The 72,089-nt window shown below is 34.8% G+C and overlaps 2 protein-coding genes across 2 annotated transcripts; both read right to left on the reverse strand.

Moving 5' to 3' along the window:
- Positions 1-14,179: 14,179 nt before the first annotated feature.
- On the reverse strand, positions 14,180-20,867 carry LOC139890084 (uncharacterized). The gene is made up of 7 exons (XM_071872986.1): positions 20,851-20,867; positions 20,360-20,427; positions 20,117-20,257; positions 19,902-19,943; positions 19,657-19,781; positions 14,554-14,655; positions 14,180-14,455 (listed from the first exon to the last, which is right to left on the reverse strand). The coding sequence occupies exons 1-7, from the start codon at positions 20,865-20,867 to the stop codon at positions 14,327-14,329; spliced, it is 624 nt and encodes a 207-aa protein (XP_071729087.1). The 3' UTR covers positions 14,180-14,326.
- A 7,949-nt stretch (positions 20,868-28,816) lies between these two features.
- Positions 28,817-32,785, reverse strand: LOC139893640 (CASP-like protein 5A2). Its single transcript, XM_071876818.1, has 4 exons — positions 32,470-32,785; positions 31,901-32,247; positions 30,019-30,151; positions 28,817-29,142 (listed from the first exon to the last, which is right to left on the reverse strand). Exons 2-4 carry the CDS (start codon positions 32,137-32,139, stop codon positions 28,951-28,953), a joined length of 564 nt encoding a protein of 187 aa, XP_071732919.1. The 5' UTR covers positions 32,140-32,247; positions 32,470-32,785; the 3' UTR covers positions 28,817-28,950.
- Positions 32,786-72,089: the final 39,304 nt, after the last annotated feature.

The raw sequence follows: 72,089 nt of genomic DNA on the forward strand, positions 1-72,089 counted from the left end.
TTTAGTCCAACATCATGATTACTTTCGCTCAAATAAGCATAATAATAACTTAAGTACGAGACATTAATTTAAAAAGGAGAACATAGTTACATTGATTATTTATCGCGTAGTGTTACACGGACAGAGCTCCGACTTTAAAACCCGTAAAATAACCTTTACATAACCCGAACTAATCTAATATAAAACTACCCTATACTATATATATTATATATATATTTATTTATTACAGAGTATTATTATTATTATTTTTTATATTATTAAACTCAGCAGAATGCATGGCCTTTTATAGGCATTTCTGATTTTTGCAGCTCCGCGAGTCGTGGAGTTTTAAGCCTGCAAACTCCGCGAGTCGTGGAGTTTGAAAATCCAGCTCATATAATTTTGGAATCTTGCTTGTCGACATATTTTATATAAAAATATAAAATATAAATAATTAATATAATTATTTATATATTATATTATATTCTTGTGCATAGTAGACTTGTAATTTTTGGTCCATTGCGTCGGGCGTTGATAGTTGGCTCGGGTACCGGTTCCGGATTTTTGAACGTCCTTGCGTACAATTTAATATCTTGTACTTTGCATTTTGTAACTTGTACTCTTGTCATTTTTAGACGTTTTTCATCAATAAATTGAACCTTTTGAATTGTATCTTGTACATTTGAGCTTTTTGGACGTTTGTGTCTTCAAATCTACGTTTTCGCCTTTTGTCTTCGCACTTATTTATTTAAACAATTACAATGAAAATATAATACAATTACATATGAAAACCTATTATTTAGGAGGGATATTGCTATGAAATATATGTTCCTTTTTAGCCTTATCAATATATATCAAAGAATGTTACGTATAGTTATCGTTTTGAAAACTTAAGTTAGTAGTTTCAAAATATACTTATAACTCATTGTCATTAGTACACAATGAGATGTTAAACCATCCTTAGATCATGTTAAATATATATAAATACATATATATACACAAACGTATAATTATCGTATGTTATATAGTTCGTGATATCATCGGTCATATTGGACGGTCAAACGTTGTGTAAAACTCTTTTCAAAAACACAAGTCTCAACAATTTGGATTGCTTATCATGTTGGTATGGTTTAATTTATGTAAATATTAATATCATAAGTATAAAATGATCGAAAAAATCCGGGTCGTTACAGTACCTACCCGTTAAATAAATTTCGTCCCGAAATTTTAAAATTGTACCTACTTTGCGTCATCGGTAAACAAATGTGGGTACTTTTGTTTCATCTGATCCTCTCATTCCCAAGTAAACTCGGGACCCCTTCGAGCATTCCAACGAACCTTAACAATTGGTATGTTGCTCTGCTTGAGTCGTTTAACTTCACGGTCCATGATTTTGACTAGTTCTTCTATGAATTGGAGTTTCTCGTCGACTTGGATTTCTTCAAGAGGAATGGTGAGATCTTCCTTTGCAAGACATTTCTTAAGGTTTGAGACGTGAAATGTATTATGTACTTCGGTGAGTTGTTGTGGTAACTCGAGTCGATAAGCTACCGGTCCAATGCGTTCGATGATCTTGAATGGGCCTACATACCTTGGGTTCAGTTTACCTCTTTTTCCAAAACGTATTACACCTTTCCAAGGTGACACCTTTAACATAACCATGTCATCGATCTGAAACTCTAATGGTTTCCTTCGGACATCGGCGTAGCTCTTTTGGCGACTACGGGCCGTCCTCAATCTCTCCTTGATTTGTACTATCTTCTCAGTCGTTTCGTGTATGATCTCGGGACCAGTTAATTGTCGATCTCCTACTTCATTCCAACAGATAGGGGATCTACACTTCCTTCCATACAGTGCTTCGAATGGTGCAGCTTTAATGCTCGCATGATAACTATTATTATACGAGAATTCTGCTAATGGTAGATATTTATCCCATCCGTTTCCAAAATCGATCACACATGCCCTGAGCATGTCTTCAAGAGTCTGAATTGTTCTTTCACTTTGCCCGTCAGTTTGCGGATGATATGCGGTGCTCATATCCAAACGAGTTCCCAGGGCCTCCTGTAGTGATTGCCAAAACTTTGATGTAAATCTACTATCACGATCGGATATAATGGAAATCGGTATTCCATGCCTTGAAACAATTTCCTTTATGTATACTCGTAATAGTTTCTCCATTCTATCCGTTTCCTTTATAGGCAAGAAATGTGCAGATTTGGTGAGACGATCAACTATTACCCAAATGGTGTCATAACCCCAGGAAGTCTTAGGTAACTTTGTGATGAAATCCATGGTAATACCATCCCATTTCCATTCTGGGATTTCTGGTTGTTGAAGTAACCCTGACGGCTTCTGGTGTTCTACTTTAACTTTGGAACAAGTTAAACATTCCCCAACATATGTTGCAACGTCTGTCTTTAAATTAGGCCACCAATAATGCATCTTAAGATCTTGATACATCTTTCCAACTCCAGGATGTATTGAGTATCTTGTCTTATGTGCCTCGTTCAATATCAACTTCCTTAATCCACCCAACTTTGGTACCCAAATACGGTTTGCAAAATATCGAATTCCGTCTTCCTGTATAACAAGTTGCTTCTCATACTTCTTCATTATTTCATTTCCTATGTTTTCTTTAGTAAGAGCTTCTCGTTAAGCCTCTTTGATTTGTGAGTTGAGATTCATGCGAATTTTTATGTTCATCGCTCGTACTCGAATTGGTTCTCGTTCCTTTCTGCTTAGAGCGTCGGCCACTACATTCGCTTTCCCGGGATGATAGCCAATCTTACAATCGTAGTCGTTTATCAGCTCGACCCACCTACGTTGCCTCATGTTTAGCTGTTTCTGATTGAAAATATGTTGAAGGCTTTTATGATCAGTAAACACGGTGCATTTAACTCCATATAAATAGTGTCTCCATATCTTCAAGGCAAACACTACTGCCCCCAATTCTAGATCATGCGTCGTATAATTTTGCTCGTGAATCTTTAATTGTCGGGATGCGTATGCAATAACTTTCTTTCATTGCATAAGGACGCAACCAAAACCTTGTCGCGAAGCGTCACAATATATCTCAAAATCATCGTTCCCTTTAGGTAACGATAAAATAGGCGCTGTAGTCAACTTCTTCTTCAGTAATTCAAATGCACTCTCCTGCTCAAAAGTCCATTCGTACTTCTTCCCTTTTTGCGTTAACACTGTTAATGGTTTAGATATTCGGGAAAAATCTTGAATAAACCTTTTATAATAACCGGCTAAACTCAAAAATTGGCGTATCTGCATTGGTGTCTTAGGAGTCTCCCATTTTTCAATGGCCTCAATTTTAGCTGGATCAACCTGAATTCCTTTGCTACTAACAACGTGGCCAAGAAATTGCACTTCTTTCAACCAAAACGCACACTTAGAAAATTTGGCGTATAACTGTTCTTTTTTTAACAATTCTAATACCAACCTTAAATGCTGCTCATGCTCTTGCTCATTTTTGGAATAGATAAGAATATCGTCAATGAAAACGATAACAAACTTATCTAAATATGGACTACAAACTCGATTCATGAGATCCATGAATACAGCTGGCGCATTCGTCAATCCAAACGGCATGACCAAAAATTCGTAATGACCATAACATGTCCGAAAAGCAGTTTTCGGAATGTCTTCTTCTTTGACACGTAGTTGATGATAGCCCGATATTAGGTCAATTTTCGAGTAAACACATGATCCTTGCAGTTGATCAAATAAGTCATCAGTTCTCGGTAGTGGATACCGATTCTTGATAGTTAACTTATTTAATTCACGATAATCTATACACATCCTAAAAGATCCATCTTTCTTTTTAACAAATAAAATTAGAGCTCCCCACGGTGAAGTACTTGGTCGTATGAATCCTCGGTCCAGTAATTCTTTTAACTGACTCTGAAGTTCTTTTAACTCAGATGGTGCAAGTCTATATGGAGCACGAGCAACCGGTGCAGCTCCTGGTACAAGATCTATTTGAAATTCTACAGACCTGAAAGGAGGTAGTCCCGGTAATTCTTCCGGAAATACATCGGGAAAGTCTCTTACTACATTTACATCGTTAATATTCTTCTCCTTTTCTTCAACTTTCTTTACATGTGCTAGGATGGCATAACATCCCTTTTCTAAGCACTTTCGAGCTTTCAAATAGCTAATGAGATTTAGGTTTGGGTTACCTTTATCTCCGTAAATCATTATCATTGATTTATCCTTTCGAGGAATACAAATTGCCTTTTCAGCACACACCACTTCGACTCCTACTTTGGACATCCAGTCCATGCCGATAATTACGTCAAAACTTCCTAATTCTACGGGTATCAAATCAATCTTAAATGTTTCTCCGGCTAAACTTATTTTACAATCACGGCAAATTTTATCGGCTTTAATTAGTTTACCATTAGCTAACTCAATCATGTACTTAGCATCTAGAGGTAATGATGAACAATTCAATTTAGCGTAAAAGTCTCTACACACGTAACTTCTATCGGCACCAGTATCAAATATAATAGATGCTGATAAGTTATTAATGATAAACGTACCCGTAACCAGCTCCGGGTCTTCATACGCCTCTCTAGCATTAATAATAAATGCTCTTCCACGTGCAGATCCGTTATTCTTCTATGGATTCGGGCACTGGCTCTTATAATGACCCTGTTTCCCACACCCATAACAAGTAACAGTGGCCAAGGTAGTTCTATTTGCATTGTGGCAGGAGTCTTGGTGCCATTGGTATTTGTAACAGGAATCCTACAATCTTCAGCAAGATGACCCCTTCGATTACAATTATCGCACACCACATTACAATAACCAGAGTGATGTTTGTGGCATCTGTTACATAAAGGATTTCGTCCTTTGTAACATAAGCTTGAACCACTACCCACACCTTGCGTGGTTTCTTATTTCTTGTTGGATTGTTGATTACCTTCCCACTTTCTTTTGTTTTCTGATGTCTTGACATCGGTGTTCTTATCCAGAATAATCTGGTCCATCAACTCGTTTGCCATGGTGATGGCTTCATGAATAGTCTTGGGTTTCGATGCTGTAACATTTGCCTTGACATTTTTAGGTAAACCATCTTTGTACAGTTCTATCTTCCGTTCTTCTGTTGGTACCAATTCGGGACATAGCAAAGCTAATTCCATGAATCGCTTATTGTAGTTGGTGAGTTCAGTACCAACAACTTTCAGGCTTCGTAATTCAGCTTCCAACTTCCTAACCTCATTCCTTGGACAATACTCGTTGATTAGCATTGTTTTGAATTCTTCCCAGGGAGTATCATAAGCTACATCTCCTCCTACGGCCTTCACATAGTTTTTCCACCACGTGAGTGCACTATCTTGTAAGGTGCACGATGCATACTTAGTAATGTCCTTCTCAATACAACCACTGGTTTTAAACACAGACTCAATCTTTTCGATCCACCGGGTTAAACCGACCGGTCCTTCGGTTCCACTGAATGATGAGGGCTTGCAACCTTGAAAGGTTTTGTAAGTACATCCCACACGAGGATTTGGGTTAACTGCAGCACCTCTCGTAGCCTCGACCCATAACATTCTGTCATCCACTCGCTGATTGATGAGTTCCTCGATTTCTTGTTCCGTCATTCGGTTCAATCGCGCCATAATCTTCAATAAGAATGAAAAAAAATAATTATTCACATGGAATATTATAGATGTAGTATGTATTTACAGTACATCGTAGCTTATTAATAATATGAACCAGTTATTATTATAAAAGCCTTTTCTTCTTATTAGCGTTTTATAATTATATTTAGGGTAGTACCTACCCGTTAAAGTTCATACTTAATAGCTTAGTACAGAAATCAATTACTATCACCCAAATAATACTCAACCATGGAAAATTATTGCATTTCACACTTCACTATTTTACATATGCTTATCTTACATCAAACATTAAGCAAACCACACTAGTAATATTATACAAAACGTTATATGATCCCATGGTTTAAAACAACAGCGCATCATTTAACCCAAAACGTTTGTGTTCAAAGAAATCGCTTAAAGGTTATCTTGACTGTCTCCCTACGTTTTGGCTGAGGGGCTGAAGAACTGGATGCCGGGATAGAACTAATAGGAATAGCGGGAATAGGGGTGGAAGTGTCTGGTGGAGTTGGTGCCACAACATCCTCACTAAACTTGGGATTTGGATTTTCCAATTCAGTAACCTTTCGTTTCTTTCCTCTTTCAAACTTGTCTTTCGTAATTTCCTGTATTTCTTCCTCCTCAGGATCACTTTCAGGTTCCTCTTCAATTGATTCATCCGAAAATTGTGAGTCTTCCCCAAAGGTGTCATTTTCATCATCGGATAGGTTAATGACTGGAACACCATCTGAAGATTCTGGTTCGGAGTCGCTGAATGTGATAACAAGTTCTAAGCCAGTCATCTATCACATAACAACTAGCAAATTAGTACCACATAATATTTACATATTAATTTTTAACCAACAAGGATAAGCAATAGTTTTTGAAATCAAACACGGTCAAAGTCCAGACTCACTAATGCATCCTAACAAACTCGATAAGACAAACTAATGCAAATTTTCTGGTTCTCTAAGACCAACGCTCTGATACCACATGTCAAAACCCGACCTTAACCATAAGGACGAATACAATAACATATGATTTCATCGCGAGGTATTGACCTCTATATGCGACATTTTTCAAAAACTGCATTCGTTTTTACAATACAAACCATTGCTTTTATTACAAATACAAAGTTTAAACAACTTAATAATGTTTATCGTTTAGCGATAATCTTAGACTTACAAACTTTACATGTGATAATAACAATACGACTTCCAACATATTTTACATTACAAATCCTCCGATATGCAGTTTTATTTTTGACACAAATATGCATACTCAAGATCTTGCTTAAATTCAACATGTTGCAGCGGAAGCTTTTAGTTATCACCTGAGAATAAACATGCTTAAAACGTCAACATAAAGTTGGTGAGATATAGGTTTAATGCCGGCAGCGTTATAAATATAGACCACAAGATTTCATATATAAACGTTTTAATAAAAATATTCTAAGTTGTTGAGCACTTGATAACCATACTTAACATTTAATCAACGTCGCATATTCCCTTTATTATGAAATCTTACTACACCGTACCAAGTGTAGTCACCGAAACGAAGTACTGTGCAACCGTTGAATACTGGTCATCCAGTCCGGTTGGGGTTATCAGGCCCGATAGATCTATCAACAGGATTCGCGTTTACAATACAGTATGTAAATAGTAGTTACCAAGTTACAGGGAGATATGCCAGTGGTACAACTCAACGTAGAATATATATTTTTAATCACTTGTGTCCATAACGTAAATCATAAAATGCATGTATTCTCATCCCGAAATATTTAGAGTTTAAAAGTGGGACTATATACTCACTTTTGCCTTGAAGGTATTTAACTCGACTTGGTCTCCGATAGATATCACGAACCTAACCATATATATAATATATCAACATATTTTCTTTTCAAGTAATCGTTACATATATATATATACATATATATATATATATATATATATATATATATATATATATATATATATATATATATATATATATATATATACTTATAATACTTTTAATGTTTTCTTAGTCCGTAGTTAGCAGTTCGATGTTAGTGGTCCACAATTAGTTGCTCAATAAAATAAATAAAGACCCCATCGTATTCATATTGATCATAATTAATCTCAACCCATGGTACCATGTTGTCAAATGACGTGTTGCGTACATAAAGTACCGTGTTGTCAAATGACGTGTTGCGTACAATCATGAGGTCTTATGATTAATCTTCTCGTGTTGTTTACGGGTGGTCCTGAAATATATAAAATCAAATCATAAGTAATTATATATAAAATATCATATTAATTAGAAAAGATATGATTAATTTACTTTTTCTCCAAATTTTTCGTAGCTAAACTAGCTTCGGATACCCAATCTTGTTTTAGTCGTAGTTTCTTCATTACAACTCCGTTTTTGTTGGTTCAACTTGCTACCTCCTTAGATCGAGTCAAATTTTAAGAATATGAACTGAAAATACCTTATTTTGTATTCAAAATCACAGGTTATAGGTCAAACTTTGGTGAAACTTATGAAAGTGATCATTTTCCACCATAAAAACAACATTTAATGATCATTTTTCTAAAAATACTTACACTTTGAGTTAAACCATGAAATTTTTATGTGTTAACATATTCATAAGAAATATCATTTTTCCAGAACATGAACTTCCAATTCAAAGTTCAAGATGGTTTTTAATTATCCAACCCAAAACAGCCCCCGGTTGCACTCCGACGACGTAGATTCAGTTTTTAAGATGTTCTTTGTAAAACCAAGTTATATCTTGTTAAGTTAGCATATCATTATGATATATTACAGGTCTTGAAGTGTTTTAAAAGTCAAGTTAGAAGGATCTATTTAGTTTGCGAACAAGTTTGAAATCATTCAAACTATGTTCTTGTTGTTAAAATTTTATACCACAAAATAAGATAGCTATATGAATATGAATTGAATAAGATTATGAACAAGGTTACTACCTCAAGTTACTTGGACAAAGTTACTGCAAAAGATAAGAAATAATCTTGGAATCAAAGAGTGGTGGAGTTAGATCAAAAGGTTGGAAGTAAACTTCTTCAAATGGGTGGTTATTTTGATATGTTCTTGAAAGAGTTTTCTTATGGTGTTTAAGGCTTGTAATTGAAGCTAAATGATGGGGAAAATGCTTGGAGATGATCAAGTATGAAGTTAGGAGTATTTTGAGAGAGAAATGAGGGTGTAGGTATGAGAAAATGGAGTGAAGAAATGGTGTTCATTCATAAAAACGTTTTTAGTTTATAAAGAAAGAAAAGGATTCCTAATTTTGTTTTCTTACTAATAATTCATGCTACTTGACAAATCTTAGTTACCTCATATCTAGGGCAGTAATAATGTTGATTAGGATGTTGATTTGATGTGTATATACCAATAGTAAATACGTATAGAAGCTGGGTATGATACGGGTACATATACCCTAGATATACGTATAGAAATCTTGAGGAAACGGAACGAGAATTCAAATATAGCTATCTTTTGTGAATATACTTATATTGTTTTATGTATTTAAGTATTTAAAAAGTGATTAAATACATTATATATACGATACATGTATAAGCATTATAGATTATAAGTATATATATCAAAGAATGTTTCGTATAATTATCGTTTTGAAAACTTAAGTTAGTAGTTTCAAAATATACTTATAACTCATTGTCATTAGTACACAATGAGATGTTACACCATCCTTAGATCATGTTAAATATATATAAATACATATATATACACAAACGTATAATTATCGTATGTTATATAGTTCGTGATATCATCGGTCATATTGGACGGTCAAACGTTGTGTAAAACTCTTTTCAAAAACACAAGTATCAACAATTTGGATTGCTTATCATGTTGGTATGGTTTAATTTATGTAAATATTAATCTCATAAGTATAAAATGATCGGAAAAATCCGGGTCGTTACATGTGACAACCCGGAAATTTCCGACCAAATTTAAAACTTAATCTTTATATAATTTCGACAAGATAAGCAAAGTCTGTAATATTGATTCTCAAAATTTTTGAACTAATGTTATATATTCAGTTAACCTTTGACTATTGACCGACGATTCTCGAACCTCTATTTGTAAATATATATATATATATATATATATATATATATACAATAAGTTAGAATATTAATTATTAAAATTAATTATAAATAACTTGCAATGTGTATTTAAAAACTGATTTATGTATATTAAATAAATATATATACATATATATAATTTCAAGTTATTTAGTAAACGATAGTAACATTCGTTTATTAATTCGATTGATATTTAGATAAGTTAACTAAAATGTTTAAGATGAACAAGTAAAACACTAATTTGCTACAGTGTTTTCGAAAATCACTATTTGCTACAGTAAAAATCATTTTGCTACAGTGTTTTCGAAAATCACTATTTGCTACAATAAAAACGACTTTGCTACAGTAAACACTATTTGCTACATTAAACACTATCTGCTACAGTAAAAAACTATTTGCTACAGTGAATTATATGTCGACGAGCTAAAAGTTAAACGATTGTGAGCTGGACACTAGGGCCATGCGATCGCATGGCCAATGCCCTTCAAAACCATGCGATCGCATGGTGGGGTTTGGTGGCACAAATCTATAAAGTTCGACGAATTCGGTTCATTTGTTGCACATTTCAATCTCTTCCTCTGATCTTCATATTACTCCGTATTTATTTTATTATTAATTATTATTATTAATCCAAATATATTATTAGTAGTATTAGTATTAATATTATTATTATTATGACATAAAATACTATTTCATACGGGTTTTATGAGCGGGATAGAGCTAAGGAAATTATGGGTTATAGCATTGGAGGTTATGGGTATGTTCGTGAGGTCAATCTAGTGTTTATCATTCTCGTTGCGTCTACGTACTTTCCTACAATATTGAATCACAATATTGATACGTGAGCATTCATATCTTATCTTTTATATATTAATAGTGTATCCATGTCTAGTGCTCGAGTGTATATGTTTATGCATGCTTGTATGCTTTAATTTTGTCGTTAGATAGTTTATGATGAATCACGAATTTGATACATATGCTACTGATATAAAGTATATGATATGCATGTTTTTGGAAAGCTGGCGAAAAATTATTAACTTTTCATTTAGAAATCGCGTGATTTCGATGAAGGGATTAGAAGATATGGTCAACTGAATTATGATTAACATTAATTGAAATTGCTTTTGAATCTACATTTGATATTTAAACAATTTGTTTATAAGATTGATAATTTGGATTTATAAATATTACTAAGCGAGTAAATAAATTTCTATATAAGGCACGTCTCGTTTTAGTAAACAATTGTCAAAGTTGACTGTCTTATCATGTTTTAAAGCTTTATAAACACTATAATCTGATTTTACAAGTATAATAATAAAATATTTTTGATTGCCATGATAATTCAAATATAATATAGCTCCTGAAATAAATAATATTTTGAGTTTGATAAACTATAAATTCGTTCAATTATCAAGACTGATACTATGTTAATATAATAAATATGTATACATTTAAAGATCATATTGGGTCAGGTTGACTTTTGAGATGACTTTTGTTAACTTTTGCTTGTCGGTCTCGAGCATTATGATTGTGATACACTATGACCTGACCTAGCTTATTAGACATGTATTGACTAACATATGTTCTCTAGGTTGAGATCTACGGTTAATTTGCATTCCGAGTTTCGGTCACATTTCGGTGAATGACCTTATGTGCTGCTAAGGTGAGTTTATAGATCCCTTTTTAAATGCTTTAAATATTTTTGGGCTGAGAATACATGCAATTTATTTTAAACGCAATGGATACAAGTACATACTTAATTCTACACTGAGTTAAACTGAAAATCCCTTAACTTTGGTAACTAGTAGCTGCCAGTAAATAGGATGTGGACTGGTGGGCGTGAATAATTGTATATGGATCCATAGGGCTTGACATCCCCATCCGAGCTAGAGCGCTAGCCTTTTAAAGGACGTATGTTATTTGAGTTTATGACACGTTGGTTTGCGTGTATTAAAACGAATAGGGTAATTATCATTATAACGTTAAGTTTAGTTACCAGGGTGCTATGTTACGTAGAATCTTTTGATAAATGTTTCGGATGAAACAACTGAAATCTTGTGATCCACCTTTATATACAGATTATGCGCAATATTAAAACTATGAACTCACCAATCTTTGTGTTGACACTTTTAAGCATGTTTATTCTCAGGTTCCTAGAAGTCTTCCGCTGGTTGCTTATACGTTATACAAGCTATGTGCATGGAGTCATACATGCTTTATTCGAGAAAACTTTGCATTCACAAAATCATCACTATGTATCTTATTTTGACTGCATTGTCAACGGATGTAGTATTGTAAACTATTATTTACGGTGATTGTCTATATGTAGAAATCATCAGATGTCAAAGACCTTGGAATTAGATATTCACTTATGGTGTGCCTTTTCAAAAGAATGCAATGTTTACAAAACGTATCATATAGAGGTCAAAACCTCACTATGAAACCAATGAATGATGTATTCGTCCAAATGAATTTGGACGGGTCATCACAAGATTTTTTATGAAAATGTTGATTTGACACTTTACCCCCTATTTGGGGGGCGGTTTTAATGTTTGAACAAAGTGTGGAGGGTTTTTTTGGCAAAGTGGAAGTTAGGTAGTAAAAAAAAAAAGAGGCAAAATGACAAAAATACCCCTGGTACTATTCATCATTTTTGAACAAAGTGTGGGGTTTTTTTTGGCAAAGTGGAAGTTGGAAAAAAGGCAAAATGACGAAAATACCCCTGGTACTATTCATAATTTTTTTCTAATAGTTAATATGGTAATAATTATCGATATTGATAGTGTATAACAAAAAGTAAGCGGTATAAAGGATCTAACTCCTATTCACAAATAGATCACAGTTTCGTGATTTTAATGTATGTTGATCTTAAACACAAACGTTTGCCATTTCATACATTCATAAACTTTTATAAGATCTCTGTTCAAGCAATCAATGTCAGTTATTTAGGAACAAATCTGTCTTTAATATCTAAGTTTGTGATTTTGAGGATTTTGGTTAGACCACTCCCAACGGTAAGCGTGCTCGATTCGCCCTGAATTTCGTGCTCAAGGGCACCGATGGCATTCGCCCCGCTCTGGGCCGCCCTTGATTGCCCAACTCCATTTTGCCCCCGAATTTTTCTTCCTCACGCATAATCGAGCACGAGATCTTTACTTTTTTTTTCCCTTCTTTTCTATCATTTTCCTTTGTTGATGGTATGGTTTAAATTAAAAATGGAGTTTCAAAATGGAGGTATGGTGATAAAGATGAAAGACGAAGAAGTAAAGTAGTGGTGATGGTGGATTCATGTTTTATTTTAGCATTATAAATTATAATCTATCTATCTATAGTTTCTATTATATTGCTAAAATGATGATGTCATTATTAGACTAATTCCTTTGTTAAGAAAAAATCAAAAAGAAAAAGTAAAAAATCTAAGCATGGTGGGTGATGTCATTAATCTAAATAATTTTGAATTAAAATTAAATCTTACTAATTAATTATTATTATTAAATCTTATTAATAATTACTTTAATCATTAAAATTAAATTATTTTAATTAATTATTTTGAATTGAGTACGAGAACCGGTACAAAAGCTAGCCAGAAGGAAACTAATTCTACATTTATATTTTAATTTACACTTTTAAAATAAAATGACAACCAATATTATCTCTTATGATTGGATGTGAATTGTTTAATATGCATTTTAGGTGTTTAATGAAATGTTCAGCTGACGAGTTTCTTAGTCGGACTATTTGGTTCCACGGGTCATTAAACTAAATAAATTTAGCATTACATTAACTTAATATCTAAAACATATCATTAAACTGTTTCGTTTAAACAAACCCGTGGTTTCACGGGTCATTTCACTAGCATATAATATATGATTTTATCTCAGCAAAAATACACACTTTGCAAATTATATACGACTGTTAGATAGTTTCTTATGTTGTGGGCTTTGGTCATTTCCAACTTAAATTTCGTTCTGGGCTTAGCCCCTATTTATGTAACTGTAATTTTATAATGATCAATAATATTATTTTATATTATTATTATTATTATTACTAATAACGAAAATAATAATAATAATAATAATAATAATAATAATAATAATAATAATAATAATAATAATATTATTATTATTATTATTATTATTATTATTATTATTATTATTATTAATATATAATAAATAATAAATAATAATAATAATAATAACAATAATAATAATAATAATAATAATAATAATAACAATAATAAAATAACAATAATAATAAAGGTGAGGTCATGCGATGGGAAAGAAATATGTCATAGTTGGTAGCGGTATGTGATGGAGAAGAAGTGGGGAGAAAATGGAGAGAGAAACCTGATGTAGCGGTCTGTCATAGAAAAGGACGTCGTCATGGTTGGGATGATCTTATTACTTGTGATATATTAGATGAATGATTGAAGTTTGATACAACTCTCATTATATAAGTTTAGCACACTGCAATCTTAAATAATATAATTTCTCAAATTCACATAGTCAAAAGTATGCATTTACAATAGCAACATGTTTCAAACTAATATCTTGTAGACTTGTAATATTTTGTTACCTTCATGAATCACGAGAGATCTAGAAAGTCAATAAACATGTTGTAGTATTTTTATCGAATTAGTCTCCAAGCTTGATGCATGATTTCATTATTTATAAAGAGGCGCAACGACCACATCAAGCAGTAACTCTCTAGTTCTCCTGACGACGTCTTTAGATTAAGCGAAGAAATAATCCTTTCCTGCACACAAAAAACCACAACGCAAATTTCCTATTAAACCCTTGTAATGTAAGTCATAAACTCATAAACTCAAAAAATGGAGAACAAAGCTTAGTTACCTGCATCACATAATCTTGTTTCATCGTGCTATACACGGCAGCTACCATTAAGGCATAATCAACATCATTTGGTTCTTCAGGGTCAAATGAGACAATGTCATCCTACAATAGTATCGAGATTATAATTAGAGTACTCTTATAATTATTACTACGTATTAGTTAGGCACAAATAAAGGTTGCAAAAATTGCTACTCGTGAGTACTCACTTAGAAATTTTTAGATCTCCCCGAGATCTCCTTTTTGGAAGGCAGCCGAGACGAGATATTCATCTCGCGAGACTTCTCGGTCAACGGGGTCAAATTTGGTCAAAGACACGATTTCTCGAATTTTCTCGCTCATTTCTCGAATTTTCCCTTAGAATCTCGTAATTTCTCGGATTTTCTTGTAAAAATCTCGTAAAAATGTGTGTGTGTGTATATATATATATATATATATATAGGGGCAGGATCAATGGGGAAGTAACCAATCGGGGGGAAGCGGGAGGAAGCAAATTTTTTTTTTTTCGTTTTTTTTTTATTTTTTTTTTCAGGCATCAAGATCACACGAAAATATGAACATTTAAAAGACACTTCGTGATGAATGTTATTATTTAGGCGGGAAAACGATCGACAAAAATAACATTCAAGATAATATTGATCGTGAAGAATGTTAACGTTTTTTTTTCATGTTTTGTGAAGTAAAATTTAGCCCGATTTAGAGTTTAGGGTTTAGGGTTTGGTGTTTTGGGTTTAGTCCCTAAAACCAAAACCCTAAACCCTAAGCTCTAAACCCTTCGTGTTAAAAACTCAATCTAAATCCTAAATCTAAACCCTAAACCCTAAATTTCTAAACCCTAATATCTAAACCCTATAAACCCTAATATCTAAAACCTCAACGTACGCTCGAAAAACACGATAATTGTGATATATTAGTTCTTCGAACGTTTTCCCGCCAAAATAAAAACATTTATCAAAAAAGTGTCTTTATTAAATGTTCATATTTTCATCCAATCTATAATGTTCGTGAACAAAGTTTTTTTAAAAAACGAAAAGAAAAAAAAAAGATTTTGCATCCCCCGCTTCCCCCCGATTGGTTACTTCCCCCTTGATCCTACCACTATATATATATATATATATATATATATATATATATATATATATATATATATATATATATATATATATATATGAACATTTAATAAAGACACTTTTTTGATAAATGTTTTTATTTTGGCGGAAAAACGCTCGAAGAACTAATATATAACAATTATCGTGTTTTCGAGCGTACGTTGAGGTTTTAGATATTAGGGTTTATAGGGTTTAGATATTAGGATTTAGAAATTTAGGATTTAGGGTTTAGATTTAGGATTTAGATTGAGTTTTTCATAAACCCAAAACACCAAACCCTAAACCCTAAACCCTAAACTCTAAATCGGGCTAAATTTTACTTCACAAAACATGAAGAAAAAAAACGTTAACATTCTTCACGAACAATATTATCTTGAATGTTATTTTTGTCGATCGTTTCCCGCCTAAATAATAACATTCATCACAAAGTGTCTTTTCTAAATGTTCATATTTTCATGTGATCTTGATGCCTGAAAAAAAAAATTCCAAAAAAAAAAAAACGAATTTTTTTTTTTTTTTGCTTCCCCTCGATTGGTTACTTCCCCATTGATCATGCCCATATACATACATATATATATATATATATATATATATATATATATATATATATATATATATATATATATATATATATATATATATATATATATATATATATATATATATATGGGCATGATCAATGGGGAAGTAACCAATCGGAGGGAAGCGGGGGGAAGCAAATTTTTTTTTTTTTCATTTTTTTGAAAAAAAATTTCCGGCATCAAGATCACACGAAAATATGAACATTTAGAAGAGACACTTCGTGATGAATGTTATTATTTAGGCGGGAAAACGATCGACAAAAATAACATTCAAGATAATATTGTTCGTGAAGAATATGAACGTTTTTTTTTCATGTTTTGTGAAGTAAAATTTTGCCCGATTTAGAGTTTAGGGTTTGGTGTTTTGGGTTTATTCCATAAACTCAAAACACTAAACCCTAAACCGTTCGTGTTAAAAACTAAATCTAAACCCTAAATCTAAACCCTAAACCCTAAATTTCTAAACCCTAATATCTAAACCCAATAAACCCTAATATCTAAACCCCAATAGCTAAAACCTCAAAATGCGCTCGAAAAACACGATAATTGTTATATATTACTTCTTCGAGCGTTTTCCCGCCAAAATAAAAACATTTATCACAAAGTGTCTACTAAATGTTCATATTTTCATCTCATCTATAATGTTCGTGAACAAAGTTTTTTCAAAAAACGAAGAAAAAAAAAAGTTTTTGCTTCCCCCCGCTTCCCCCCGAATGGTTACTTCCCTCTTGATCCTAGTAGGATCAAGAGGGAAGTAACCATTCGGGGGGAAGCAAAAACTTTTTTTTTTCTTCGTTTTTTGAAAAAACTTTGTTCACGAACATTATAGATGAGATGAAAATATGAACATTTAGTAGACACTTTGTGATAAATGTTTTTATTTTGGCGGGAAAACGCTCGAAGAAGTAATATATAACAATTATCGTGTTTTTCGAGCGCATTTTGAGGTTTTAGCTATTAGGGTTTAGATATTAGGGTTTATTGGGTTTAGATATTAGGGTTTAGAAATTTAGGGTTTAGGGTTTAGATTTAGGGTTTAGATTTAGTTTTTAACACGAACGGTTTAGAGTTTAGGGTTTAGGGTTTAGGGTTTGGTGTTTTGGGTTTATGGAATAAACTCAAAACACCAAACCCTAAACCCTAAACTCTAAATCGGGCTAAATTTTACTTCACAAAACATGAAAAAAAACGTTCATATTCTTCACGAACAATATTATCTTGAATGTTATTTTTGTCGATCGTTTTCCCGCCTAAATAATAACATTCATCACGAAGTGTCTCTTCTAAATGTTCATATTTTCGTGTGATCTTGATGCCGGAAAAAAAAATTCCAAAAAAAAACGAAAAAAAAAAATTTGCTTCCCCCTGCTTCCCCCCCGATTGGTTACTTCCCCATTGATCCTGCCCCTATATATATATATATATATATATATATATATATATATATACTTTCTATTAAATTAAATTACTAAAATGATGATGTCTTCATAACTCTATTTTAACCCATCATTTGACACATGTCATCTTCACAGTAATCATGATGATGTCATTAATATTTTAATAATTTATATAAATAAATAAAACAATTTAGGAAATGATTATTATCATAATTGGAAAAACAAGCTTTTAAATCTATCATTTTTTTCTTAAAATAATAAAATTTAATTTTATATTGAGATTTACACTCCATAAGCTTAAAAAAATCTACTAATTTTGTTTTGAAAATATTAAAAGAAGCTTACTATTGTGTAGTATGGTTTTGTATTTTTAGTGCAAGTGTTATTAAAGTCATTAATTTTTAGCTATGTTTAACAATTGTCTTTTAAATTTTTATATGAGAATATATTTATCAAAAGTTTGATAGGTCATGTGTTGTACATTTAATTTATATTTCTAATATGATAATGTCATAAATAAATCTTATCTAAGCTTAAAAAAATTCTAAATTAAAAGAGAAAATTTTAAACCCCCATGATAATGTCATCAAAATAATTAATTGTATTTAATAAAAAAATTAACATATTAATTATATAATATATGAAGCATAATGTACAACTTTATGAAAAAACATCTCATTACCATATATACAATATTTGAGACATTATGTACAACCTTATTTTAAAATACATTTATAACCATATGTATAAACTTTAAAACAAATAGTACAATCTTTTACAAAACACCCCATAATAATATAATAATAATTATTATTATATTATTATTCGAATGTGAGTTCTCTTTACCGTATTAATTACGTTATATATGTATACAAAATACATGTTTCAATAAAAAATGTAGTGTATGCTTTTATGACAAAAAAATAGTAATTGTGATAAAAATTGAAAGATGATGGTGAGAGAATAAATGTAGTTCAGTTATTCTGATCAATTTAAGTACGTCAATATGTTTGTAAAAGCAACGACAACTTTCTTAGTCGGAATCCGTAATTTCACGGGTTATTAAACTAAATGACTTTAGCATTTACGTTCACTTAATACCTAAATCATATCATATTAAACTGTTTCGTTTAGATAAACCCGTGGTTCCACGGGTCATTTCACTAGTGTGTGTGTGTGTGTATATATATATATATATATATATATATATATATATATATATATATATATATATATATATATATATATATATATATATATATATATATATATATCCCCAAGATCTCTCCAAAAATGTCCAAACGAGATGTCCCGAGATCCGAGTTCTCTACCTTGATCCGGATTACACCCCGAGTACTCCAAAGTTGCTGAGTTTCAACCTAGTAATCCCTACCGTTGTAAAAACCCCAATTAATCCCTAATTACTCCTTTTTAAAAGTAGACTGTTCCGATATTGCAAAATTCGTTTAATTAATCGCATAACATCGGTTAATGGGTAAAAATTGGATTTGTTGATCAAAGTCAAAATTGATCAACATTTTAACATGATTTTAAACTAGAATTATAGAGTTTTTGAACAAAAGAACGGTTATATTTACGTTTTTAGACAATTATGTTAAAGTTTATGTTCATGGTTTTCAACTATATTTACATATATAATTTTAAATTTATTATTTAAATGTTTAAAAGGTCAAATCCCGATTACACTCCCAATTGCTGATTACTACAAATTCCCAACCAATAACTCCCTAGTAGCGAGTTTTGCAATCTAGGTAATCCTAGTTTTGACAGAGTTTGACCGAGTAATTGAAAGACTTCTATTTGCCGAGTACTCCCAAGTTCTGCAACACTGGGTACATTGTTGTCTGGGATCAATAAATTCTTTAAAATTTGGCAATGGAACAAACGTTTTTATCAAAATATTATCTAATGACAGCGAGAGCGGATACACAATATGTCACGAAACTAAAATGTGAAAATGCAGAGAGGATGGCGAATGAACAATAACAAGAAAGCTACCTCACTGGATGTAGGTACTATTGGGTCCAAATACGAGTTATTATTGTGTAAGGTTTCATTTGCATCTTCTAATGCCAGCTTAACATCCTCAACTAGGCATTCGAGTTCATCAATAACATTTTTTGGTGTAGAAAAAATTAAAGTTAGAAGGTCCTCAAGTAGTACACATAGGCAGGCAAATGTAAACGGATTATCGTTATTACGCTACAAATTACAACGATAGCAATATGCACAAGTGATGTTACCTTTCGTTGCATAATCCAACAGTTGAGTATGGCTTGTATTCACTTCTGTACACATATCACCAAAAGCAAAATATATGATAAAAGAAGTTAGCTACGATGTTATTGCCATAAATGTGAAATGCACGATGCAGATGGAATATGTAACTGCTGATATAAAAATGAACGATTTCTCTAAAAAGCAAAATCATCAAATTAAAAAATTAGCAATAACTTACACTTGTTGAGATTTTCAGCCATACTAGAAGTATGTACGTATCCAGCTTCAATGTAAGACTGCATCCTATGAGTGTTATTAGTTTTAATGACCTTCTTAAGGAGTTCGGATGCATTGTCAATAGAGGGTCTTCTGATGAACTCTACATAAATACAATTGAGATAAAAAAAAAAAAAAATAAATAAATAAATAAAAAATTTGTTTTTTACTATATGCAAAATTTAATTAAAATATAGATATTCACCAAGTCCCTGATGAAAGCTAACAAGATAACTATTCCCTGCATCAGCTATCTCATCCAATTTTGCAACCCTATAATTAAACAATCGTATTAGATCATGTTGATAAAAGCGACACCGAATTATAGCAAACCTGCTAGTAATACTTGAAATAATGACAATAAAGAAACACCAAGATTTAACGTGGAAAACCCCAATAGGGTAAAAACCACGGGCAAGGAAAGAAACGTTTCACTAATATGAATAATAGGAATTACACTTCGCTCTAATTACAAGGATAAGTACCAAGTTTTATATCTCTTGTAATTAGGAGATATATCTCACAAACTCTCTATTAGACTACTAGAACACATGAAGGAAGAATGTGTTGGGATGCATTTTGAAGCTTGCAAGATCATGTATTTATAGTAGAAGAGAATGGCATCATGGTAAATAATTTGTGCACAAAAGTCTTCAAAACACAACTTTGCATGTGTTTGTTGACTATAGAACTCACCTAATATTGCCTCCCATATTTGACCTTATTATTTCAACAATCTCCCACTTGAAGATTTGATTGAAGCTCAATCAATCTTCACACGATAATCCTTCCTTGCCAATAATGTTGCTTACGTTTCCGCTAGGCCGCATGAGGAACGACACCAAATAAACTTGTCACGGTTGATTGACTTTGTTAGAAAATCGGCCACATTGTCGTCAGTATGAATTTTCTGCATATCCACGGTTCCTTCTTCCACTTTCTCACGAACGAAGTGATACTGAACTCGTATATGCTTTGTCTTTGAATGAAATGCCGGATTCCTTGCAAGATGCAAGGCACTCTGGTTGTCACAAAATAGAGTGATATTCTTTTGTTTGTGTCCGAGTTCCTCCAACAACATCTTCAACCATACTGCCTCTTTAGTAGCTTGAGTAGGTGCTACATATTCTGCCTCTGTTGTTGACGTCGCCACAACTGACTGCAGTTTTGAAACCCAGCTTACTATTCCACCACAAAGTGTGAAAACATATGCAGTGGTAGATTTACTTTTATCGATATCACCTGCATAATCTGAATCAACATACCCTTTGACAATAAATTTTGGTTCCCCATAACATAATGCAACATCTAAGGTTCCCTTGATATATTTAAGGATCCTTTTTACCGCATTCCAATGCTCTTTACCAGGATTCGCCATGTACCGACTAACTACTCCCACTGCATGTGCAATGTCTGGTCTTGTACATATCATTGCGAACATTAAACTTCCCACTGCTGATGCATACGGTACGCGAGACATCTCTTTCCTCTCGTATTCACTGCTAGGACACATAACGGAGGATAACTTGAGATTAGTAGGAAGTGGGGTTGAGATTGGCTTACTATCTTGCATATTGAAGCGCTGCAAGACTTTCTTCAAATAATTCTTTTGAGAAAGCCAAATCTTCCTATTATCTCTGTCTCGGTGAATTTTCATCCCTAGAATCTTGTTTGCGGCACCCAAGTCTTTCATTTCAAACTCCCTAGCCAATTGAGCCTTCAGCTTATTAATACGATCTTTGTTGGGGCCTGCAACCAACATGTCGTCTACATATAACAGCAAAATGACAAAATCATTGTCCCCAAACCTCTTGAAATATGCACAAGGGTCTGCATAAAGTCTGTTATATTCAAGGCTTATTATGAAAGAATCAAATCTCTTGTACCAACATCTCGGCGCCTGTTTGAGACCATACAGAGATTTCTTTAACCTGCAAACCAAGTTCTTTTTTCCTTGTAGTTCAAAACCTTCTGGTTGAAGCATATAAATTTCTTCTTCAAGATTTCCATGAAGAAATGCAGTTTTCACATCTAGCTGCTCTAGATGCAAATCAAATGTAGCACACATCGCTAGAACTACTCGAATTGTTGTAAGTCGAACCACAGGAGAAAATATTTCATTAAAGTCCGTACCTTCTTTCTGAGCATATCCTTTAACCACCAGTCTTGCACGATACCGCTCCACTTGATCATCGCCATTTCGCTTGATCTTATACACCCATTTATTTCCAATAGGTTTTCTACCTTTTGGCAATGGCACAAGTTCCCATGTTTTATTTTTATGAAGAGCTTCAATTTCTTCCTGCATAGCCGTCATCCACTGAGATGCATCTGAATGATTCAGTGCCTCGCGAAGAGTTGTTGGCTCTCCTTCCTCTGTTAGAAGACAATATGCAACATTGCTTTCCATAATAAAATCCGAGTGCCACCCTGGACGTTTCCTTTCCCGATTAGAAATACGAGTCGCTGGAGCTTCATCAACGACTACTTGATTTTCATCGTGCTCTGGTACTGCTTCAGAAGAATCTTTATGAAATTCATTACTCACTTGTATCGGTATAGTTTCTTTTGAAGTGCTAACATCTTCAAGATCTTTGTCTTCTGTAAAGACAACATCTCTGCTGATGACTACTTTGTAGGCAGTGGGGTCCCACAAGCGATACCCCTTAACTCCATCAGCATACCCCAAGAACAAACACTTTCTGGACTTCGGATCCAACTTTGTCGTTTCTTGAGAATTGTACATTGCGTACACAGGACTTCCAAATATATGAAGGTCTGAATAATCAACTGGTTTTCCAGTCCACATCTCCATCGGTGACTTCAACTCAATTGCAGTTGACGGTGACCGATTTATCACGTAACAGGCAGTATTGACCGCTTCTGCCCAGAATGATTTCCCCAAGCTTGCAGTTGCCAACATCGCCCTTGTTCTATCTAACAAGGTTCTGTTCATCCGCTCTGCCACTCCGTTTTGTTGAGGAGTGTATGCCGTCGTGAACTGTCTTTTGATACCTTCTTGTTTGCAGAACTTATCAAATTCATCACCAGTGTATTCTCCTCCATTATCCGTCCTTAAACACTTGATCTTTTTACCATAATCAAGTTCAACCCGCGCTTTGTAAACTTTAAAAACTTCAAACACATCTGCTTTCCTCTTAATTGGGTACACCCAACATCTCCTAGTGTAATCATCAATAAATGATACAAAATACTTTGCTCCTCCTAGGGATTGAACTGGTGCTTGCCACACATCAGAATGAACCAATTCTAGAATCAATTTACTTCTAGAATTTGATGTGTTAAACTTCAGGCGATGTTGCTTGCTGATTACACAATGCTCACAGAAAGGTAGCGATACCTTTGTAAGACCAGGAATAAGATTTCTTTCAACAAGAATCTTCATACCTTGCTCAGACATGTGTCCAAGCTTTTGATGCCATGTCATAGCAACTTTATCACTTGAACTATTCGAAGCAACAGATGCTTCCGATTCCTGTACCGTCTCGCCTTTCAGAATGTATAAATTAGCACCCACCTTTTCTCCTTTCATAAGTACAACCGCGCCTTTCTTGATTATCATGATCTTCTCATGTATCACCATTTTACAACCAAGATCATCCAATTGTCCTAAAGACAATAAGTTCTTCTTCAAACCCTCCACGTGTCGTACACCTTGAATAGTACGAACTGTACCATCGTGCATCTTCAGAATGATATCTCCAATTCCAATGATCTTTAGTTCATGATCATTGCAACTGTATACAGATCCTCCTGAGATACGTTCATATTGTTTGAACCATTCTCTTCTAGGGGTCATGTGAAAAGTAGCTCCCGAGTCAAATAACCAGACATCAACAAATGTCTTTCTGCCTTCATTTGCTACCACTGCTTCACTAACCAAAGCAGTCCCATCATCTGAAGTGCTTACAATATTTTCTTGAGGATTTGAGTTATTTAAACTCCTGCAATCCTTCTTCAGGTGACCTTTCTTGCCACAATTGTAGCATGTATAGGTCTTCTTCTTTTTAGACTTCGGTTTACCATGATTGTGACTCCCACTTGGGCCACATTCCGTTGATCTCCCTCCTGACATCACCAAGGCCTCCACTTGTCGTGAACCGGCCTGTTTGTCCTCCTTGTTATTGCGCCAATTTTCTTCTTCTAGAATAGCAGCCGCAACTTCATCATAGACTAGATACTCCGAGAGAACATTATTGGTTAAGTTAATAATGAGTTGATCATACGAGTCAGGTAGACTCTGAAGTAAAAGTTCAGCACGTTCTTTTGGCTCTATATTGCAACTTAACGAAGCGAGTTGAGAAAATAGAGTATTCAAAGAATTAATGTGCTCATTAACTGAAGTAGATTCATTCATGCGTAGCGCATAAAGTTTCCTCTTAAGGAATATCTTGTTGTGGAGTGATTTGGTCTCGTACAATTTTATGAGGTGATCCCAAATCTCTTTCGCCGTCTTCTTTTCTTCTATGCTAGACAAAACGCCATCTGCTAGTGCCAGATGAAGATTTGCGATAGCCTGGCCGTCTATCTCTTCCCATTTTTCATCAGTGACTTCAGCGGAACGTCCACTGATGGCCGCCAAACACTTATCCTTTCTCAGGATAGCTTTCATCTTTAATTTCCATAACGAGAAATTACTCCCGTTAAATTTTTCAATTTCAAATTTCGTAGACATTGCTATAATTACAATCTTCTTTTCGACAATACTATTTTTCTTGAAATAACACCCAAGGACTTTTACCGAGTGAAAATAATCTTACTTATTTTCTGATGTGGACGATCCACTCCCGTGGCAACCACAGAGCATACGATAAGTAGATTAATACACACTAGATATTAGACCTTAGCTCTTGATACCACTTGTTGATAAAAGCGACACCGAATTATAGCAAACCTGCTAGTAATACTTGAAATAATGACAATAAAGAAACACCAAGATTTAACGTGAAAAACCCCAATAGGGTAAAAACCACGGGCAAGGAAAGAAACGTTTCACTAATATGAATAATAGGAATTACACTTCGCTCTAATTACAAGGATAAGTACCAAGTTTTATATCTCTTGTAATTAGGAGATATATCTCACAAACTCTCTATTAGACTACTAGAACACATGAAGGAAGAATGTGTTGGGATGCATTTTGAAGCTTGCAAGATCATGTATTTATAGTAGAAGAGAATGGCATCATGGTAAATAATTTGTGCACAAAAGTCTTCAAAACACAACTTTGCATGTGTTTGTTGACTATAGAACTCACTTAATATTGCCTCCCATATTTGACCTTATTATTTCAACAGATCAAAGTACAGAATCAATATATTCTAATTTGGCAATGGTATAACTTAGAAAGAAGATGCCCAAAACCTCCAAACAACGAACGCAAAAACAAATACGACACGTCAACGTAATTATTAGAGATGGTAGAGTTATATAGTAATATCGACATAATGCAATAGTCTTATTTCATGAGATAAAAATATACAATAAAAAACAAACACAATACCAACCTTTCCATGAATTGTGAAAATATCTGGACAACTTTCCCACCTTTTGTTTCAGAATTCAACTTGGCTTCTACAATTTCCATTCTGCACAAAAAATCGTAAATGTCTAGTGTAACGGAGATGGAAAACTATATATAAATGATGTAAGTATTCAAAAACATGCGTATATTTTGTTACAAATGCTATCTTTTAGATCTTTTTGGGGGGTTTTCTTTCACACACACACACACTCAATTATAGCTCTGCAGGTTCTATAATCACATCCACAAGATTACAACAACAACAGCAAAGTTTTCACAAAAGATTTGATATGGCTTATATCTACATTGCTTTTGAGTCCAAACAAATCATATGCATTTTTTTTTTATTGATTCAAATGATAACAAATAACATTCATAAGAAAGTGCTTGTGTATATATACTGAACCAAGCATCAAAATGACCACATAAGATATCAAGGGTATGTTTACTTTTTTATATGACCTCATGTATGGGTAGAAATGACTATATCGATAATTGGATATGGAATGGGAGGGTAGCAAAAGTTGGCCTGGGCGGACGATTAGGTGATTAACCCCCGATTAACTGCTAATCCGCCATATGCCATGGCGATTAGTAGTGAATCCGCCTAATAGTCAGCCATACTCCAATACAATTAGAGGTGAATCATCCTAATAGTCAGCCATATAAATTATTCAAAATAGGGATATACCAAAGGGCCATTGGACTATAGAAATTAGAAATTCACAAATAAATTTACTGAAAAAATCATGAATAAAATCCAACATAAAACATGTTTTAAGCCATTCATTGAATCAAGAAATTGGGGTGTATGTTAACAAAGCAATATTCAATACAAAGTATCCTTGTATTTTCTATATCTTTACCAAGGCAATAAATAAGGTGATCGATAAAATCCCTTTTCAGCTTATAAAATTTGAACTTGCGTTGAAAGTGGAAATATTTGTCGTTGGACTTCAATTAAATAAAACTTGAGTCATAAATAAATAATACGTCATTTTGGTCGAAGAAACCCTAAAACTGAAAAACCTATTGATCAATCAATGAAGGAATGAGCGGAGAACAGTCGGCCTCTAACTGAAACTCTGCAGCTGAAGAAGAAGAGGAAATTAAAGTAAAGGTGTGGATATAGACCAATTTCTGATTTGTTTTGAATCATATAATATGGGCTTTATCAACTTATTATAGATAGATGCACAATTTTAGTATAAAAAGCCCATTTGTCATTTTTGATCTACAGTTGTCTAATTTTCGTTTTCAAATCCGTTTACTCTAAAAATCAAATTTCTTTTTTTGATTAGCGAGTAAACCTACTATAAATAAGTAAATTGGCTCCCTCATAAAGGGTAAACCTCAGGTAATCAAACCCCTGAGCGCGAGGCCTTATACCGGGTGAATTGCACATTATGTGCAATTTCTAGTCACACTTCCTTTTTGAACGATTTGGCATAGCCAAGAATCGAACCCGGAATGAAATCTGAAGAAAAAAAATTAATAAATAAACAAAATTTAAAATCAGTTTTTGGTTCTGTAAAAAAATTTGAATTTTAATTCGATTTCCATTTTTAGTTCGGTTAAACCAAAAACAGAAAACCGTATTCAACTAATACTATACTCCTTATATAGCTGGAACTGTTTTTAAAACTAAAAATAGAATTCATAATCATTTTTTTATTATTATTATTTTGGTTATTTATGACTTTTTTGGTTTATCGAGTTAACTGAAACTGAACAAATTCAAATTTGATTTTCGATTTGATTTCGGTTTCAGTTTTGAAATATGAAGTTTGGTTTTCGGTTCTATTTTTGGGTTGATCTCAAAAATTTAAAAACCGAATCCCAGGGAAACAAAAAAAAAAAAAAAAAATCCGATGTTTTTAACAAAGAATTAAAGCTTGAGTCTTTTGGACTAGAATTGTGCAACAACCAGCCATTCGAAAGTGAACCAGACCGGTACATTACCGGGTTATCTCAAATATAGATGTGTAGGAAATTGTTTTGATACAGAATCTGCTTTTAGTACCATGATAATTTGCACACAAGATTGGATTTGAAAGGCTAGGAAAGGATTCACTATGGAGGACTATTTGGATGAGCTTGGAACTATTGCAAAAGGGAACTTTTATGATCTTTTCTTTAGTCTGATTAATTAGAGATGCTACAACAGGGTGCCAAATTTATTGTGATGAATGACATTGAGTGATAAGTGTGTAATATTCTACTTTAGAGGTCAAATTGTGCTAGTATAGAATTTGCTCTTTCTTTTTGTCTTGATAGTGAAGTGATTTTTGTCTTGATAGTGAAGTGATTCGTACATGAAACTTTCAGATTGAGATATTTCGACCCTACTATGCCTTGGCTTAGATGAAATCATTAACCGGATAAGACAAAGTGTCCCTTTTGATTCTAGACTCAAGAAATGAGAGAACGGACATAGATTGTTTTAGACCAATATATTTCAATATGATCAAGATACTGTATCATTAGATCAAGATTTGTCCTGAAGCGTTTAGACGCTCACAAATGACTAATGTATATCATATATGATATATAGATATAGATGCAAAACATCTGTGATGCAATCATTCAACTAACCCTTAAGTCTATAATATTAGAATCAAGTTTTCTCAATACCTTACATGTTACCTGAAGATAGTTTATTCATTTTATGACATTAACATCGGAGTATTCCCCCACACAACACGTCAACAAACAGGTTTTGTCGGTTCATTTTGGAATTAAACTGTAATCGAACTGGTTCTCGATTCTTTAACTCAGTTTAACAGTTCTCAGTACGCGGTGAGGACGGAGAAGCCCTGCCCTTTTACATATTCCTATTTTGTAGTTATACTCTCAAGTTGTATACCCGGTAATTTTCATCAACTTTCTCCGTAAGTAATTTTTGTTCATCAATCATAATTTTACATATACTTGCCATATATTGTTAACCGATGCCCCAATGTTAGTATGTTACTCACTTAACGGATAAGCAGACAAACAATAAAGAGGCCGAAGGACAACGTTCCCAAGTAATCAATGAATAACCACGGTTACTTCATACCATGTAATAATAATGAACAACCAGAGATTAAAATAAATAAATAAAATGAACCAAGAACACCGGTAAATCAGAAAAGTATGTCAAAGCCTATATATATATATATACAAGTGTTTCTACTAATAAAATGCAAGTAAGAAATCTACATTGGTAGACATGCAAACAAGCCGTATTCACATATAGTAAGTATATATCATCTTGATGCTAAATGCCAAAAAATTAGGAAAAATGAAGGTGAAACTAAGAACCAGCAAACAAAAGCCATTGCAGTTGAGGTTTCGAAGGTGGTGCAATGGTTTTGTGCACAGTTGTTCAAGTCACTACCGATAAAGACTGTTATACCTGCTGATGCACAAGCTGCAGCAAATGTAAGCGTGGATGTTATCTGCATTTCAGAAGACGTCATAAATCAAACAAGATCCTTAAATAAATGTTAGGCAAAGAAAATAATCATCAAATATACTCTAGTATTTTTGCAAGTTCAGAGAAAGAAAAAATTATATGTATACATTGAATGAGTATTGAAATGAGTCATATAGAAAATAAATCAACCATGTTATCAAGTTTTTAAGTTATCATCAAAAATCAACACTTTCAAAATTTTCGTAAGGTAAAAGTGACATGGGTTTCACATTAAAGGATTAAAAGCCATCACTAAAAGCATGTTTACTTGTTCATTGAATATTTATATTCTAGGTTCATATTTACAAGTCACCACTTTTATAAGTAGGTCTATGTCTATTAAAAACGCCAGTACTTGAGTTCAAGTTCCTAATCAGCTTCAGCCGAATACACATTCGATACTATAACTATTTAACTATTCATTAATAATAGAAAGATCACTTGTATATAGCTAACACATATCCGCTGTCGATTCATATTTTGTTGTAAAAGGTTGAACTGAATTTTGTCGCTCTAGATTCTTGTTTCGGAGTTTCCAAAATTTTAATGTCCACAAATTTGACATTTCAAGTGTTACCAAATCTTAACATATTTTTAAGACAACAAGTATCTTCATGCCCAAAGTTTTAAGATTAGGATTTAATAATCATTGATTTTGGAGATAAATATGAGTTTTTACTTGCTTATTTTTTTGGCCTAGGCATCTACAAATGAGTTCATCAACTACTTTAATTCAGACCTCATACTAAGCTAAACTCTCCCTCAACCTCAATATACTAACATAATAAGAAAATCACAAGCGTTATATATTAGTTTTATGTAACACAAATATACTTGAACACAAAGTAAGAATCTTTACCGCATCTCCAATAGTGAAGAAACTAATAACTCCTGAATTTCTTAAACACCGTTTCACCAAAAGAGCATAAATATCAACAATGGCAAGAGACAGACTCCACAAGCATTGCAAGCTTAGGGGTGCAACAAGGTACCTGGTACACATAACATGTCACCTTTGTTACTCAATTCCATAAGATGCACTCCATTTCAAACCATAAGGAAAACAAGCGACATGCTTCATATAATTGTATGCGCTACTCGAATCACTAAATTAGTAAAATGTAATCATTCCAATTGATCCTTTTACGGTAAATATATGATTCACGCTATGTAATAAGTTTCCACACACTTGCTCAAGTTTGATCAAAAACACGCATTTTGCTCATCTAACGAATGTTTATAATCGTGTTTGGAAGGTAATTATATGATGTGAAATAATCAGTACTAACCAAACAAGCCGTCAAAACGGATGTAGTATACAGTATTTGGAGTGCATCTGTTTTGTTAAGGACTCGATTTATGTAACTAGTAAATCAGAACCATTATTCTTTAGGCTAAACCTAGCAGCTCCAGACTGATAATTTGCGAGATCAAATTGCAACAACATGATCATCTTCACAGTGCAAACTTACAGGCTTAATTAGCTGAAGTTTCTCCTAATTCAAATTTGTTCCACTCGCAGGCCCAGAGTCATTAAATTTAGCTACTAACATGTAGTTCTGCAGACTGCAGCTCCTGATTTGATGATCACACTTCCTAATTAATGTGGACTCAATCAACCAAACGTAGTAACCAAAACCTAACTAGCAAATTCATGTATATATACATATGGGTCAAAGTATAAAATTAAAAAAGTTTTGCATATCACGTACGTGGCATAATCATCATGTATTAACAGTAAATAGTCAATCCAAATAATAAAAAGGCATAATTTTTTTTTTACCATGTACATAATCTTTTAAGCCCGATATTACAACGCGTCTCACTCAATGTTGCCCGGCACTTCCATGCATGGGACATCGATCTCCATCAACTTCTTTTTGAAACTCGTAATGTATATATATACATCACCTTTTTAAAGATATGTGGTGTAAGTGGCCTTTTCATAATTTATTGCGGGGGACAGCTCATGTTTTCTCTTAAAACGAATATTCTTCTATTTGCATTTCGCGTACACATAAAAAAAATTCCCGTTTGATAGGCACGCACAGACGTCGTCCTGATGAAGATGATGAGTAGCTGGTTGCTTCCCAGTCAATCGCGTGTCGGAGGACGGTCGTGCGTGCATATCGCAAGAAAACGTTTTATACGTGTACACGGAGTGCAAAAAAAAGAATATTCGTTATAAGAAAAAACATGAGCTATTCCCCGAAAATTATGAAAAGGTCACTTACACCACATATCTTCAGAAAAGTGATGTGTATACATACATCACAGGTTTTTAAAAGAAAGAGGTGAAGATCGCTGTCCCAGACGAAGAAGTGCCGGGCCACATGGAATGAGACGCGGCGTAATTTCAAGATACAAGATTATGTACTTGGTAAAAGATACAATGTTTTTTTATTACTTGGATTGACTATGTTGACTATTTACTATATTCAAAACTTTTTTAGTTTTATACTTTGACCTACATTATATATATATATATATATATATACACACATACACACACACACACACACACATATACATACGAATTTGCTAGCTAGGATTTAGTTAGTACATTTTGGTTGATTGATTGCACATTAACTAGAAAGTGTGATCATCAAATCCGGAGCTGCACAACTTCATGTTAGTAGTTAGGTTTAATGACTTTGGGCCAACGAATGGAACAAGTTTAAATTAGGAAAAACGTCAGCTAATTAAGCCGGTAAGGTCAAAATTTATTCTTGAAAAGTTACCGGAATGCAGTGACAGAAGGGAAGTCACTAGTGGCAGCCATGACAGCAACCGAAACCGCAGCGAAACCAAACTGGAAAACCCTTAAAATAAGCCCGGCCAGCGTCCCGGGCATCCCTTGAACATCCTTCATTCTCACTGTGTCATCCGGTAAAACACCATTATCAGCAGCAACCCCTTCCCTTATTTGAGGAACTTCAATATCAAGTGGATGCACTGATGGCCGGCTTCTATTGCTCATATTTATATGATCACTAATTCTTAATTCACTTCAAGAATTCATCATCTTCAACATCGGTTCATGAAACCCAAGCAAAATCATACCCCCAAAACTGAATATTCAGAAACCCTACGTATTTAAAGATTCAATCTTTTTAATCTAATTCTAGAGAGCCTCTTTTATTACACTCACACACCTATAAAAATTCAATCTTTTTTTGTAAAATTCAGACACCCAGTCATAATATTTGCGATTGTGAGAAAAAAGTACCTTTAAAAATCAGATCTTTTTTGTATAATTCGAGAAACCCAATTCGTATTAAGTCACAAAACAGATCGAGAAGAAAAATACCTTTGAAAATTCAATGTTTGTGAGAGAATTGGAGAGGCCCAGTATGAATTCGGATGCTTGAATTTGTTTTTAGGGTTTTGTATACAAAAAGTGACAGTAATTATTTGTAGAGGAGGGGGGCAGGGGGCTCAATGGAATTGGGAAAGTAGGGTGGGTTGATGACCGATATGTTGTCGCCGGCGATTGCAACAACTATGACTAGTGAGAACTGGCTAACGACGTCGTATGTACGAACCGGCGTTGGGAGAAGGATGTTCGGTGGACTATCATGTGTTTTTTACATTGAAGTCGCAATACATTTCAATTGCTTGTATTTTTTTTCATATTGTATTTGGTGATGAACTGAAACAGTAGTACGTAAACTAAAATAGTGTCACACTGCAGTTAGAAGGGGTTAGGTAATGAGATTAAAAGAAAAATTAAGTGATTTAGTATAGAGTATAATATAATATAATAAAGAGAATAAAGTTTTTTACTTGGGAGGTGAGTTTTTGATCTATATATACTTAATTTATTATTATATTTTTAATTTAATTATATATAAATATAAATTTAATATTATAAATTATTAAATTTGATTTTCTAAATAAATTTAGAGGTATAACTGTAAATTTATGAAACAAAAATTTAGATGGATCAAAAAGTAGTATGTTATGATCAACTCCATATTTATAAGCTTACAGAAAATAAATAAATATGAGTTAAAATTGTAAGGATCAAAAGTAAATATAAATAATAACACCTTTCCTAACCTCCGTCAGTTTTCATCTGTCATCCTACATGGCAAATTTGACGAAAACTAACAGAATTTAACGTTGCGTTAGTTTTGACACAAATGCATCGTTAGTCGGTATTTAGATGGAATGTGTTTGAGCGTGAGTTTTGACTTCAACCAATCAGATTATAGTACTTTTTTATATTTTATATCTAAAATATTTTTTCTCACTCAATTTTCAGTCAGATTTTACCACATCACCCTACCAAATATTTGGCATAAAAAACTAGCACAAGGATTAAAAAATGTCAGAAATTAACATTGTCATGTCAAAGACAGATTGTGTTTTTTGACCAAAAGTGCACTAACTGCATGTGACATCACAGTCACACTTAGAAATGGTCTAATAGATACAATGTGAAATGATATTTGTATTTGATCCGGGGACTTCAAATGATTACTTTATTTTTTTCCCCAGAATAACGAATACTATAATAAAGTTTAATTCAACAGAAGATGTAAAAATTGAACAAAGATACAACGATATAGCAGAGCTCAAAACTAGAAAACATGAACTTACTTGTTATTTACAACCGAGCCAAGTCGATCATCAAACGAAAGTATTGTTGTGCAATTTGTGTTTCAAAGTCGGTTCACATGTTCAAAATCAACCTTTCCGTTTGTATCTTATATTATGGCCTTCAAGGTTTTCTACTTACAAGCCGACCTCAATGGATTCTATCAATGTGGAGAGTTTATGATGTTCCCGGTCCATAGCCTCATTTCAAAGAGTGGTCAATGGTCCATTGTTGTAATCGTATCGGTTGTTCTTTTAGTCTAGCTTTTCAATGTTTCTTAAAGACACATGTTAGTCTTGATTGTTCAAATACGTGTTATATGCCTTTGGCATGCTAAAACGATTATAATTCTTTGAGATGAATTCTCCTTATTTGTTATATATTCATTTTTTCGCTGAAAAGAAAAAAAATAACGACGACGAAAGTGCTTGAATTATGAACCTATCCTTTGTACTTTTATCTTTTTTTTTTCTTAAATAACAATAACAATTACTATTAAAATTAAAATATTTTCATCAATAAATGAAGATTCTATAAATACTTCTTGACTCTATTTTGGTGTAAATTGTGAACATCCAAGCTTTACACTAAAATACATATAGCATCTTCTTCTCATCTTTGATTTCTATACCCAAACTATTATATCCTTATTCCTTATACACAAATAATAACAAAACCAAAACTTGAAACTTGAAAGCATATTTGTTTTTATTCTCTATTTGAGCACCAACTCTTTTGACCAAAAACCATTGAGCTAAGATACAAAAAAGATGTTTGAAAATACCTATACTACAAACGCACCCTACAATTTTTTTTTTTTTTTTTTTTTTGAAAGGCAATATAAGATTAATACATATGAAAACTAATGGATACCATAGTAAAAGAGACTAATGTTTAATACATAACCAAACTATAAACCCTTAATAAATCAATTTGTACAGGTATCAAACCAATACATACACGATTAATGTTAGAAATAAGGGTTGAAATTACCTACATCCTTTCGGCTAAATCAATACATACAATAGTCCTTGTTATAGTTGAACATACACGATTAATGTTAGAAATAAGGGTTGAGAGTTGATTATCTCTGATTAGTTTTTGAATCGTGGAACACTTTCCTAATTAACTATTTTGACCCTTACAAGTCTCCGGTTGCACGAAATTTTAATTGGAATAAAATAAAAACGCAATCTAATTTTAGACAAGAAGAAATAAAATTATAGTATTAACGAGAATGTGATTATTTTTTCCGTATGTGTTCGTATGAAAAATGGGCTACCAAAAATGAAATGACAAAAATGAAATGATAGTTTTGTACAGTTGAAAATGAAAGGGTGCAAGTGTGCAACCCTTTATTCTTGCATTTTATTTTGCAAAGAAAGAAATATAATGGATGAATTTCGTGATAGAAAAGAAGAAAACGAACATCACATATGATTTGATTTGTGTAATTTTTGTGGGGCATAAATTTTTAAAGGGGTGTTTGAAACTTTGAATTTATATTTTGAAAATTAATTATGTGTTTTCAATAATTATAATCTAAAAATTTATCGTAACAAAACTAATGATACTGCAACCCGCATGCGCATTCTATACGTATGCGGGTAATCACTAGCGTGCGTACGCACGTAATTTATATGCGGTATGCGGAAGCGTGTTGAATGTCTTTGTTCTCGGCATGGCGGTTACTTGGCCATCAAGCCTAATCTCTTTTTCATAATTACAACCGAGATTCGGGGGAGTTTGTTATGGACAGGATCATCACAATCTTGGACGGTTCTAGAATTAGGGTTTGCCTATATATACTAACCCTAATTATCATTCCAGCATCATCACATTTACGTGGCTCACAATACATAATCATTATCATCATTCATCAAAGGTTAACAAATTAGTCACTCTCGACAGTTTCCTACAACCTTAATCGGGCCTTCGATCGACGACCGTCATCGAAGGTGGACTTAATCACCTAGCCACCCCGCCGACATCATCATGTCGGCCAGGGTTATTCACGGTAGCCGGACCGGAGAGCTAAGTTCTAAGATCCTTAAACCTCTTTTAAACGTATTGAACATGCATATTAACCTCTTGGAAAATAATTGCACGATCAAGTGGTGCTTTCATTGAGAGCTGAACTAATTCAAGACGTGTTTAATTTTTTTTTCTTTTAAAAGTTTTGAATTATAAAGCTCATTACTCACAGTTTTCTCGAATTTTTTGTTTCTTTAACAGAATCATGACTTCCGGGGAATCATCGGAACGTACTCAAACGGACAACCAGAACACGCCGTCTGGTACTCAGCCAACGCAAGCTATGACTACGGGGGCGGGATACACGCCTTACCCTCCACCCGTATCCGGTGAACCTTTCCAAAGGTATAAACCGATACTCCCGGATGGAATTACACAGCCAAGGGCAAACTCGCCGGTCACAACCACGCGGCTAGATTTTTCTGCAGTGGATCCAAGAGTTATCTTTGCAGGCACTAGCGGCGAAACTATAGGCTCGCATGTAGTATGCTGCGGCCAGGTGCCTATTTACAGCACCACGGTTTCAATCCCTCTGCTGTAGTGACCCGAACTTTTCCATGTTTATATATATTAATTGAGATTGATATTTACATGATTAAATGTTTCCAACATGTTAAGCAATCAAACTTGTTAAGACTTGATTAATTGAAATAGGTTTCATATAGACAATTGACCACCCAAGTTGACCGGTGATTCACGAACGTTAAAACTTGTAAAAACTATATGATGACATATATATGGTTATATATATAGTTAACATGATATTATGATAAGTAAACATATCATTAAGTATATTAACAATGAACTACATATGTAAAAACAAGACTACTAACTTAATGATTTTGAAACGAGACATATATGTAACGATTATCGTTGTAACTACATTTAATGTATATATATCATATTAAGAGATATTCGTACATCATAATATCATGATAATATAATAATTTAAAATCTCTTTTGATATTATAAACATTGGGTTAACAACATTTAACAAGATCGTTAACCTAAAGGTTTCAAAACAACATTTACATGTAACGACTAACGATGACTTAACGACTCAGTTAAAATGTATATACATGTAGTGTTTTAATATGTATTCATACACTTTTGAAAGACTTCAAGACACTTATCAAAATACTTCTACTTAACAAAAATGCTTACAATTACATCCTCGTTCAGTTTCATCAACAATTCTACTCGTATGCACCCGTATTCGTACTCGTACAATACACAACTTTTAGATGTATGTACTATTGGTATATACACTCCAATGATCAGCTCTTAGCAGCCCATGTGAGTCACCTAACACATGTGGGAACCATCATTTGGCAACTAGCATGAAATATCTCATAAAATTACAAAAATATGAGTAATCATTCATGACTTATTTACATGAAAACAAAATTACATATCCTTTATATCTAATCCATACACCAACGACCAAAAACACCTACAAACACTTTCATTCTTCAATTTTCTTCATCTAATTGATCTCTCTCAAGTTCTATCTTCAAGTTCTAAGTGTTCTTCATATATTTTACAAGTTCTAGTTACATAAAATCAAGAATACTTTCAAGTTTGCTAGCTCACTTCCAATCTTGTAAGGTGATCATCCAACCTCAAGAAATCTTTGTTTCTTACAGTAGGTTATCATTCTAATACAAGGTAATAATCATATTCAAACTTTGGTTCAATTTCTATAACTATAACAATCTTATTTCAAGTAATGATCTTACTTGAACTTGTTTTCGTGTCATGATTCTGCTTCAAGAACTTCGAGCCATCCAAGGATCCGTTGAAGCTAGATCCATTTTTCTCTTTTCCAGTAGGTTTATCCAAGGAACTTAAGGTAGTAATGATGTTCATAACATCATTCGATTCATACATATAAAGCTATCTTATTCGAAGGTTTAAACTTGTAATCACTAGAACATAGTTTAGTTACTTCTAAACTTGTTCGCAAACAAAAGTTAATCCTTCTAACTTGACTTTTAAAATCAACTAAACACATGTTCTATATCTATATGATATGCTAACTTAATGATTTAAAACCTGGAAACACGAAAAACACCGTAAAACCGGATTTACGCCGTCGTAGTAACACCGCGGGCTGTTTTGGGTTAGTTAATTAAAAACTATGATAAACTTTGATTTAAAAGTTGTTATTCTGAGAAAATGATTTTTATTATGAACATGAAACTATATCCAAAAATTATGGTTAAACTCAAAGTGGAAGTATGTTTTCTAAAATGGTCATCTAGACGTCGTTCTTTCGACTGAAATGACTACCTTTACAAAAACGACTTGTAACTTATTTTTCCGACTATAAACCTATACTTTTTCTGTTTAGATTCATAAAATAGAGTTCAATATGAAACCATAGCAATTTGATTCACTCAAAACGGATTTAAAATGAAGAAGTTATGGGTAAAACAAGATTGGATAATTTTTCTCATTTTAGCTACGTGAAAATTGGTAACAAATCTATTCCAACCATAACTTAATCAACTTGTATTGTATATTATATAATCTTGAGATACCATAGACACGTATACAATGTTTCGACCTATCATGTCGACACATCTATATATATTTCGGAACAACCATAGACACTCTATATGTGAATGTTGGAGTTAGCTATACAGGGTTGAGGTTGATTCCAAAATATATATAGTTTGAGTTGTGATCAATACTGAGATACGTATACACTGGGTCGTGGATTGATTCAAGATAATATTTATCGATTTATTTCTGTACATCTAACTGTGGACAACTAGTTGTAGGTTACTAACGAGGACAGCTGAATTAATAAACTTAAAACATCAAAACATATTAAAAGTGTTGTAAATATATTTTGAACATACTTTGATATATATGTATATATTGTTATAGGTTCGTGAATCAACCAGTGGCCAAGTCTTACTTCCCGACGAAGTAAAAATCTGTGAAAGTGAGTTATAGTCCCACTTTTAAAATCTAATATTTTTGGGATGAGAATACATGCAGGTTTTATAAATGATTTACAAAATAGACACAAGTACGTGAAACTACATTCTATGGTTGAATTATCGAAATCGAATATGCCCCTTTTTATTAAGTCTGGTAATCTAAGAATTAGGGAACAGACACCCTAATTGACGCGAATTCTAAAGATAGATCTATTGGGCCTAACAAACCCCATCCAAAGTACCGGATGCTTTAGTACTTCGAAATTTATATCATATCCGAAGGGTGTCCCGGAATGATGGGGATATTCTAATATATGCATCTTGTTAATGTTGGTTACCAGGTGTTCACCATATGAATGATTTTTATCTCTATGTATGGGATGTGTATTGAAATATGAAATCTTGTGGTCTATTGTTACGATTTGATATATATAGGTTAAACCTATAACTCACCAACATTTTTGTTGACGTTTAAAGCATGTTTATTCTCAGGTGAATATTAAGAGCTTCCGCTGTTGCATACTAAAATAAGGACAAGATTTGGAGTCCATGTTTATACGATATTGTGTAAAAACTGCATTCAAGAAACTGATTTCGATGTAACATATTTGTATTGTAAACCATTATGTAATGGTCGTGTGTAAACAGGATATTTTAGATTATCATTATTTGATAATCTACGTAAAACTTTTTAAACCTTTATTTATGAAATAAAGGTTATGGTTTGTTTTAAAAATGAATGGAGTATTTGAAAAACGTCTCATATAGAGGTCAAAACCTCGCAACGAAATCAATTAATATGGAACGTTTTTAATCAATAAGAACGGGACATTTCAGTTGGTATTCGAGCGTTGGTCTTAGAGAACCAGAAAATTTGCATTAGTGTGTCTTATCGAGTTTGTTAGGATGCATTAGTGAGTCTGGACTTCGACCGTGTTTTCTTTAAAAATGATTGCTTAACATTTTTGTTGGAAACTATATATTTTTAACATATGAATATTATGTGATATATTAATCTCTTAACGTGTTTGATATTATGTGATAGATGTCTACCTCTAGAACAAGTCCCATTGACTCACCTAATAATAATGAAGAGTTAAATGTAAATTGGAATGATTCGTGGACTGATTCACAAGTTCCCGAAGAGGAACCGGAAGAGGAGTCAGAACCGGAAGAAGAATCGGAACCGGAAGAAGAATCGGAACCGGAAGAAGAAATGGAACCGGTGGGGGAAATAATAAAACGGTTAAGTAAAAGAGAATCCTCAACCAACCGACCAAGGTTAATTATGGTCAATGGTGTTTCCGCCAAGGAAGCAAAATATTGGGAGGATTACCAATTCTCCGATGAATCGGATTCCGACGAGAATTCCGATGATGTTATAGAAATTACCCCAACTGAATTTAAAAAGGCAAAAGAAAATAATAAGGGAAAGGGCATAAAAATAGAGAAATCTAATTCCAACCCCGATGAACTTTATATGTATCGTCAACCCCCGAAGTCCTTAAGTTGTAACAATGACCCGGGAACCTCTAAACCACCAGGTTTTTCTAAACCAATGTGGAAAATAACGGCTCGTATTAGGGGAACATCATATATCCCTAGAAACTTGGGAAAACGAACCAAAACCAAAGAAGAAGAAACAAGCGAGTCGGAATAAGATAGTTGTATTCGTGTGGTGTAATATATGTAATATAGTGTGCTTATGCTTTATGATATATGTAAAAATTGCTTGTATTAATAAGTATTTTTTTTTATGAATCTAACTCTTGTCTATTTTACAGTATAAAAACACAAAATGGATAGACAACCCAATATTTTAAGAGACCTACCCGGAGACATGATTGATGAAATCTTGTCTAGAGTCGGTCAGAATTCTTCGGCACAACTATTTAAGGCGAGATCAGTTTGTAAGACATTCGAAGAACGTTCCAAGAATGTCTTGATTTATAAGAGACTTTCGTTTGAAAGATGGGGGATATCACATTGGGAAACCCATAAGTTACGATGTGTTTACTTTGACGCATATATTGCGGGGAACCCAAATGCTATTTTACGCAACGGGTTAAGAAATTATTTTGACTCAATATATCCGAATATTGGACTTCGTGATTTAGAAAAAGCGGCTAACATGCAACATAAAGAAGCATGTTATGCTTACGGATTAGTAATGTTTGCTTCTCACCAAAGTGAGAACAAGAACATCGGGCTACAACTATTAAACAAAACGTTCCCACAAGTGACGGAGTCTGTAATTTGTAGCGACCCGACCAAAACCGTCATTGACGGCGCCGACTACTTAGGTCCCGTTACGTGGTCGTAGTCCCTATATGAGACTCGTTTGACCAAAATTATGTCGCATTCATTTGAAAAGTACAAGACTTACAAAGTTTGGTTTACGAAACCGTTCGACAACAAGTCTAAGTTTACAAAAGTCATAAAGTATAAATGAAATAGCTTGCGACATAATGTAAGTTGAAAAACACCGTTGCTATAAATAGCGTAAGTATGTAAACAAAAGTTTGAATCCAAAAGTGCTATCCCTAGCGTATGTATGTAAGTATGCTTGACCCCAAGCAAGAAATCAGAGTGTATGCATGTATGCTCGACTCCAAGCAAGTATGAGTGTACGCGGAAGCATGTATCAAATAGCCAAGTATGAACCTGAGAAACATATAGAAAACTGTCAACGAAAAACGTTGGTGAGATCATAAATGTATTTGTAAACGTTGTTTTTGAACCACAAGATTTAGTATTCCCATAGTTGATTATCAAAATCGTTTGCATTCCAAAAGTATTGTTCGCGAGCACCCAATTATCAAGACTTAACGTTTCCTTCCATTGAACCCCATCACTATAGTGTTAGAACATACACTGTTTCTCAAAAATATATTTCACCCGTAGACGGTAGCGAACCGTCCGTAGTGAGGGTTTGTCAAACCCGTATGGCCACACAATATAAGTTCTCGCTTACACCCTGCAAGTGTAACTAATGATAATCGAATTGAGGATTTTTGTTCTAACTCGCTGTGGAATGTTTGTTTTCCTTGTACTTGTGTTCAAAGTATAAAAGTAAGTAGCACCAAATGTAACAAAGTATATGTTTCTCAGCCCACAATTTAAAGTATAAAAAGTTGTTGAAAAGGTGGGACTATGATCTCACCTCGAGTGCACGAGTATAAAAGTACTTCACAAAGTAACGTATGCATGATAGTTGCTTAGCCTTGACCTAAACAAATAAGTTGTATCAATTAACCGGTTACGACACAAGGTCGGGTGAAATGTGTTCAATTAGTCCTATGGCTCGTTACGACTCGATTAAGTATAGCATGTGAATCACGTTGTCAAGTTTCATACAAGAAACAAGTATAAAAGCATGTTAGAATGATTGTATAAAAGTTTGGTTAAGTTTGACTAAAAGTCAAACTTGGTCAAAGTCAACGAAAAAGTCAACACGTTCGGGTTCGGTCCCGAACTATTTTTCTGAGGTTTTCATTCATATATAAGCATATTAGAACAAGTTTCATGTGAATCGGAGGTCGATAGCTAGTCAAACATTTCACGTGACATGGGACGAGGAGGTCAGAATCTGACCAGGCACATCGGCGCGCCGCGCGGGGATGGGGCGCGCCGCGCCACCCTCTGGCCAGAGAATTCTGGTCAGTTTTCAAAGTGTGCACGAACCAAAACACAAACAATCACATTTTATGATCCGCAAACAATTAGAACATGTATTTTATATCATCGGAAAGCTATTTCGACAAGGAATACAACTAACCACATATCATCAATCAAAAACATCATTTACAATAACCGAAAACTCGTCAATTGATCAAGAAAGGTTTATTTTCAAGTTTCAAGTTCGTAAAACGTATTTTATGATTCGGGAATCCAATTTACACATACGATATGCCGTTTTGAAGGTAATAACGCATACATTGCAACTAGACGCATATTCCAAGTTTCAATAAACATTTACTACGTCAAAATCACTAGTCACGTTATCGTTTCAAAATCAATTTCGACACAATGAGACTTATGATTCACTAATCAAACGCTAGCATACACCACACCATTTCGAAGCTATTTACGCATACAATTTAACTAGTTAACTAGCATACATTCAAACAAGTGTCTCAACTAGCATTCAACCGCATCAAGTTCCTACCAAAACGATAATCGATTCACCAAAAACACATTTCATGTTATTGAGCTAGTTTATCATCATCCAACATATCAAAACGAAGCTAATGAAGTAACTAACACTTTTAACACATACACTTTATCTTATAACATCATTTGAGCAACCAAAACTCAAGATTAAGCTAGACCCATTTGGGTGTTCATGTCATATTTTCAAAACACGAAGAACGAGCATACAAATTACATACACGACATCCCTACGAGCCATAGACACTAATTAACCACTTGACAAGTCTAAAAAACGAATTTAACAAGTTAGGGTTTCATGAGAAATTCTTACCCCATGCCATGAGACTAGTATCAAATCGAAGAGGATGAAATGAGGATTCCAAAAGTACAATTTGTTTTGATGTTTGCTCCATGATTCGGTTTTAGATGATGAATTTGTGTTTGAGGGTTTTGTGTTCATAGAAGGGAAGTAGAGAGAAAAGAGGAAGAAGGTGGGATTGAATGTGTGGTGGTAGTGGTGGGTTGACTAGTTGACCTAGTCAACTAGTTTGCCCACTAGCCAACTTTGGTCCCTCAAGTTTCAAAGCGGGTGCGGGAATTAACCAAACGAATATTTTAAAAAACGCTCGAGTAAACGAGTGATGTTATAATTAAATAACGGGAATATTATGAACGTTAGTCAACGGAAACTACGAATTTAAATAACGAAATGTATTATTTAAAAGAAAAAGACGGTGTTAAAAATAAATTTAACGGAAAAAGGCGGGATGTTACATTATCCACAACTCAAAAGAAATTTCGTCCCGAAATTTAGTTGGAAGTAGTAGTTGTTGAATCTTACTCGAGACCTTGCGTTGTAAATTCTACGAATAAGTGAAGGTACGTCCTTGAGTATTTCCACGAATTTTGACGGTCGGGATCATATGTTGTTTTAAGGTTTGGCTTCCATGATTCATGGTTTCAACCGGTCCTCCTAGGAAGTGAAGTTTATCGTTGATAGTAAGTTCATCGAAGAGGATAACAAGTTCTTGTTTCGCGAGACACGCCCTCAAGTTTGATACGCAGAATGTAGGATGAACGGAATTTGTTTGAGTCGGAAGTTTGAAGCGGTAAGCAACGGGCACAACACGCCCCAAGATTTTAAAAGGATCAAAATATCGCGAATTTAGCTTTCTACGTTTCCCGAAACGAATTTGCACCTTTCCAAGGTGCGACTCTTAACGTGACGCGGTTTCCCACGCGGAATTTGAAATGTTTACGTCTAACATCGGCGTAGCTCTTGGTGAGTACGAGTCGCGTAGGGTTTTACCTGAATATGAACAAATTTTCTCGGTTGCTCATGAACAACCTCGGCCCCGGTGAATTGATCATCGCTTACTTGGTTCGACAAAGGAGAACGACGTTTCCGGTCACATGTGGTTTCAAAAGGAGTGACGTTAAAACTCGAATGAAAATCATTGTAGTACGAGGATTCGGTTTAAGGAAAATACTTTTCTCAAGTAAGTTTGAAGTTGGTAATACAAACTTGTATTATGGTTTCCAAGGTTTAAATCGCATGTTTGTTCGGTCCGTCGGGTTGTGGATGGTACGCGGTACTCATGTCTAAACGCGGTCCCGAGGCTTTTTGTAAGTCTAGAAATGAAACGAGGATCTCGATCCGAAACGAGGTACATTTCCTTAAGGCATATCGAACAAGTTTGCTAGGAATGGAAAACGTTAGCTAGGAAAAGTTTCTCAAGAAACTTCGCGTCGCGGAAGATTTATCGGTTTCCAAAAACGTTCGTCGGAACTATTCACCCTCGAGGTGAATACTAGTATTACGTGGAGAGTCCCTCCCTCCATTGAAAGTTTAAAATAAAGATTTCCCGAACCGGAATTACGAGGGTGATGCAAGAGAAGTTTCCGCCCCGATGTGAGCATAACGAGTAAATTGTAGTTAGTCAACAAGACTGCGCGAGGACGAGCTAGTATACCCGTGTGACATACGGTTGAAGTCGAATGGAATCGGTAATTCATTCGGAAGCATAAATATAATTTGACAATAATTGAAGGTGTGTCCCCGGTATGGTTGTTATAAATATTCTCGGAGTTTTCGGATGTCCAAACCTGAAAAGATGAAGTCATGTACATGGCACATGGTGGTGTTTAGGTTGATCGAGTCTAACCACCATCACGCGTCACTAGAACTTTGGTATGTCTTACCGTAATATAACCACGTTGATCGAGTGTCGTTATATTACGCCAAATCATACCTCCATTCCCACATCACTCCATGGGTTCAAGTCCGTGTCATCGTGAAAATCTAAAATGAACAAAATGTAACGACGTCTCAAACGTGACTCGTATTAAATCGAAAGAATTGGTGCAACTCTGAAGATGCGTTCCCCGAGGGAAGTGTATAGTTGATTGTTTACGTCACTGTGGTTCGAGTCAGACAATATGTATTTAGGTATGAAAAGAGTAACGAGTCATGATAACAAGTAGTACGCAACCGTAGCGATAAATAGTGATGACGATACTCATCTAAAGTAGTGACAGTGACTTTACAATACTCATGGATAGTAAGATGAGACGGGGTGAATAACAACTAAGGAGTCAGAATTCCCGAACTAGAGTGACTAACGAAGTCGTGGTCATCCGTACGCGTATAAACCTTGAATTCGCGTGTATTACCAAAAAGTGGCGGAATACGAGTTCGTATGATGAAAGTTTGGGTACCATTAAAAAGTTTGCCTAAGAATGATTCAAGTATAATGCACAAGTAGTCAAGTAAGTGTTATCTATAGCAAATGTATGTCAGAATGCAATGGCTAACTATCCGGTTGTAGTCTAGACTCACTAATGCGTCCTAACGACTCTGTTAGACACACTAATGCACGTCCTAGTTCCCTACAACCAACGCTCTGATACCATCTGTAGCGACCCGACCAAAACCGTCATTGACGGCGCCGACTACTTAGGTCCCGTTACGTGGTCGTAGTCCCTATATGAGACTCGTTTGACCAAAATTATGTCGCATTCATTTGAAAAGTACAAGACTTACAAAGTTTGGTTTACGAAACCGTTCGACAACAAGTCTAAGTTTACAAAAGTCATAAAGTATAAATGAAATAGCTTGCGACATAATGTAAGTTGAAAAACACCGTTGCTATAAATAGCGTAAGTATGTAAACAAAAGTTTGAATCCAAAAGTGCTATCCCTAGCGTATGTATGTAAGTATGCTTGACCCCAAGCAAGAAATCAGAGTGTATGCATGTATGCTCGACTCCAAGCAAGTATGAGTGTACGCGGAAGCATGTATCAAATAGCCAAGTATGAACCTGAGAAACATATAGAAAACTGTCAACGAAAAACGTTGGTGAGATCATAAATGTATTTGTAAACGTTGTTTTTGAACCACAAGATTTAGTATTCCCATAGTTGATTATCAAAATCGTTTGCATTCCAAAAGTATTGTTCGCGAGCACCCAATTATCAAGACTTAACGTTTCCTTCCATTGAACCCCATCACTATAGTGTTAGAACATACACTGTTTCTCAAAAATATATTTCACCCGTAGACGGTAGCGAACCGTCCGTAGTGAGGGTTTGTCAAACCCGTATGGCCACACAATATAAGTTCTCGCTTACACCCTGCAAGTGTAACTAATGATAATCGAATTGAGGATTTTTGTTCTAACTCGCTGTGGAATGTTTGTTTTCCTTGTACTTGTGTTCAAAGTATAAAAGTAAGTAGCACCAAATGTAACAAAGTATATGTTTCTCAGCCCACAATTTAAAGTATAAAAAGTTGTTGAAAAGGTGGGACTATGATCTCACCTCGAGTGCACGAGTATAAAAGTACTTCACAAAGTAACGTATGCATGATAGTTGCTTAGCCTTGACCTAAACAAATAAGTTGTATCAATTAACCGGTTACGACACAAGGTCGGGTGAAATGTGTTCAATTAGTCCTATGGCTCGTTACGACTCGATTAAGTATAGCATGTGAATCACGTTGTCAAGTTTCATACAAGAAACAAGTATAAAAGCATGTTAGAATGATTGTATAAAAGTTTGGTTAAGTTTGACTAAAAGTCAAACTTGGTCAAAGTCAACGAAAAAGTCAACACGTTCGGGTTCGGTCCCGAACTATTTTTCTGAGGTTTTCATTCATATATAAGCATATTAGAACAAGTTTCATGTGAATCGGAGGTCGATAGCTAGTCAAACATTTCACGTGACATGGGACGAGGAGGTCAGAATCTGACCAGGCACATCGGCGCGCCGCGCGGGGATGGGGCGCGCCGCGCCACCCTCTGGCCAGAGAATTCTGGTCAGTTTTCAAAGTGTGCACGAACCAAAACACAAACAATCACATTTTATGATCCGCAAACAATTAGAACATGTATTTTATATCATCGGAAAGCTATTTCGACAAGGAATACAACTAACCACATATCATCAATCAAAAACATCATTTACAATAACCGAAAACTCGTCAATTGATCAAGAAAGGTTTATTTTCAAGTTTCAAGTTCGTAAAACGTATTTTATGATTCGGGAATCCAATTTACACATACGATATGCCGTTTTGAAGGTAATAACGCATACATTGCAACTAGACGCATATTCCAAGTTTCAATAAACATTTACTACGTCAAAATCACTAGTCACGTTATCGTTTCAAAATCAATTTCGACACAATGAGACTTATGATTCACTAATCAAACGCTAGCATACACCACACCATTTCGAAGCTATTTACGCATACAATTTAACTAGTTAACTAGCATACATTCAAACAAGTGTCTCAACTAGCATTCAACCGCATCAAGTTCCTACCAAAACGATAATCGATTCACCAAAAACACATTTCATGTTATTGAGCTAGTTTATCATCATCCAACATATCAAAACGAAGCTAATGAAGTAACTAACACTTTTAACACATACACTTTATCTTATAACATCATTTGAGCAACCAAAACTCAAGATTAAGCTAGACCCATTTGGGTGTTCATGTCATATTTTCAAAACACGAAGAACGAGCATACAAATTACATACACGACATCCCTACGAGCCATAGACACTAATTAACCACTTGACAAGTCTAAAAAACGAATTTAACAAGTTAGGGTTTCATGAGAAATTCTTACCCCATGCCATGAGACTAGTATCAAATCGAAGAGGATGAAATGAGGATTCCAAAAGTACAATTTGTTTTGATGTTTGCTCCATGATTCGGTTTTAGATGATGAATTTGTGTTTGAGGGTTTTGTGTTCATAGAAGGGAAGTAGAGAGAAAAGAGGAAGAAGGTGGGATTGAATGTGTGGTGGTAGTGGTGGGTTGACTAGTTGACCTAGTCAACTAGTTTGCCCACTAGCCAACTTTGGTCCCTCAAGTTTCAAAGCGGGTGCGGGAATTAACCAAACGAATATTTTAAAAAACGCTCGAGTAAACGAGTGATGTTATAATTAAATAACGGGAATATTATGAACGTTAGTCAACGGAAACTACGAATTTAAATAACGAAATGTATTATTTAAAAGAAAAAGACGGTGTTAAAAATAAATTTAACGGAAAAAGGCGGGATGTTACATAATTGGAGTAAGAAATGAGGTTTTTAGATTGTTACGGGACTGTTGGACATTACGTAACCCTCGTCCCTTTGACGACGTTACAACACGCTGTCTTATCAACGGCCATAACGGTTATGTTGCACAAGACCAAGGATGGGAAGTAGTCCTAGTAAAACCAGAATGCATGACTTGTTTCTGGACATATGAATTACGTGTCTTTATTGCGTTTGCTGAACGACTTGTGTACTAGCTAGAATTATCTTCACAACTATCTTGTATCAAAGTTATTGTGTGCTATATTTCATGCTTTATGTAAAATAAGCGGTATTGTAAGTTTGTAAAATATTGTATAAAAGTTTGAACGCGAAATATTATTATAATCAGTTTTTCATATAGAATTGTAGTAGTTGAATTGTATATTAGCTACTAAGTATGAACTTAACGGGTAGGTACTACCCGAATTTAAACTTATAAAACGCTAATATGAAGAAAAAGCTTTTATAAATGAGTTCATATTATGCTACGAAATACTATTAACTACTCTTAATATTCTGTATGATTAACTTGTTCCATTTGACTATTTTGAAGGAAATGGCACCGACTACTCGACACACCGTGAATATGAATGAAGAGGAATTCCGTACTTTTCTAGCTTCAAACATAGCCGCAGTACAGGCTGCGCTACATACCAACAATAACCTTGGATCTAGCAGTACAGGAAATCGTGTAGGATGCACCTACAAAGAATTCACTGCCTGCAAACCTTTGGAATTTGATGGAACCGAAGGACCGATCGGATTGAAACGGTGGACCGAGAAGGTCGAATCGGTGTTTGCCATAAGTAAGTGTACTGAAGAGGACAAAGTGAAGTACGCTACGCATACCTTCACAGGTTCTGCGTTAACATGGTGGAATACCTATCTAGAGCAAGTGGGACAAGACGATGCGTACGCACTACCGTGGTCAGCATTCAAGCACTTGATGAACGAGAAGTACCGTCCCATAACCGAGGTCAATAAGCTCAAGACAGAACTTAGAGGGTTACGAACCCAAGGATTTGATATTACCACGTACGAAAGACGATTCATAGAATTGTGCCTATTGTGTCCGGGAGCATTCGAAGATGAGGAAGAGAAGATCGACGCGTTTGTGAAAGGATTACCGGAAAGAATCCAAGAAGATATAAGTTCACACGAGCCCGCCTCCATACAACAGGCATGTAGAATGGCTCACAAACTAGTGAACCAGATTGAAGTAAGAATTAAAGAACAGACTGCTGAAGAGGCCAATGTGAAGCAAGTCAAAAGAAAGTGGGAGGAAAACGGTGATAAGAATCACCAATACAACAACAACAGCAATTACAACAATAATCGCAACAATTATCCCAACAATCGCAACATCAATCGCAACTACAACAAACGGCCCAACAACAACAACAACAACAACAACAGCAACTACAACAATCATCCCAACAACAATAATAACCGCAACAACAACAACAATCAGAAGCAGCTATGCCAAAGGTGTGAAAAGAATCACTCGGGGTTCTGCACCAAAATTTGCAACAAGTGTAAAAGAAATGGTCATAGCGCGGCGAAGTGTGAGGTCTATGGACCAGGGGTTAATAGAACGAAAGGAACAAATGGTGTCGGAACGAGTAATGGCGGAGCAAGTAGTGTCGGAGCAAGTTATGCCAATGTAGTTTGTTATAAATGTGGAAAACTGGGCCACATTATTAGAAATTGCCCGAACCAGGAGAACACGAATGGACAAGGCCGCGGAAGAGTTTTCAATATTAATGCGGCAGAGGCACAGGAAGACCCGGAGCTTGTTACGGGTACGTTTCTTATTGACAATAAATCTGCTTACGTTTTATTTGATTCGGGTGCGGATAAAAGCTATATGAGTAGAGATTTTTGTGCTAAGTTAAGTTGTCCATTGACGCCTTTGGATAGTAAATTTTTACTCGAATTAGCAAATGGTAAATTAATTTCAGCAGATAATATATGTCGGAATCGAGAAATTAAACTGGTTAGCGAAACATTTAAGATTGATTTGATACCAGTAGAGTTAGGGAGTTTTGATGTGATAATCGGTATGGACTGGTTGAAGGAAGTGAAAGCAGAGATCGTCTGTTACAAAAATGCAATTCGTATTATACGAGAAAAAGGAAAACCCTTAATGGTGTACGGAGAAAAGGGCAACACGAAGCTACATCTTATTAGTAATTTGAAGGCACAAAAACTAATAAGAAAAGGTTGCTATGCTGTTCTAGCACACGTCGAGAAAGTACAAACTGAAGAAAAGAGCATCAATGATGTTCCCGTCGCAAAAGAATTTCCCGATGTATTTCTGAAAGAATTACCGGGATTACCCCCACATCGATCCGTTGAATTTCAAATAGATCTTGTACCAGGAGCTGCACCAATAGCTCGTGCTCCTTACAGACTCGCACCCAGCGAGATGAAAGAATTGCAAAGACAATTACAAGAACTTTTAGAGCGTGGTTTCATTCGACCAAGCACATCACCGTGGGGAGCTCCTGTTTTGTTTGTCAAGAAGAAAGATGGTACATTCAGGTTGTGTATCGACTACCGAGAGTTGAACAAACTTACCATCAAGAACCGCTACCCACTACCGAGAATCGACGACTTATTTGATCAACTACAAGGCTCGTCTGTTTATTCAAAGATTGACTTACGTTCCGGGTATCATCAAATGCGGGTGAAAGAAGATGATATTCCAAAGACTGCTTTCAGAACACGTTACGGTCATTACGAGTTTATGGTCATGCCATTTGGTTTAACTAATGCACCAGCTGTGTTCATGGACCTTATGAACCGAGTGTGTGGACCATACCTTGAAAAGTTTGTCATTGTTTTCATTGATGACATACTTATTTACTCAAAGAATGACCAAGAACACGGTGAACATTTGAGAAAGGTGTTAGAAGTATTGATGAAGGAAGAATTGTACGCTAAGTTTTCAAAGTGTGCATTTTGGTTGGAAGAAGTTCAATTCCTCGGTCACATAGTGAACAAAGAAGGTATTAAGGTGGATCCGGCAAAGATAGAAACTGTTGAAAAGTGGGAAACCCCGAAAACTCCGAAACACATACGCCAGTTTTTAGGACTAGCTGGTTACTACAGAAGGTTCATCCAAGTCTTTTCCAGAATAGCAAAACCCTTAACTGCATTAACGCATAAAGGGAAGAAATTTGAATGGAATGATGAACAAGAGAAAGCGTTTCAGTTATTGAAGAAAAAGCTAACTACGGCACCTATATTGTCATTGCCTGAAGGGAATGATGATTTTGTGATTTATTGTGATGCATCAAAGTAAGGTCTCGGTTGTGTATTAATGCAATGAACGAAGGTGATTGCTTATGCGTCTAGACAATTGAAGATTCACGAACAAAATTATACGACGCATGATTTGGAATTAGGCGCGGTTGTTTTTGCATTAAAGACTTGGAGGCACTACTTATATGGGGTCAAAAGTATTATATATACCGACCACAAAAGTCTTCAACACATATTTAATCAGAAACAACTGAATATGAGGCAGCGTAGGTGGATTGAATTATTGAATGATTACGACTTTGAGATTCGTTACCACCCGGGAAAGGCAAATGTGGTAGCCGATGCCTTGAGCAGGAAGGACAGAGAACCCATTCGAGTAAAATCTATGAATATAATGATTCATAATAACCTTACTACTCAAATAAAGGAGGCGCAACAAGGAGTTTTAAAAGAGGGAAATTTAAAGGATGAAATACCCAAAGGATCAGAGAAGCATCTTAATATTCGGGAAGACGGAACCCGGTATAGGGCTGAAAGGATTTGGGTACCAAAATTTGGAGATATGAGAGAAATGGTACTTAGAGAAGCTCATAAAACCAGATACTCAATACATCCTGGAACGGGGAAGATGTACAAGGATCTCAAGAAACATTTTTGGTGGCCGGGTATGAAAGCCGATGTTGCTAAATACGTAGGAGAATGTTTGACGTGTTCTAAGGTCAAAGCTGAGCATCAAAAACCATCAGGTCTACTTCAACAACCCGAAATCCCGGAATGGAAATGGGAAAACATTACCATGGATTTCATCACTAAATTGCCAAGGACTGCAAGTGGTTTTGATACTATTTGGGTAATAGTTGATCGTCTCACCAAATCGGCACACTTCCTACCAATAAGAGAAGATGACAAGATGGAGAAGTTAGCACGACTGTATTTGAAGGAAGTTGTCTCCAGACATGGAATACCAATCTCTATTATCTCTGATAGGGATGGCAGATTTATTTCAAGATTCTGGCAGACATTACAGCAAGCATTAGGAACTCGTCTAGACATGAGTACTGCCTATCATCCACAAACTGATGGGCAGAGTGAAAGGACGATACAAACGCTTGAAGACATGCTACGAGCATGTGTTATTGATTTCGGAAACAGTTGGGATCGACATCTACCGTTAGCAGAATTTTCCTACAACAACAGTTACCATTCAAGCATTGAGATGGCGCCGTTTGAAGCACTTTATGGTAGAAAGTGCAGGTCTCCGATTTGTTGGAGTGAAGTGGGGGATAGACAGATTATGGGTCCGGAGATTATACAAGAAACTACCGAGAAGATCATCCAAATTCAACAACGGTTGAAAACCGCCCAAAGTCGACAAAAGAGCTACGCTGACATTAAAAGAAAAGATATAGAATTTGAAATTGGAGAGATGGTCATGCTTAAAGTTGCACCTTGGAAAGGCGTTGTTCGATTTGGTAAACGAGGGAAATTAAATCCAAGGTATATTGGACCATTCAAGATTATTGATCGTGTCGGACCAGTAGCTTACCGACTTGAGTTACCTCAACAACTCGCGGCTGTACATAACACTTTCCACGTCTCGAATTTGAAGAAATGTTTTGCTAAAGAAGATCTCACTATTCCGTTAGATGAAATCCAAATCAATGAAAAACTCCAATTCATCGAAGAACCCGTCGAAATAATGGATCGTGAGGTTAAAAGACTTAAGCAAAACAAGATACCAATTGTTAAGGTTCGATGGAATGCTCGTAGAGGACCCGAGTTCACCTGGGAGCGTGAAGATCAGATGAAGAAGAAATACCCGCATCTATTTCCAGAAGATTCGTCAACACCTTCAACAGCTTAAAATTTCGGGACGAAATTTATTTAACGGGTAGGTACTGTAGTGACCCGAACTTTTCCATGTTTATATATATTAATTGAGATTGATATTTACATGATTAAATGTTTCCAACATGTTAAGCAATCAAACTTGTTAAGACTTGATTAATTGAAATAGGTTTCATATAGACAATTGACCACCCAAGTTGACCGGTGATTCACGAACGTTAAAACTTGTAAAAACTATATGATGACATATATATGGTTATATATATAGTTAACATGATATTATGATAAGTAAACATATCATTAAGTATATTAACAATGAACTACATATGTAAAAACAAGACTACTAACTTAATGATTTTGAAACGAGACATATATGTAACGATTATCGTTGTAACTACATTTAATGTATATATATCATATTAAGAGATATTCGTACATCATAATATCATGATAATATAATAATTTAAAATCTCTTTTGATATTATAAACATTGGGTTAACAACATTTAACAAGATCGTTAACCTAAAGGTTTCAAAACAACATTTACATGTAACGACTAACGATGACTTAACGACTCAGTTAAAATGTATATACATGTAGTGTTTTAATATGTATTCATACACTTTTGAAAGACTTCAAGACACTTATCAAAATACTTCTACTTAACAAAAATGCTTACAATTACATCCTCGTTCAGTTTCATCAACAATTCTACTCGTATGCACCCGTATTCGTACTCGTACAATACACAACTTTTAGATGTATGTACTATTGGTATATACACTCCAATGATCAGCTATTAGCAGCCCATGTGAGTCACCTAACACATGTGGGAACCATCATTTGGCAACTAGCATGAAATATCTCATAAAATTACAAAAATATGAGTAATCATTCATGACTTATTTACATGAAAACAAAATTACATATCCTTTATATCTAATCCATACACCAACGACCAAAAACACCTACAAACACTTTCATTCTTCAATTTTCTTCATCTAATTGATCTCTCTCAAGTTCTATCTTCAAGTTCTAAGTGTTCTTCATATATTTTACAAGTTCTAGTTACATAAAATCAAGAATACTTTCAAGTTTGCTAGCTCACTTCCAATCTTGTAAGGTGATCATCCAACCTCAAGAAATCTTTGTTTCTTACAGTAGGTTATCATTCTAATACAAGGTAATAATCATATTCAAACTTTGGTTCAATTTCTATAACTATAACAATCTTATTTCAAGTAATGATCTTACTTGAACTTGTTTTCGTGTCATGATTCTGCTTCAAGAACTTCGAGCCATCCAAGGATCCGTTGAAGCTAGATCCATTTTTCTATTTTCCAGTAGGTTTATCCAAGGAACTTAAGGTAGTAATGATGTTCATAACATCATTCGATTCATACATATAAAGCTATCTTATTCGAAGGTTTAAACTTGTAATCACTAGAACATAGTTTAGTTACTTCTAAACTTGTTCGCAAACAAAAGTTAATCCTTCTAACTTGACTTTTAAAATCAACTAAACACATGTTCTATATCTATATGATATGCTAACTTAATGATTTAAAACCTGGAAACACGAAAAACACCGTAAAACCGGATTTACGCCGTCGTAGTAACACCGCGGGCTGTTTTGGGTTAGTTAATTAAAAACTATGATAAACTTTGATTTAAAAGTTGTTATTCTGAGAAAATGATTTTTATTATGAACATGAAACTATATCCAAAAATTATGGTTAAACTCAAAGTGGAAGTATGTTTTCTAAAATGGTCATCTAGACGTCGTTCTTTCGACTGAAATAACTACCTTTACAAAAACGACTTGTAACTTATTTTTCCGACTATAAACCTATACTTTTTCTGTTTATATTCATAAAATAGAGTTCAATATGAAACCATAGCAATTTGATTCACTCAAAACGGATTTAAAATGAAGAAGTTATGGGTAAAACAAGATTGGATAATTTTTCTCATTTTAGCTACATGAAAATTGGTAACAAATCTATTCCAACCATAACTTAATCAACTTGTATTGTATATTATATAATCTTGAGATACCATAGACACGTATACAATGTTTCGACCTATCATGTCGACACATCTATATATATTTCGAAACAACCATAGACACTCTATATGTGAATGTTGGAGTTAGCTATACAGGGTTGAGGTTGATTCCAAAATATATATAGTTTGAGTTGTGATCAATACTGAGATACGTATACACTGGGTCGTGGATTGATTCAAGATAATATTTATCGATTTATTTCTGTACATCTAACTGTGGACAACTAGTTGTAGGTTACTAACGAGGACAGCTGACTTAATAAACTTAAAACATCAAAACATATTAAAAGTGTTGTAAATATATTTTGAACATACTTTGATATATATGTATATATTTTTATAGGTTCGTGAATCAACCAGTGGCCAAGTCTTACTTCCCGACGAAGTAAAAATCTGTGAAAGTGAGTTATAGTCCCACTTTTAAAATCTAATATTTTTGGGATGAGAATACATGCAGGTTTTATAAATGATTTACAAAATAGACACAAGTACGTGAAACTACATTCTATGGTTGAATTATCGAAATCGAATATGCCCCTTTTTATTAAGTCTGGTAATCTAAGAATTAGGGAACAGACACCCTAATTGACGCGAATCCTAAAGATAGATCTATTGGGCCTAACAAACCCCATCCAAAGTACCGGATGCTTTAGTACTTCGAAATTTATATCATATCCGAAGGGTGTCCCGGAATGATGGGGATATTCTAATATATGCATCTTGTTAATGTTGGTTACCAGGTGTTCACCATATGAATGATTTTTATCTCTATGTATGGGATGTGTATTGAAATATGAAATCTTGTGGTCTATTGTTACGATTTGATATATATAGGTTAAACCTATAACTCACCAACATTTTTGTTGACGTTTAAAGCATGTTTATTCTCAGGTGAATATTAAGAGCTTCCGCTGTTGCATACTAAAATAAGGACAAGATTTGGAGTCCATGTTTATACGATATTTTGTAAAAACTGCATTCAAGAAACTGATTTCGATGTAACATATTTGTATTGTAAACCATTATGTAATGGTCGTGTGTAAACAGGATATTTTAGATTATCATTATTTGATAATCTACGTAAAACTTTTTAAACCTTTATTTATGAAATAAAGGTTATGGTTTGTTTTAAAAATGAATGCAGTATTTGAAAAACGTCTCATATAGAGGTCAAAACCTCGCAACGAAATCAATTAATATGGAACGTTTTTAATCAATAAGAACGGGACATTTCATCTGCAGACGCAGGGTTGTCAGCAAAATTCGTCTTTTACACCACTACAGCCTTGGCAGCCGCCGCGTCTAATTTCACAGTTTCTGACCCCTGCGGATGCGCAGGCATTACTTAATAGATGGGGGTTCGGTGTCATTCCATACGCCAATTCTCATTGGATGTCGATAACCGCAGAACAGCAAAGCACTGCACATACGGTTGGACTTATAACGGCATATCCTCAGGTCTCGCAGGCATCTGCGCCACAGGTTTCGGCACCTTTTCAGCTACCCGTATACTCTGCGCCGGAAAGTCTGCCTTCTTTTCCAACGCAGCAGCCTTGGTTATATCCGCAGACGCCGGGGCAATCTTGGCAAAATATTCAGGGGCAGACGAATCTCGCAAGCCAATTTATGCAGGCGGCACCTCCTGACATGGTCCACTTATTTTCGCAACCTAATTTTGTTCAGGATATGATGAAGCGTTTCTTCGCAGGACTCAAAGGGGATCCTGTTAAACCGCCCTTTGAGCTACTAACCACTTTTGACAAGTTTCTTCCGCATATAACCGCATATCCGTTTCCATCAGCACCAAAGATACCTCACACGTTAGGTACCTACAATGGCTTGACTGACCCAGATGATTTCCTGCAGCGTTTTGAAGGCGCGATGCGCACCCAAGGGTGGGTTGATCCAGTTGCATGTCAGATATTTCCCATAACGTTGCAGGGCATTGCGCGTGAATGGTTCAATAAACTTCCAGCAGGTAGCATATCCGGGTTCATGGATTTGCGTACGAAGTTCTTGCTGCAGTATCAAAATCAAAGGCCAAGCAAACGCACTCACATTGAATGTCACAATATTGAACAGAAACCCAAGGAATCTTTGGGAGAATTTCTCACGAGATATACTAATGAGTGCTTGCGCATACCGGACCTAAAGCCAGAACAGCAGATTTCTGGGCTGATACATGGTATAAGTACAGAGCGTCATCCAACGCTGGTAAGGCGTCTGCGCCATACAGTGCCAACAACTTATGCTGAAGCGCTTAATAAATGCCATGATTATATGCGGAGTGGCGAAGATAATGATATTCCAACAGCTAGCTCCCTTAACGAAAGGAAAGACGATGATGATCGTTCGCGCGATCAAAATCGCGGTAACAGCTCTCGCGGAAGATACCCTAGTGGTGGTCCTATAAGAAATGATAAAGGGCGAGCAAGCGGTGGTTTTCGAAACAATAATCAGCGCGGTATTAATAATCAGAATTATGTGCTGCACAAAAGCTTGTCTAAAACACCAAAAGAAATTTTGGCAACCGAACCAGTATGCGCAACCTTTGAGGTTCCAACTCCGCTGATAGAATTTGGCAAGCGGGATAAAACAAAATACTGCGAGTTCCATGACGATCACGGCCATGACACCAATCGGTGTAAAAATTTAATGGAGCGAGTGCTGGAAGTGAAATGTCCCGTTCTTATTGATTAAAAACGTTCCATATTAATTGATTTCGTTGCGAGGTTTTGACCTCTATATGAGACATTTTTCAAAGACTGCATTCATTTTTAAAACAAACCATAACCTTTATTTCATCAATAAATGTTTAAAAAGCTTTACGTAGATTATCAAATAATGATAATCTAAAATATCCTGTTTACACACGACCATTACATAATGGTTTACAATACAAATATGTTACAACAAAATAAGTTTTTTGAATGCAGTTTTTACACAATATCATACAAGCATGGACTCCAAATCTCGTCCTTATTTAAGTATGCGACAGCGGAAGCTCTTAATAATCACCTGAGAATAAACATGCTTAAAACGTCAACAAAAATGTTGGTGAGTTATAGGTTTAACCTATATATATCAAATCATAATAATAGACCACAAGATTTCATATTTCAATACACATCTCATACATAGAGATAAAAATCATTCATATGGTGAACACCAAGCATCCGGTACTTTGGATGGGGTTTGTTAGGCCCAATAGATCTATATTTAGGATTCGTGTCAATTAGGGTGTCAGTTCCCTAATTCTTAGATTACCAGACTTAATAAAAAGGGGCATATTCGATTTCGATAATTCAACCATAGAATGTAGTTTCACGTACTTGTGTCTATTTTGTAAATCATTTATAAAATCTGCATGTATTCTCATCCCAAAAATATTAGATTTTAAAAGTGGGACTATAACTCACTATAACTCATTTATAAAACCTGCATGTATTCTCATCCCAAAAATATTTACAAAACTTTTAATATATTTTGATAAGTTTATTAAGTCAGCTGTCCTCGTTAGTAACCTATAACTAGTTGTCCACAGTTAGATGTACAGAAATAAATCGATAAATATTATCTTGAATCAATCCACGACCCAGTGTATACGTATCTCAGTATTGATCACAACTCAAACTATATATATTTTGGAATCAACCTCAACCCTGTATAGCTAACTCCAACATTCACATATAGAGTGTCTATGGTTGTTCCGAAATATATATAGATGTGTCGACATGATAGGTCGAAACATTGTATACGTGTCTATGGTATCTCAAGATTACATAATATACAATACAAGTTGATTAAGTTATGGTTGGAATAGATTTGTTACCAATTTTCATGTAGCTAAAATGAGAAAAATTACCCAATCTTGTTTTACCCATAACTTCTTCATTTTAAATCCGTTTTGAGTGAATCAAATTGCTATGGTTTCATATTGAACTCTATTTTATGAATCTAAACATAAAAAGTATAGGTTTATAGTCAGAAAAATAAGTTACAAGACGTTTTTGTAAAGGTAGTCATTTCAGTCGAAAGAACGACGTCTAGATGACCATTTTAGAAAACATACTTCCACTTTGAGTTTAACCATAATTTTTGGATATAGTTTCATGTTCATAATAAAAATAATTTTCTCAGAATAACAACTTTTAAATCAAATTTTATCATAGTTTTTAATTAACTAACCCAAAACAGCCCGCGGTGTTACTACGACGGCGTAAATCCGGTTTTACGGTGTTTTTCGTGTTTTCAGGTTTTAAATCATTAAGTTAGCATATCATATAGATATAGAACATGTGTTTAGTTGATTTTAAAAGTCAAGTTAGAAGGATTAACTTTTGTTTGCGAACAAGTTTAGAATTAACTAAACTATGTTCTAGTGATTACAAGTTTAAAACTTCGAATAAGATAGCTTTATATGTATGAATCGAATGATGTTATGAACATCATTACTACCTTAAGTTCCTTGAATAAACCTACTGGAAAAGAGAAAAATGTATCTAGCTTCAACGGATCCTTGGATGGCTCGAAGTTCTTGAAGCAGAATCATGACACGAAAACAAGTTCAAGTAAGATCATCACTCGAAATAAGATTGTTATAGTTATAGAAATTGAACCAAAGTTTGAATATGAGTATTATCTTATATTAGAAAGATATCTTACTGTAAATAAGAAAGATTTCTTGAGGTTGGATGATCACTCTACAAGATTGGAAGTAAGCTAGCAAACTTGGAAGTATTCTTGATTTTATGAAACTAGAACTTGTAGAATTTATGAAGAACACTTAGAACTTGAAGATAGAACTTGAGAGAGATCAATTAGATGAAGAAAATTGAAGAATGAAAGTGTTTGTAGGTGTTTTTGGTCGTTGGTGTATGGATTAGATATAAAGGATATGTAATTTTGTTTTCATGTAAATAAGTCATGAATGATTACTCATATTTTTGTAATTTTATGAGATATTTCATGCTAGTTGCCAAATGGTGGTTCCCACATGTGTTAGGTGACTCACATGGGCTGCTAAGAGCTGATCATTGGAGTGTATATACCAATAGTACATACATCTAAAAGCTGTGTATTGTACGAGTACGAATACGGGTCCATACGAGTAGAATTGTTGATGAAACTGAACGAGGATATAATTGTAAGCATTTTTATTAAGTAGAAGTATTTTTATAAGTGTCTTGAAGTCTTTAAAAAGTGTATGAATACATATTAAAACACTACATGTATATACATTTTAACTGAGTCGTTAAGTCATCGCTAGTCGTTACATGTAAGTGTTGTTTTGAAACCTTTAGGTTAACGATCTTGTTAAATGTTGTTAACCCAATGTTTATAATATCAAATGAGATTTTAAATTATTATATTATCATGATATTATGATGTATGAATATCTCTTAATATGATATATATACATTAAATGTCGTTACAACGATAATCGTTACATATATGTCTCGTATCAAAATCATTAAGTTAGTAGTCTTGCTTTTACATATGTAGTTAAGTGTTAATATACTTAATGATATGTTTACTTATCATAATATCATGTTAACTATATATATATAACCATATATATGTCATCATATAGTTTTTACAAGTTTTAACGTTCGTGAATCACCGGTCAACTTGGGTGGTCAATTGTCTATATGAAACCTATTTCAATTAATCAAGTCTTAACAAGTTTGATTGCTTAACATGTTGGAAACACTTAATCATGTAAATAACAATTTCATTTAATATATATCTATAAACATGGAAAAGTTCGGGTCACTACAGTACCTACCCGTTAAGTAAATTTCGTCCCGAAATTTTAAGCATTTGGAGGTGTTGACGTATCTTCTGGAAATAAATGCGGGTATTTCTTCTTCATCTGATCTTCTCATTCCCAGGTGAACTCGGGTCCTCTACGAGCATTCCATCGAACCTTAACAATTGGTATCTTATTTTGCTTAAGTCTTTTAACCTCACGATCCATTATTTCGACGGGTTCTTCGATGAATTGAAGTTTTTCGTTGATTTGGATTTCATCTAACGGAATAGTGAGATCTTCTTTAGCAAAACATTTCTTCAAATTCGAAACATGGAAAGTGTTATGTACAGCCGCGAGTTGTTGAGGTAACTCAAGTCGGTAAGCTACTGGTCCGACACGATCAATAATCTTGAATGGTCCGATATACCTTGGATTTAATTTCCCTCATTTACCAAATCGAACAACACCTTTCCAAGGTGCAACTTTAAGCATGACCATCTCTCCAATTTCAAATTCTATATCTTTTCTTTTAATGTCAGCGTAGCTCTTTTGTCGACTTTGGGCGATTTTCAACCGTTGTTGAATTTGGATGATCTTCTCGGTAGTTTCTTGTATTATCTCCGGACCCGTAATCTGTCTATCCCCCACTTCACTCCAACAAATCGGAGACCTGCAATTTCTACCATAAAGTGCTTCAAACGGCGCCATCTCAATGCTTGAATGGTAGCTGTTGTTGTAGGAAAATTCTGCTAACGGTAGATGTCGATCCCAACTGTTTCTGAAATCAATAACACAAACTCGTAGCATGTCTTCAAGCGTTTGTATCGTCCTTTTGCTCTGCCCATCAGTTTGTGGATGATAGGCAGTACTCATGTCTAGACGAGTTCCCAATGCTTGCTGTAATGTCTGCCAGAATCTTGAAATAAATCTGCCATCCCTATCAGAGATAATAGAGATTGGTATTCCATGTCTGGAGACGACTTCCTTCAAATACAGTTGTGCTAACTTATCCATCTTGTCATCTTCTCTTATTGGCAGGAAGTGTGCTGATTTGGTGAGACGATCAACTATTACCCAAATAGTATCAAAACCACTTGCAGTCCTTGGCAATTTAGTGATGGAATCCATGGTAATGTTTTCCCATTTCCATTCCGGGATTTCGGGTTGTTGAAGTAGACCTGATGGTTTCTGATGCTCAGCTTTGACCTTAGAACACGTCAAACATTCTCCTACGTATTTAGCAACATCAGCTTTCATACCCGGCCACCAAAAATATTTCTTGAGATCCTTGTACATCTTCCCCGTTCCAGGATGTATTGAGTATCTGGTTTTATGAGCTTCTCTAAGTACCATTTCTCTCATATCTCCAAATTTTGGTACCCAAATCCTTTCAGCCCTATACCGGGTTCCGTCTTCCCGAATATTAAGATGCTTCTCCGATCCTTTGGGTATTTCATCCTTTAAATTTCCCTCTTTTAAAACTCCTTGTTGCGCCTCCTTTATTTGAGTAGTAAGGTTATTGTGAATCATTATATTCATAGATTTTACTCGAATGGGTTCTCTGTCCTTTCTGCTCAAGGCGTCGGCTACCACATTTGCCTTCCCCAGGTGGTAACGAATCTCAAAGTCGTAATCATTCAACAATTCAATCCACCTAGGCTGCCTCATATTCAGTTGTTTCTGATTAAATATGTGTTGAAGACTTTTGTGGTCGGTATATATAATACTTTTGACCCCATATAAGTAGTGCCTCCAAGTCTTTAATGCAAAAACAACCGCGCCTAATTTCAAATCATGCGTCATATAATTTTGTTCGTGAATCTTTAATTGTCTAGACGCATAAGCAATCACCTTCGTTCGTTGCATTAATACACAACCGAGACCTTGCTTTGATGCATCACAATAAATCACAAAATCATCATTCCCTTCAGGCAATGACAATATAGGTGCCGTAGTTAGCTTTTTCTTCAATAACTGAAACGCTTTCTCTTGTTCATCCTTCCATTCAAATTTCTTCCCTTTATGCGTTAATGCAGTCAAGGGTTTTGCTATTCTGGAAAAGTCTTGGATGAACCTTCTGTAGTAACCAGCTAGTCCTAAAAATTGACGTATATGCTTCGGTGTTTTTGGGGTTTCCCACTTTTCAACGGTTTCGATCTTTGCCGGGTCCACCTGGATACCTTCTTTGTTCACTATGTGACCGAGGAATTGAACTTCTTCCAACCAAAATGCACATTTTGAAAACTTAGCATACAGTTTTTCTTTCCTCAATACTTCTAGCACTTTTCTCAAATGTTCACCGGGTTCTTGGTCATTCTTTGAGTAAATAACTATGTCATCAATGAAAACAATGACAAACTTGTCAAGGTATGGTCCATACACTCGGTTCATAAGGTCCATGAACACAGCTGGTGCATTAGTTAAACCAAACGGCATGACCATAAACTCGTAATGACCGTAACGTGTTCTGAAAGCAGTCTTTGGAATATCATCTTCTTTCACCCGCATTTGATGATACCCGGAACGTAAGTCAATCTTTGAATAAACAGACGAGCCTTGTAGTTGATCAAATAAGTCGTCGATTCTCGGTAGTAGGTAGCGGTTCTTGATGGTAAGTTTGTTCAACTCTCGGTAGTCGATACACAACCTGAATGTACCATCTTTCTTCTTGACAAACAAAACAGGAGCTCCCCACGGTGATGTGCTTGGTCGAATGAAACCTCGCTCTAAAAGTTCTTGTAATTGGCTTTGCAGTTCTTTCATCTCGCTGGGTGCGAGTCTGTAAGGAGCACGAGCTATTGGTGCAGCTCCTGGTACAAGATCTATTTGAAATTCAACGGATCGATGTGGGGGTAATCCCGGTAATTATTTCGGAAATACATCGGGAAATTCTTTTGCGACGGGAACATTATTGATGCTCTTTTCTTCAGTTTGTACTTTCTCGACGTGTGCTAGAATAACATAGCAACCTTTTCTTATTAGTTTTTGTGCCTTCAAATTACTAATAAGATGTAGCTTCGTGTTGCCCTTTTCTCCGTACACCATTAAGGGTTTTCCTTTTTCTCGTATAATGTGAATTGCATTTTTGTAACAAACGATCTCTGCTTTCACTTCTTTCAACCAGTCCATACCGATTATCACATCAAAACTCCCTAACTCTACTGGTATCAAGTCAATCTTAAATGTTTCGCTAACCAGTTTAATTTCTCGATTCCGACATATATTATCTGCTGAAATTAATTTACCATTTGCTAATTCGAGTAAAAATTTACTATCCAAAGGCGTCAATGGACAACTTAATTTAGCACAAAAATATCTACTCATATAGCTTCTATCCGCACCCGAATCAAATAAAACGTAAGCAGATTTATTGTCAATAAGAAACGTACCCGTAACAAGCTCCGGGTCTTCCTGTGCCTCTGCCGCATTAATATTGAAAACTCTTCCGCGGCCTTGTTCATTCGTGTTCTCCTGGTTTGGGCAATTTCTAATAATGTGGCCCGGTTTTCCACATTTATAACAAACTACATTGGCATAACTTGCTCCGACACTACTTGCTCTGCCATTACTCGTTCTGACACCATTTGTTCCTTTCGTTCTGTTAACCCCTGGTCCGTAGACCTCACACTTCGCCGCGCTATGACCATTTCTTTTACACTTGTTGCAAAATTTGGTGCAGAACCCCGAGTGATACTTTTCACACCTTTGGCATAGCTGCTTCTGATTGTTGTTGTTGTTGTTGCGGTTATTATTGTTGTTGGGATGATTGTTGTAGTTGCTGCTGCTGCTGCTGTTGTTGTTGTTGTTGTTGTTGTTGTTGTTGGGCCGTTTGTTGTAGTTGCGATTGATGTTGCGATTGTTGGGATAGTTGTTGCGATTATTGTTGTAATTGCTGTTGTTGTTGTATTGGTGATTCTTATCACTGTTTTCCTCCCACTTTCTTTTGACTTGCTTCACATTGGCCTCTTCAGCAGTCTGTTCTTTAATTCTTTCTTCAATTTGGTTCACTAGTTTGTGAGCCATTCTACATGCCTGTTGTATGGAGGCGGGCTCGTGTGAACTTATATCTTCTTGGATTCTTTCCGGTAATCCTTTCACAAACGCGTCGATCTTCTCTTCCTCATCTTCGAACGCTCCCGGACATAATAGGCATAATTTTGTGAATCGTCTTTCGTACGTGGTAATATCAAATCCTTGGGTTCGTAACCCTCTAAGTTCTGTCTTGAGCTTATTGACCTCGGTTCTGGGACGGTACTTCTCGTTCATCGAGTGCTTGAATGCTGACCACGGTAGTGCGTAAGCATCATCTTGTCCCACTTGCTCTAGATAGGTATTCCACCATGTTAACGCAGAACCTGTGAAGGTATGCGTAGCGTACTTCACTTTGTCCTCTTCAGTACACTTACTTATGGCAAACACCGATTCGACCTTCTCGGTCCACCGTTTCAATCCGATCGGTCCTTCGGTTCCATCAAATTCCAAAGGTTTGCAGGCAGTGAATTCTTTGTAGGTGCATCCTACACGATTTCCTGTACTGCTAGATCCAAGGTTATTGTTGGTATGTAGCGCAGCCTGTACTGCGGCTATGTTTGAAGCAAGAAAGGCACGAAATTACTCTTCGCTCCTATTCAAGGTGTGTCGAGTAGTCGGTGCCATTTCCTTCAAAATAGTCAAATGAAACGAGTTAATCATATAGAATATCAAGAGTAGTCAATAGTATTTCGTAGCGTAATATGAACTTATTTATAAAAGCTCTTTCTTCATATTAGCATTTTATACTCTTTAATTACCGTAGTACCTACCTGTTAAGTTCATACTTAGTAGCTAACATACCATTTCAACTACTACAATTCTATATGAAAAACTAATCACAAAAAAAAAAAAATATATCATATTCAAACCTTTATACAATAACTTGCAAACTTACAATACCGCTTTTTTTTTACATATAGCATGAAATATAGCACATAAAACTTTGATACAAAGTAGTTGCGAAGATAATTCTCATTAATAAATAAGGCGTTCAGCAAAGGCAATAAAGACACGTAATTCATACGTCCAGAAACAAGTCATGCATTCTGGTTTTACTAATACCACTTCCCATCCTTGGTTTTGTGGAACATAACCGTTGTGACCGATAGTAAGACAATGTGTTGTAACGTCGTCAAAAGGATGAAGGTTATGTAATGACCAACAGTCTCTTAATAACCTAAAAACCTCATTTCTTACCCCAATTACCGACTCCGTAACTTGTGGGAACGTTTTGTTTAATAGTTGTAGCCCGATGTTCTTGTTCTTACTTTGGTGAGAAGCGAACATTACTAATCCGTAAGCATAACATGCTTCTTTATGTTGCATGTTAGCCGCTTTTTCTAAATCACGAAGTCCAATATTCGGATATATTGAGTCAAAATAATTTCTTAACCCATTGCGTAAAATAGCATTTGGGTTCCCCGCAATATATGCATCAAAGTAAACACATCGTGACTTATGGATTTCCCAATGTGATATCCCCCATCTTTCGAATGAAAGCCTTTTATAAACCAATGCATTCTTGGAACGTTCTTCGAATGTCTTACAAACTGATCTCGCCTTAAATAGTTGTGCCGAAGAATTCTGACCGACTCTAGACAAGATTTCATCAATCATGTCTCCGGGTAGGTCTCTTAAAATATTGGGTTGTCTATCCATTTTGTGTTTTTATACTGTAAAATAGACAAGAGTTAGATTCATAAAAAAAAAATACTTATTAATACAAGCAATTTTTACATATATCATAAAGCATAAGCACACTATATTACATATATTACACCACACGAATACAACTATCTTATTCCGACTCGCTCGTTTCTTCTTCTTCGGTTTTGGTTTGTTTTGCCAAGTTTCTAGGGATATATGATGTTCCCCTAATACGAGCCGTCGTTTTCCACATTGGTTTAGAAAAACCTGGTGGTTTAGAGGTTCCCGGGTTATTGTCACAACTTAAGAAATACGGGTGTTGATGATACATATAAAGTTCATCGGGTTTGGAATCAAATTTATCTATTTTTATGCCGTTTCCCTTATTGTTCTCTTTGCCTTATTAAATTGTGTCGGGGTAATTTCTATAACATCATTGGAATCCTTGTCGGGATCCGATTCATTGGAGAATTGGTAATCCTCCCAATACTTTGCTTCCTTGGCGGAAACACCATTGACCATAATTAACTTTGGTCAGTTGGTTGAGGATTTTCTTCTACTTAACCGTTTTATTATTTCCCCCACTGGTCCTATTTCTTCTTCCGGTTCCGATTCTTCTTCCGGTTCCGATTCTTCTTCCGGTTCCGACTCTTCTTTCAGTTCCTCTTCGGGAACTTGTGAATCAGTCCACGAATCATTCCAATTTACATTTGACTCTTCATTATTATTAGGTGAGTCAATGAGACTTGTTCTAGAGGTAGACATCTATCACATAATATCAAACGCGTTAAGAGATTAATATATCACATAATATTCACATGTTAAAAATATATAGTTTCCAACAAAATTTGTTAAGCAATCATTTTTCAAGTAAACACGGTCGAAGTCCAGACTCACTAACAAACTCGATAAGACACACTAATGCAAAATTCTGGTTCTCTAAGACCAACGCTCGGATACCAACTGAAATGTCTCGTTCTTATTGATTAAAAACGTTCCATATTAATTGATTTCGTTGCGAGGTTTTGACCTCTATATGAGACGTTTTTCAAAGACTGCATTCATTTTTAAAACAAACCAATACCTTTATTTCATCAATAAAGGTTTAAAAAGCTTTACGTAGATTATCAAATAATGATAATCTAAAATATCCTGTTTACACACGACCATTACATAATGGTTTACAATACAAATATGTTACAACAAAATAAGTTTCTTGAATGCAGTTTTTACATAATATCATACAAGCATGGACTCCAAATCTCGTCCTTATTTAAGTATGCGACAGCGGAAGCTCTTAATAATCACCTGAGAATAAACATGCTTAAAACGTCAACAAAAATGTTGGTGAGTTATAGGTTTAACCTATATATATCAAATCATAATAATAGACCACAAGATTTCATATTTCAATACACATCCCATACATAGAGATAAAAATCATTCATATGGTGAACACCTGGTAACCAACATTAACAAGATGCATATATAAGAATATCCCCATCATTCCGGGACACCCTTCGGATATGATATAAATTTCGAAGTACTAAAGCATCCGGTACTTTGGATGGGGTTTGTTAGGACCAATAGATCTATCTTTAGGATTCGCGTCAATTAGGGTGTCTGTTCCCTAATTCTTAGATTACCAGACTTAATAAAAAGGGGCATATTCGATTTCAATAATTCAACCATAGAATGTAGTTTCACGTACTTGTGTCTATTTTGTAAATCATTTATAAAACCTGCATGTATTCTCATCCCAAAAATATTAGATTTTAAAAGTGGGACTATAACTCACTTTCACAGATTTTTACTTCGTCGGGAAGTAAGACTTGGCCACTGGTTGATTCACGAACCTATAACAATATATACATATATATCAAAGTATGTTCAAAATATATTTACAAAACTTTTAATATATTTTGATGTTTTAAGTTTTTAAGTCAGCTGTCCTCGTTAGTAACCTACAACTAGTTGTCCACAGTTAGATGTACAGAAATAAATCGATAAATATTATCTTGAATCAATCCACGACCCAGTGTATACGTATCTCAGTATTGATCACAACTCAAACTATATATATTTTGGAATCAACCTCAACCCTGTATAGCTAACTCCAACATTCACATATAGAGTGTCTATGGTTGTTCCGAAATATATATAGATGTGTCGACATAATAGGTCGAAACATTGTATACATGTCTATGGTATCTCAAGTTTACATAATATACAATACAAGTTGATTAAGTTATGGTTGGAATAGATTTGTTACCAATTTTCACGTAGCTAAAATGAGAAAAATTATCCAATCTTGTTTTACCCATAACTTCTTCATTTTAAATCCGTTTTGAGTGAATCAAATTGCTATGATTTCATATTGAACTCTATTTTATGAATCTAAACAGAAAAAGTATAGGTTTATAGTCAGAAAAATAAGTTACAAGTCGTTTTTGTAAAGGTAGTCATTTCAGTCGAAAGAACGACGTCAAGATGACCATTTTAGAAAACATACTTCCACTTTGAGTTTAACCATAATTTTTGGATATAGTTTCATGTTCATAATAAAAATCATTTTCTCAGAATAACAACTTTTAAATCAAAGTTTATCATAGTTTTTAATTAACTAACCCAAAACAGCCCGCGGTGTTACTACGACGGCGTAAATCCGGTTTTACGGTGTTTTTCGTGTTTCCAGGTTTTAAATCATTAAGTTAGCATATCATATAGATATAGAACATGTGTTTTGTTGATTTTAAAAGTCAAGTTAGAAGGATTAACTTTTGTTTGCGAACAAGTTTAGAATTAACTAAACTATGTTCTAGTGATTACAAGTTTAAACCTTCGAATAAGATAGCTTTATATGTATGAATCGAATGATGTTATGAACATCATTACTACCTTAAGTTCCTTGGATAAACCTACTGGAAAAGAGAAAAATGGATCTAGCTTCAATGGATCCTTGGATGGCTCGAAGTTCTTGAAGCAGAATCATGACACGAAAACAAGTTCAAGTAAGATCATCACTCGAAATAAGATTGTTATAGTTATAGAAATTGAACCAAAGTTTGAATATGAGTATTACCTTATATTAGAAAGATATCTTACTGTAAATAAGAAAGATTTCTTGAGGTTGGATGATCACTCTACAAGATTGGAAGTAAGCTAGCAAACTTGGAAGTATTCTTGATTTTATGAAACTAGAACTTGTAGAATTTATGAAGAACACTTAGAACTTGAAGATAGAACTTGAGAGAGATCAATTAGATGAAGAAAATTGAAGAATGAAAGTGTTTGTAGGTGTTTTTGGTCGTTGGTGTATGGATTAGATATAAAGGATATGTAATTTTGTTTTCATGTAAATAAGTCATGAATGATTACTCATATTTTTGTAATTTTATGAGATATTTCATGCTAGTTGCCAAATGATAGTTCCCACATGTGTTAGGTGACTCACATGGGCTGCTAAGAGCTGATCATTGGAGTGTATATACTAATAGTACATACATCTAAAAGCTGTGTATTGTACGAGTACGAATACGGGTGCATACGAGTAGAATTGTTGATGAAACTGAACGAGGATATAATTGTAAGCATTTTTGTTAAGTAGAAGTATTTTGATAAGTGTCTTGAAGTCTTTAAAAAGTGTATGAATACATATTAAAACACTACATGTATATACATTTTAACTGAGTCGTTAAGTCATCGTTAGTCGTTACATGTAAGTGTTGTTTTGAAACCTTTAGGTTAACGATCTTGTTAAATGTTGTTAACCCAATGTTTATAATATCAAATGAGATTTTAAATTATTATATTATCATGATATTATGATGTATGAATATCTCTTAATATGATATATATATACATTAAATGTCGTTACAACGATAATCGTTACATATATGTCTCGTTTCAAAATCATTAAGTTAGTAGTCTTGCTTTTACATATGTAGTTCAATGTTAATATACTTAATGATATGTTTACTTATCATAATATCATGTTAACTATATATATAACCATATATATGTCATCATATAGTTTTTACAAGTTTTAACGTTCGTGAATCACCGGTCAACTTGGGTGGTCAATTGTCTATATGAAACCTATTTCAATTAATCAAGTCTTAACAAGTTTGATTGCCTAACATGTTGGAAACACTTAATCATGTAAATAACAATTTCATTTAATATATATCTATAAACGTGGAAAAGTTCGGGTCACTACAGGAAGCTCTACGCGCAGGAAAATTAGATCATCTCAAGCCACCAAAGAAAGATAAGGGAAAGGCCGTGGAAGAGAGTTCAAAAGCCAAACGTTCGCATGGCAAAAAATAGATAAAGCTAAAAGCGCCGATGTAACCATCAATATGGTTGACGCAGACAAAGTTGATCAGCGAAGAAAATACAACGACTACCAGGATTGGGAGCTCATTCCAATTTCATTCCCTCTCGTAATGTCGATCGACACAGCTAACAATCCTGTCATCATCAAATGCCGTATTCCTGATCATGGAATATAGATTAAACGCATGCATGTTGATACCGGCAGTGGAGTCAACATTATGTATGAGCATTGCTATCGTTTTCTTCCCGCAGAAGTCAAAGCACAGTTACGCCAACCCGATATTACGCTATCAGGATTCTCTGGGGAAAGCTCGTGGCCGCTAGGCCGTATAGAGCTTGAAATAGAGCTTGCGGATGACAAGGATCCACAGTTGGTTAGAAGCGAGTTAATTGACTTTTATGTGGTCCGTTCGACTTCACGTTATAATGTGCTTCTGGGGATAAATTTCATACGACGTTTTAACATTATACCCGCGGTAGTGCATGGCTTGATTAAGTTTCCTACCATGGGTGGAATTGCCACGATTGCGTCACATCAAGTAACCGAGTTATGTGGTTTAGTTGTGCATGTAAGCACTCCCAGCGTGGGAGAACAGCTTAAAAGTAGTGCAGTCATAGCTAATCGCTTGTATCCAGA

The sequence above is a fragment of the Rutidosis leptorrhynchoides genome, chromosome 2, assembly GCF_046630445.1.
Source record: "Rutidosis leptorrhynchoides isolate AG116_Rl617_1_P2 chromosome 2, CSIRO_AGI_Rlap_v1, whole genome shotgun sequence".
Lineage (NCBI taxonomy): Eukaryota > Viridiplantae > Streptophyta > Magnoliopsida > Asterales > Asteraceae > Rutidosis > Rutidosis leptorrhynchoides.

Excerpts from the sequence above, each read along its gene's own strand:
- LOC139890084 (XM_071872986.1), bottom strand. Across the intron at positions 14,656-19,656 it reads TAGTACCTACATCCAGTGAG|GATGACATTGTCTCATTTGA; the intron begins GTAGCTTTCTTG and ends ATACTATTGTAG. Across the intron at positions 14,456-14,553 it reads AACAAGATTATGTGATGCAG|GAAAGGATTATTTCTTCGCT; the intron begins GTAACTAAGCTT and ends TTTTGTGTGCAG.
- LOC139893640 (XM_071876818.1), bottom strand. The coding sequence starts at position 32,139 with ATGAGCAATAGAAGCCGGCCATCAGTGCATCCACTTGATATTGAAGTT. Across the intron at positions 30,152-31,900 it reads CCTTCTGTCACTGCATTCCG|GTACCTTGTTGCACCCCTAA; the intron begins GTAACTTTTCAA and ends TATGTGTACCAG. Across the intron at positions 29,143-30,018 it reads TCTTCACTATTGGAGATGCG|ATAACATCCACGCTTACATT; the intron begins GTAAAGATTCTT and ends TCTGAAATGCAG.